This window comes from Pinus tabuliformis, chromosome J, assembly GCF_031772625.1.
Source record: "Pinus tabuliformis cultivar Carrire ecotype Pingquan chromosome J, CPIR1, whole genome shotgun sequence".
Taxonomy (NCBI): Eukaryota; Viridiplantae; Streptophyta; class Pinopsida; order Pinales; family Pinaceae; genus Pinus; species Pinus tabuliformis.
In genome coordinates this window covers 912,424,982-912,497,070 of record NC_142295.1, presented here as the reverse complement: position 1 = coordinate 912,497,070, position 72,089 = coordinate 912,424,982, and positions in this window count along the sequence as shown.

Genomic DNA, 72,089 nt, shown 5'->3' with positions numbered 1-72,089 from the left:
AAAACCAGGTTAAGCCATATACATCGTTTTGGTGGCCTCAACCAGCCCAGATGGGAAATTGGATCTGTTGGCCACCTCAAATTATTATAGGCCATCCAATAACAAAAATGAATAAGTCTATCAATCCATGCTAAATAAACTTCGCAACAACAAATGCTAAGCATGTTCCAGTCAGTCATGAAGCTACTAACAGAAAAATGTAAAACTATCCTCAGAAAACAAACATGATAAACAACTGCATGAACTACAATTTCAATCTTCCACAATCTCCGGAGCTGCTGCCGCGTCCCTTGTAGCTGGAGTAATCTTCTTTAGCTGTTGCTGGATTTCGTCCAGCTTGCTATCCTGCATAAGCATTGTGATTTGAAGATTCTTCATTTCTTTCTGCATATTAGGCATACCCTGGGCCAGCTTAGCCATTTCACCTGCTACTTGCTCCAGCGCCTTGGTGAGTAAACGCTTCAGCACCCAGTAAACATGCAAGGCCTGCTTGTATAAAGTCATTCGACCCCTGGTGTTTCCTGGGTCAGGAATGAGGTCTCCCCACTCTATTTCCGGCTCCGAGTCTTCTTGCATTACATTTTCTTCTAGTTCCTGAATGAGCTTGCGGATATCTTCGTCAGTTCCTTCTCTATATGCCCTCTCCGCCTCTTGCACTGTTTTTCTCATGGTTTTCCGACTGCGTCTCTGAGGAGCTGGCATAGAGGTTGTTGGGTCATTACGACCTGGATGGTTATGCCTGCCTCTTCCACCACACCCCCTTCCACGACTAGGGCATGCCATTTTGATCCTTACAGCTGCCTATTTACCATGGCCAACAACGAAGGTTAGATTCTCCATAATTACTTTTGTTCCCATCTCCCGAGTTTCCCTCTCCCAAATTTTACCCTCCCCACTCCAAATTCTGCCAATTGTCTGGTTACTCCCAGGCTTCCCTCCCCTTGGGCATGGTAAGTGGGTGCTATCTGTATTCTTATCTACCTCCCAGACTGCTTGTTTGACCTCCCTCGGCTGCCCATGTGCCCAGCACTTGCAGAATCTTTGCAGTCCTTTACCCTAGTCTTCACGGTTCCCTACCATGCTAGGCCCTTCCTTTGCCTTTCTCATCTTGTCACCCTCCGCCTCTTTACTGCGTGCTGCATGAGAGATTTCCAACTCCCGCTTACTTCTCCCTCTCTCTGCTACTCCTAGTTCCCCCCTCTCTTCTGTCATACTACCAAAGATTGAAAAAAATGCAAGATCAGGCTTCGAGAATACATACCCGGACCTTAGCTCAGCCTCAGAAGAAACCTGTTCGCGCTACGCTCTTTCCGTCTCCTTCCTTCACCGCGTAATGATCTCACTACCACTCTTTTCCACCCTAATTAACCTCCTCCCACTTGTCCTGCCTCCCATCGTCTTTCTGCCGTCGTTTCCTACTACCTCCTCCCCCACTCCCCTGTCACCTCTATGCCTCGGGGATCGATCCTTCCTGCATGCTGCCCCTGCGTCCTGTTGTATCATTAGAATGTTTGGTGGCCGGCCTTGCCAGCCTTTCCCCCTCAGGATCCTTTCACCCGTCATTTCCCATTCTCTCACCCCGATCGAGGGAATTTTGGTAGAGATTTTTAAAAACTTGAGTTTAAGTTGTTTAATCTACCTTAGGGGGTTTTTTGGGTACTAAATCAATTTATGCATTCAAAAATACATTTTAAATAACAAAAAACTGCAATTTTTTTTGAAATTATTTTGCTAAATTCCAATAAAAAAATCTATTTCGTCTATAAATTAAACTATACCTTAATAAAATCTAACTTACCACCAAAGAAGCATCACAACCACCTAGAGCTCCTTATATAATTTCGGGCATTAAAATGTCATAAAAAGAGATTGGTACATTATTTAATTTCTTAAGATAAGCACAGGGGAGAATGTGACTATTCACACAAGCGGCATTTATAAGGTAAAAAGTGTGAACGATAAAGGTACATATTCAAAGTTAAAAGAAATAAATAAAAGTATTGTTCGAACTTACCATTAAGTATACATAATTATATTTATAAGTATATTAGAAGGGTGTAAGGAAAAGAATTGTATATTAAAGTTTTATATCTAATATTTTAATTATCTCAAAGAAGAGTATTTAAAGCGCTACATATATAACTATTTTTTCCGTAAATGAGGAAAAGCAAAAGTGTTTGAGCACCGTTATAAATATTGAAATAAAAGAGAGATTGATTAGCGCTACATATATAACTATTTTTTCCGTAAATGAGGAAAAGCAAAAGTGTTTGAGCACCGTTATAAATATTGAAATAAAAGAGAGATTGATTACTTTTTACATAGCATTAAGGTTCATAGTTGGCAAATATATAATAAGTCATTTAGTCGTGGGGAGTCTTATTTTTTATTTTAAGGGTGGTGTGAGGGGAGGGATTTTGTAGAGATAAGAAATTAAGTATATTTGGGGTTTTGGCAATGAAACTAACAATATGACAGATATGTACGGGCTTTTTTATGCCTTTATCTTGCTAAGGAAAAATGAATCTCTGGGATTATAATTATGGGGACTCCCTCATAAAAATTCAATTCCTGCAGAAGGGGTCAACTTCCAAGACTATTAAGTTAAATCTTCTCTTTCTAAAAATCATGAGTATCTTGGGTTCCTTTCAACATAAAACCTTCTATCATATTCTTAGGAGCCAAAACTTTGAGGTGGATAAACAAGCCAATCAAGCATGGATAAACAAGCCAATCAAGCATGCAACATGAGAAAGGGACAAACAAAGATCAATGTGCAACAAGGATGGCAAACATCCCATGACTTAAAAATGAAAATGTTAAAGGTCTATATGTATACAATTCATAAAAACTTTCGAAACAAGAAGGCAAATCATGATTTGATAGACCACCTCATGTACATTGATGTGACATTTATTCAACCAATGATATGAAAGTTATTCATTATAATCGACGACAACATCTCTTGGGTGGTGGAGTGGGGCCAACTTGTAGGCCACATGCCTCCTTGTACATCGACTAGGGTGAGGTTGCACAACAGGATCCGACTCATAAACTCCTAATGCATGCGTTTCAATCTCAAGCAATCTGAATTAATAGATCCTTTGCTCACACAGGAAGGAAGGATGGCACTTGTGCGAGAGGTACAAAGCTTGAGATACTCTTTCATGGAGGAGAATAATGGACTGGATCATTTTCTTATCTATTTAAAGAAGGTCGATGGTCACAGAATTAGTGTGAAAGTTTGGCTCCACCTCTTCAATGTTTGGGAAGTCCCATTGAGTCTGTAGGCACTAGCTGAGAGACTAGTGCCAAAGCCTGACTTGGTTGGGACTAATTCCTTGAAATTTTCTCTTGTAGTTGAGCTCTACCCTCGAGGTCTTTGTAAGGAAAAAAAAAGAATCAACCATTTATGTGCAAACTTTAGCAAATAACAACGACAATTGACTGAGGATGTGATTGTCCGAGTAAGGTGCAGAACAATAGCTCGTGGCTACACTCGGTAATTAGCTTGCGTCAGTTTCCTTGGCTCCCAAGGGAGAATTTGATAACTTACCTTCTCTCCGGTTCTCTTCATTTGGCCTTTATCAACCCTTGGTATTTCCTTACAATGTTTGGTGATCAACTCCTGTTATGTTTGGCATACAATTAGGAATTTGATTGTCTTGGCTAGTGATAGAGGCTGGAATTGGAGAGACCCAGTTCTACAGGTCGCGATGGACAACACCAATCGTGAAGGTTGAGGAGAGGGATCTTCAAAGTACCCCCTCTACCCACACCTTCCTATTAACAAAAGCATAGATGTCCATTCTCTTTTGCAACGTCTCCTCCAGCTCTCCCTCATGGTTGTAGAACAATCTAAAAGAATGCAGGGATTCCGACTTCAAATTAATTGCCAAAACGACCAAATAGATGCCCTTCACAATCAATTGGAGAACCTATCTTCAACAATTCTAACCTCAAGAAATAAAAATTCAGATGGAAATGCAAGTGCATATTAGGAACATATATCTTAGTTGACTCCTCATTTGGTGAATGACAAAATTTTGTAAAACTATTTTACTTTGTGGTCAAATTTTCAGGCTTTATAGTTGCCACTATGTTAGCAAATATGTATGTAGCGAATAGTCAAGGTGTTAGTGAAGTAGAAACCATCTATTTGTCTTCTTTTGTCAAAGAATATGACCCTAGAATTTGATGTAAATCTCGGTTTTTGCTACGTTCTAGGCACATATTTTATAAAAATATCTACTCATTAGTGTTAAAAAAATATTGGAATAGAAAAACAAAAAGTGTTCCAACCTCGTGTTATCTAGGGAAATAAAAAGTTATAAAGGATAAAATCTAAAGTACAAGGATTATAAAAATATATCCCTAAATTGTAATTAAAAAATAAAAAGGGTCAATTTGAAGTAAAGAGATGGGGTATTATAAAATGATACTTAAATAAAAAAGAGCACCAAGTTTAAGAGAAATACTATGGAATTTTTACAAAAGTAAAGAGTCAATCATTTAGGAGAAAGAAATGGAGTTTATAGCTAAGGATAAAGGAGATTTTCAAAAAATTCATACAACTATGCTTTAATGCTATTTAGAATTAAGGGAATTCTTGTAGGAAAAGATATTACCATTTCAATTGCTCCCATAGAAAATACTGACTATATAAGCCCTAAACTAGCTAACCAATTGGTGATTCCCAAGTCAAATATAATTGAAAAATTAGGGATCTGAGACACAAAACAATACTACATAACCAATTTACAATTAAACATTGAGGATTATACATTTATGTCACAATTCTCTACTAGATCCCTATGGAACGATCAAGGTGACATTATTCTGGGTTCACCTTGGATGGAATCACTAGGGTCCTTCATCTTCAATACAAAGAAGTTTTTTTACTTTTTCTTAGGAGAAGAAAAAATTAACACTATAGGATGTTATACTAGATTCTATTACTCTAGCTTCAAAGGCCATAGTGAAAAATTACTTATGCAAATTAAGAACCTTAAGAATGAAAATAAGTCATTGGAAAACAAAGTACAACAATTTATCAAGAAGGAAGTATCAAAATATTCAGATGTGGAAGTTGAAGTTGAATAAAAGGAAACAAATACAAATCTTGTTAACCTCACATCTCAGTCAAATCCGAATCCAATTGAAGTAAAGACATACTCGAATGTTGCAATTCGAATGATAGAAATTTGAAGAGAAGATCTAATAATCAAATAAGAAACATTATTTGCAAAGATGATCATATGCCAAAAATAAGTAAAGAAAATGCTACAGGTACATTAAAATAAAATTGGGATACAAGAACTCCTCATCGACACCCAAATCATAAGAGCAAACATATCAACCAGTTAAGGAATCCATATCACTCAGGATAGAAACAACTAATTTACACTCCAAAGAATATCGATGTCAAGCACAATTAAGTCTTATGATAACAATTAATCTTCAAAAGCATATAAGTTCAAAGTTCCACAAAAAATTGAGTTGGGATGTTTAGATCATTTCATAGCCTAAAAATTCTGTACCACAATTAAAAGTTCATACAATGTTGCATCATCAAAGATGATAGATCAAATAATTCAGAAAGATGTGAATAGATTACGAAACAAAGAAAAAGACAACATACGTTTTAATCCATATGATTTGAGGAAAAAACATTTCAAAAGGGGAACAAACTATTATGAACATGAATATGGAATAATAGAAATCTTAGTCTTGATGATGAACCACACTGGATGGTTTGAAACGCGTAGACACAAAAATTCCAATGTGATTTTTATCGAAAGAATCAATTTACAAAAATATGGATCACAAAATCTTGAATTCAAAAAATACATCATAATAACAATTAGTAATAATGATTAATAATTATGAAAGGGCATGTCTGAGAAGACATGACTACTTACAAAAGGGCACTCCCTTCTTGTATTTATATAGGGCCCATCATTGTAATCGACCATATCATTTTGTACTCAAACATTTATAAACATATCATTTATCCTATGATGGATATTCTCATATTCTAAATATCTGAATATTTTGTATGATAACAAAATTTTGTTTGTATCATTAGAAATATAATTTCTCTTACTACCGTTTTTTTCTCTGTAAGATCCTTTTGACATTTAACACTTTTTTTAAAGGCCCACTTCATAGTTTCTTATTTTATTTTCTTCGAATTACTTCCAAATTGTGTGGTTTTGTCTTCTGGAGTCACTGCATTACTGTTTTTTGTATCGACGTTTCAAACCAACCTTAACAGTCAATCAAATTCCATCAAATTTACTATGGAAGTGGAAGAGAAGGGTTGTCTTCCCTTTCTTGATATCCTAATCAAGAGAAACCAAGATGGCTCAATATCTCACCAGGTTTATCGTTAGAAAACCCACACTGAACATTACCTGCATGCAAACTCTCACCATCATCCGGCTCAAAAACTCGGGGTGCTCAACACTCTAGCTATGAGGGTTATGTGTATTTCAGATCATGATCATTTTGCGCAAGAAAAGAACCATCTCTTGGATGTTTTTGAAAAGAATGGATACAGAAGACACTAAGGAATCAAAGCTTTCAAGAAAGCGGAGAATCCCAAAAACAAACAACATATGGATGATTTTGCGAGTAAGGTTCACCTTCCCTACATTCTAGGCACCACTGATAAGATTTCACACATTTAAAAAATAATAATATAAAAAACACTTTCAAACCCATGAATACAATTAACAGATGTCTGAAATCAATAAAAGATCCTATTGATCTTAAACACCACAAAGGGGTTTATTTGGTTCCTTGTTCATGTGGAAAGGTCTACATTGGTGAGACTGATCGTTCTATATTAACCATGATTCAAGAACATGCCACAGACATTAAGCATAACCGCTCCAAAACCTCACCTTTGGCCGAGTACTCTAGTAAAACCAATCATCATATTTGCATTGAAAACTCCTGTGTTGTGGCCAAAATTGTTCATTACCACCATAGAAAATTTAGAGAAGCTATCGAAATAGGGAAACACCCCAATAACCTCAACCATGATTCTACCATCTCTTAGATGATCCCAACCCCATTATCTCTTGGTCCTCTTTATGGTCCACCTATACCAAAAATTATTAAAATAATATCGGAATAAATATAAATACAAACAATCAAGAACCCATCCTTTCTCTTTCTATCCTTAAAAAGCTTTAGTAAGATTAAACTCATTTAATTTTATTTAATCCATTAGTTTTTTTTTGCTAAAGCAAGAGACTATCCTTCTATTTCATTATCCAAAAAATAAAGTTACAACATTTACAAAAAGCAATTACGCTTCAAGGACACAGGAAAACCGGTCATTCTGATCTGGAATGACCTTCCCCTCAGCAAGAACAAAGCTAACCTTACAAATAATTCCCAAGGTTAGAAAAAAGGAAGTTTGACCGAAAATATAACACCGAAAACTTCTATTACAAGGTTTCGAAAGGTGTGAAAGTACTGTAGGCCCCACAAAGCTGCACTCCCAAACCTGACCGTTGATTCCTACAGCGAAATCGGATGACACTGAACAATATCGCAATGCCTAGCTGATCGAAAGATAAGGCACGATGGAAGGTGGTATTTCTGACCACCCCTTGCCACGCGTCAGGAGCCCAGTGGAATCGCTCCCATAATCCTGATACCATTTACCACTCCGAAGCCCAGCGATCACCCGGAAACCACTATGTGTCTGGTTTTCTCCTCTGTAAGCGAAATGTAAGAAAATAACTGCCGTCCGAAAGAACCAACCACCCTGCTCACGCGAGTCCACCTCAGAACTGGTTTCCGAGACTGTCGCGGACTGAGAAAAGGCCTCAGTGCTACGAATCGAAGAAGTAAGGAGATAGGACAACTCACACCCCGGTGTAGAGTGACCGGTTTGAGCTTGCCCTTCATCCAGGAAACAACTGAAGTACTGAGAATGAACGTGCTTAGAAACCTTCATTCCATACAATTTACTTTGGCCCAGTATTTGAAAATCTCTTTGTCCTCTGCCACTTGTTCATTGCAGAGAGCTTTAAATCTGCTCTGAGGTGTCTCCTGCCACTTCAGCTCAGTTCTGCACTCTGAATTTATCACACCTTGATTGGCCAGAGTATCCGCTAACTTATTGGCTTTTCTTCGAACATGGTTAAAACTAACAGTTCGAAGACTCAGAAGATGATTTTGAATTCTCTGATACACCTGAATTAGTCTCCAGTGTTTCGAGACCTTCTCTGGCACTGTTCCACAACTGATTCTCTTGACCGCATTGATAGAGATCTCTGAATCTGCTTCAACAATGACATTGGAGCTATGTCTCAGTTTCAGAAGCTCTAAACAATGTTCCAAAGCCATTAATTCAGCCATATTGTTGGTGGCTAACCCTAAATGGCAGTGGAAAACAAATATGATGTTTCCTTCTTCATCTCTTAAAACACCTCCATAACCTACTGTTCCAGGGTTGCCTTTTGAAGCACCATCAATATTGCATTTTAGATAACCTTTCGGTGGAGGATGCCAGAAATTCTTCTCCGTATCCATATCTTTTGCCTTTCTGCACTGTTCATGGGGAATGAGCTCATGCAAACCCAGTTGCATGAGAGTTTTCAACTCATATTTAGTAGGAGGATTCTTGGGATAATTGCGGACAGTGGTGCTAACTGTCTCCTTAATTTGCTTCAGGATCAGGTCCAACAGGTGAAGAGGGATAGTTTGTTCACCCTTGAAAATTCTTTTATTCCTTTCTTTCCAAACATTCCAGATAATGAAGCTTGGCGTGAAGGCCCAGGCCAAATTAAGGAGCTCATTTTCTGAAAAGTTCCTTCTCCACTTGTTTAGGGTGTTAATAATACTTTCTTTATCTCTGTCTGTCTGTTGGAAAATTGTGGCAAAGGAATCCCACAACCAGGTGGTGAATGTGCAGCTGTTGAGAATGTGTTCCATTGTTTCCTCTTGGGCTTCACATAGCTGACATCTAGAGGGCCCAATAACTCCCCTTTTTCTAATATTGTCCCAAGTTAAGATTTTCTTGTGATGGACTAACCACATAAATAGCTTGATCTTCATCCACCCTTGATGGCTCCAAAGTTGTTGCCAGGATTTGTCTGGAACGCAGGAATCAAGGTTCAGGATAATCCTCTTTGCTTCCCTAAGATTAAAGGTGCCTTCTTTATTGAGGCCCCATCTTAACTGATCCTGTCCCTCTGATACCAAGATTTTCCTTTGTTTTAAAATACCCATAAGTGCCTCTGTTTTTGTTTTAATAGGACTCTCATCTCTGCAGTCTATGATTCTCCAGTTTCTCCATTTTCTAGTGTCGTGAGGAAGATTCCAGAAATCTTTAACTTTGATTAATCCTTGGGAGTCAGTTTCTTGCTTGAGGCTCATAAAATCCTCTTTTAACAACATTGGTTCTTGTTGCCATTTATCTTCCCAGAAGAGAGCTAGATCTCCTTCTCTAATCTCCCAGAAACTGTTGTTTTGAACTAGGCTTCTATTTTCCCAGGCTTTATTCCAGATGTAGGAGCCTTTTATGTTCCCCGACATTCTTATAAGATCTTTTTTTTGCCATGAGCTTGCATATTTTTCTTTCCAGGTCATGGCCCATTGAACTTCAAGTTCTTTAACCCATGTCCACCAGAGCTTAGCTCCCAAAACTTTACTTAGAATCTCCTGATCATCTAAGCCTAGGCCCCCGTGACTCTTGGGTTTGCAGATTTTTTCCCAAGAAACCAGAGCCCATTTCTTCCTTGTTTCCTCTTTTCCCCAAAGGAAATCTCTCTGGATATTGCTGAATTGCTGTAACACTCCTTTGGGGGCTAGGAGGGCTGATAAAAAGAACACAGGGATAGATTGCAGAATGACCTTGACCAGAATCAATCTGCCAGCAAGGTTCAACGATCTGATAGTCCATTTTTTAACTTTGTCTTGCATCTTGTTGAGCACCGGTTCCCAAATACTTTTGTGTAGTGGTCTAGCTGTGAGGGGAATTCCCAAATATTTTGAAGGTAGAGAATCCCTTTGGAAGCCCAGAATTCTGGAGATATTTCTCTGAATGGCAATGTTAGTATTAAAGAAAAATATTTTAGATTTGGAGAGATTGACTTCCATACCTGATGCCAAGGCAAAGTCAATTAGGATTTTTTTGTAAGCCAAGGCTTCTTTGACTGTAGGAATTCCTTGCAGCATAGTGTCATCCACAAATTGTTGGTGAGTCATTGCCTGACCATTCTCCGTTAACTAAAGGCCCTTAATTATTCCCACAGCTTTGGCCTGTTTAATGGACCTGCCCAGTCCTTCCATCATGATGATGAAGAGAAAGGGAGAGAGGGGGTCTCCCTGCCTTAGACCTCTAGAAGGAGTGAAGATTCCTGAGGGCGAACCATTCACTAAAATTGAAAAGCTGGAAGAAGTAACCAGAGCCATAACCCATCTGATCCAGTTGTGATCGAACCCAAAAGCAGAAAGGACCTTCTTGACATAGATCCAGTTCACCTTGTCATACGCTTTGGCAATGTCTAATTGCATGATCATACCAGCCTGTTTCTTGCTGGTTAGCGTGTGAACTACTTCATGAGCTTGAATAATGTTGTTTAGGATTTGTCTGCCTTCCACATAACCAAATTGTTCCCCTGAAATTAAAGAAGGAAGTACAGGTTTGAGTCTACTAGCCAGCACCTTGGATATAATTTTATAAACCACATTGCATAAAGCAATGGGTCTGAACTTATCAACAGTCAGGGCTGAATCCTGTTTGGGAATCAGGGAGATGAAGGAGGTGTTGAGGGTCTTCAGAATATTCCTGTTTCTTCTGGAGTCCTCCACCACATTCATAATATCCTGTTTGACAATGTTCTAGCATGCCTTAAAAAAGTCTACATTGAAACCATTTGGTCCTGGAGCTTTGCTATTCTGCATGTCTTTAATAACTTCACTGACCTCATCTTCAGTTACTAGTTTATTTAGGTTAAAATTGTCCTCTCTAGACACCAGCTTAGGGATGTTTTTTGTAATTTCCTTGATGCATTGCTCTCTGTTTAGATTATTTTCCTCAGTGATGCCTCTGAAATGCTACACCAACACTGTTTCGATACCCTTATGAGAGGTCTGAAGCTCTCCATTTTCATTCAATATTGAAGAGATTCTATTGTGAGCTCTATTGGCCATGGTGGATCTATGGAAAAATCTGGTATTACGTTCACCTTCTTTGAGCCACTGAACTCGAGACTTTTGTTTCCAAAAGATTTCCTCTTGTTTGCATAATGTCTCCCATTCATGATGGTATTTATCAGCTTGTTCACTTTTGACTTTATCAAAACCATCCGTGATCAGTGCTTGATTGAGTTCTTGGAGTTTGATTTCCATTGATTTTTTATCCACAAAAATGTTGCCAAACTCCTTGTTCCATTCGTTGAGCCTGAGTTTTATGTGCTTGAGTCTTTTATGAAGGAGGAACATTATAGTGCCCTGTATCTACAAATCTTCGGACCACCATTTTTCTATATTGCTGATGAAATTTGGGTGTTAGAGCCAAATATTCTCGAATCTGAAGGGTCTATTCCTGGGAGAATCAATCACCTTGATTTCTAATTGAATCGACCAGTGATCCGAACCACCAAAGGGGAGAACACTAGCAGTAATTTCTCTGTTTGTGAGCATAAGCTCCTCTGATAACAAAAAACTGTCTAATTTAGAGGCGACCTGTGCCTCCGCTCCTCTTTTATTGTTCCATGTGAAATGACCATTGTGCGTTTCAGAGTCCACTAGTTTCATATCATCTGTGAAGGTTTGGAATGCTATTGAATCTTTACTTAGCAGTCTAGTACCACCTTTTTTTTCCGAAAGAGATTTAATCATGTTAAAATATCCTCCCATGACCCAAGGAATTTCTTCATGTCTACTTCTAAGATCAACCAGGGATTCAAGAAACCTGAGTTTCTCATCTATTCTTTGAGGCCCATAAACGTTAGTGACCAGGAAGGTATCCGACACCCCAACTGGTTGAAAAATTATTGATAAGTAATTTCTAGATGCCTCTGCATCTATTATGTTGATTTTTAGTGGGTCCCATAGAGTTAGGATACCTCCCGCTGTGTTCTCTGCTTTAACTTCTAGAAACTCAAATCTGTTAAGCCATTTACTGTGGATCTGTTTTAATTTCTGAATAGAGCATTTTGTTTCCTGAATGAAGATAATGTCCGACATTGCTAGTTTCATTCTGTTACTTAGCATTCTTTGTTTTCTTTTACTACCTAGACCTCTGATGTTCCAAGATATGAAATTCATAATTAAAGATTTGTAAAGGAGTAACTGGTTAGGTCTTTCATCTTACCCGAATCTATCATTAGCTTTCCACACTCCATCAGGAGCTCGTTTTGCTTTTTTCTGCCCCTCTTCTTTCCTGGATTTCTAGTCGCTAATCCTGGAGTTGATTTCATAGTTTTCACACCTCGGTTCTCTTGCTTGTGAATGTTTTTACCTTTCTCCAACCCTCTTTCCTGAGCTTTCCATAAAAACAATTGTTGTATTTTGTTGCATTCTTCTTGAGGCAGAGAGTCTATTCCTCCCTTGGTTCCCTGCATCAAGAATCCTTCTAGATCCAGGTTCTCCTTATCAAGTATTTCCAGTAGTTCCTGATCTTCCAGATCTATTTCACTTTGGGTCATTTCCTGGTCCATCTCCATTTCTGTTTCAATCATCATTGGCTCTTTTGGATAACCAGTATCTTGAGAATGTTTGTTGTCTTCTTCCTTTTCTTCTTCATTAGGACCTTTCTCCTGAGACTGGTTTTCTCTTGTGATTTCTTCATTCTCTTCCAGCACTTGAAACTTGTTCTGACTGTTCTTCTGCGCCTCGTTGTGTTGTTGCTTTGGCCCCTTTTTTCCCACTTTCCCTTTACTTGCCACTTTCTGAAAGCTTTCAGTCTCCTTCATTGTATTAGGTTTCCCTTTATTCTCTGTTTTACTAAGAGGGCAGTCTCTGAACAAATGTCCATGCTCATGGCATCTACGGCATCTGAATGGGATATGCTCGTAGTCCACTGCCTGCACCCATTCTTCATCAAAAACTTCCAAGATTACTTCCTCTAGAAGAGCACCTGATAGATCCATTTCCACACATATTCTTGCAAAGGAGGTATATTTTCCCCTTCTTGTGGCTTCAGAAGTTTTGATGAAACGTCCTAATTTATTGCCAATGGCAGTAAGTGATTCTGTTGCCAATAATCCAGAGGCAGAGAATAAAGCCTTACCCAAACAGGGACTGAAGTGAAGGTTTCCCACTCTGGAACAAAGTTCATCTTCCAAGGCCTCATATAGAGACTGGCTGCTGCATAAAAGTAGGGTCCTCCTTCAAATATTCTGTCTTTGTCTTCGATGTTTGAGAACACTACTGTGAAGAATCCCTTTGACCCAAGATGTAGGTCAATGCTTCCTTTGGGTTTCCAGTGATACTTGATCCACATCTGTAAAGCTTTTTCAGTGGGCCAGAGTCCCATGAATTTACAGATAATGGCATAGGTTCCCATGTGTTCCCTGTGCGCCTGCAGAGCAGGATCATTTAATATTATTCTAGGAGTGATTTCTGCTTTTGGTTTGCAGGGTCCCTTTTGTTTTTTGTCTCTTGCACCCTGACTTTTGTCTTCTTCCTTCGTGTCCTTTGTGCTACTGTTTTCCTTGGTCTTGTTCCCTTCTGTTTCCTTTTCCTTATCTTTGTTCCTGCCATCTGCAAAACTTTTGCTGCTGATGATCTGTGTTTTGCCTCTGCCAGCTGCCGCGTCTTTGTAGGAGGGAGTCGAGCTCCCTCCTCTTGTGCCCTCCATTAGAAACGAATACCTGCACCGTGCTGAAACCCTGTTTAATCACTACCGCCGAGCTCCACTCTCTCTCTCGAAATGCTAGTTCTATATCACCAATGATAGTTGTCTTCACTACCAATTTGACCTATTTAATCCATTAGTTAACCTAATCTAGTATTAACACTAATCTAGTATAAAACAATACATAACATTAATCTAGCATCTAAAACTTATGAACTTTATTAAAATATCTTAATAATTATTAATTAATATAGATTTAATATCTCTTAACATTATCAAGATTAAACTCATTTAATTTCATTTAATCCTTAGTTAACCTTATCTAGTATTAACATTAATCTAGCATCTAAAACTTATGAACTCCATTAGAATATCTTAATAATTATTAATTAATATAGATTTAATATCTCTTAACATTAGAACATTAAGTTCTAATAATTATTAAATCAAGGTTTGAGAAAAAACATAATTAACATTCAAGTAGTACTTTAATAGTTTAATTATTAAATAACATGTTTAATGATGATCTTGCATCGTTTAGAACATTAATGTCAATACAAGGCTAATTAAGCATTAATAATCTTATTGGCAACAAAACCAATTAAATACAAGAAATATTTAGTTAGTACACAACCATTAATATTATTAGATCTTGACAATTAATAAAAAAAATTTAACCAAAAACTAAACATACAACTATCGAAGTAGGCTAATAATCATTAAAAAAAAAAAGAAAAAAAAATTAATAATAATTTTTTTAAATAATAAAATTAATTTAATTAAAACCATAACATTATCAAACCTGTCGGCTCTTTACATTACCATCCCCACCCTATCCTCTATTTATTACACATCAATCCCTGACTTTTTCACATATTTAATCCTAATGATGAACCATAGAGGTTGGTTTGAAACGTCGATACAAAAAACAATAATGTGATGACTTCGGAAGACATAACCACACAAAATGCAGATCGTAGAAACCTCAAATCTATTACTTCCAAATTGTAGAGTTGTAGAACACCAAATATCCCCATTAAAGGAACACACAAACTCTTCTTTAAATTGACAAAATACTTTCCATCCACTACAAGTTAAAATTAAAAAGACTAGAGATATTTTCCCCTCCAACAATTAGCTCCATCAAAATTGGGCCGCGATCAGAATCCCCTCCTATACTAACCCATTATCTAACCCTCATAGTATCATTTAAAAAATCCTCTAACATGAGAAAATTTTCCAGACTCTTTGAGATATTATCTCAACGTACTAACTTTTTCCATTTAAGTAGGCCTAAGTTTGACGAGAACAACATCAAGGAGACTACAATGATCCAACTTCCCAAAGAAATAATCCATTAAAGAATCCATAATAACATATTTTACCCAAACTTTTATATTTCCCAAAGAGAATTTTAGGTCACCTACCACTATTCTAAATACCCTCCTCAATAAAATAAGATTAACGAAACTATCATAGATTAAACCACTACACCTATTGTTTGAATCATAATAAATAAATTCCCAATCACCTAGAACCTTATCAAGTTCCAACCATAATTTACCACTTTTACCCATAATTTCTTAAAGCAGTAGAATGTTAGGATTTTAGTCCTCAATAAGCCCTTTTGGGGCTTGGTTTTTTAGAGGAATGACACAAACCCTTACAATTTATAGATGGAATAATCATTAGGAAAAAATATCTAGGATTAGGCTTGTTATGAGAACCCCTTATAAAGATATTTCTTTTCCATATTGCACCTCCAATTGAGCTTAAATTTGATCTATGGAAAGATATGATTTCCTACCCTAAAAACACTCTTCTTACTTTTCCATTTATTCATATCCAAACCACTTACCACCTCACCTTCAATATCACAAAATTCTCCTTTTATTCACTTAAGGAAATATATATGGTTTCCGTATTCGCCATCTCCAACCTCATTTACTAGGGGAATATAAGGTCAAGGAATTAGAAGTAGGAGAAATAGGAGGATCCTCCACCAACATGAAACCAAAATCATCCCCTCGATTATTCAAACATAAAGGAGGAGCAAAATCCCTTGCTAGTCTCCCATAAATGTACAAGAAGTTCCCCCCAAAAGACCCACCCAATCCATTAACCAAAGAATCGTAGCCCCCCCCTCCAAACCAACCTAAATTATTTGCAATTGGAGAAATACTTTGCAAGGGGACCAAATAAAAAAGAGACACACCTTCATAAATTATAATATCTCCAAAGGATCCTTTCACATCTTTTAGGACAATTTCTAGATCCGAGACTTCAATTGTCACCTTCTGGTGCTCTAGTTGTGCCTCCTTCATAACCAAACTTAACTTTTCTTTTGCTTATTATCCTCACCCACAAACTATTGTAAGGCATTGAAAGTGGAAACTATCCATTAATGGGTTCCAAGACAACTTTCTTCTCCAGGGTTTGTCTCTCTGACTCCTTGAGAACTGCATCACCCTTTTCTTTCTCTCGATATTTTGACATAAAAGGATACTTCCAAAATTTAACCCCATGTCCATGTGTATGCCACTAGATGCATTTGAAGTACATATCATTGCAATCCAAAATCCGGATAAAGGAGTTATTACCCTTTTTTAATACCATTTTAGGAGCGATGCCTTCCTAATCTATATGGTTAGTTTAAACCATGCTCATCAGGTGGTTAAGCATTACTATGCATATGCACTAGCTAATATAGAATGTATTGCACTATCTCTGTGGAGCACTTACACAAAACATTTGTATTCTAGCTTAGTATAACCTATTTTACTATAACCTAGAAGTAAGTCTAATTGTATTGCATCTTACAAAGATAAAACTACTGCTAAGAAGCATACAATTGTATCTTATGAAGTAAACTATTGTACTACATAGTGCGACTAAGCTCAATAAAAGAGTAAACTACTATTGGGTATGTAAATATACTCTTGGAAGTATACAACTAAGCCTCTTTGTATATAATTCTAGTTAGGTTTATTTACTAGGTAGCAACGTAATTAGGCATTATAGACCATTAAATAATATAATTAGAAACCATTTATATGCATAATAATTTGAGCAACAATGACCAAACTCAAGTCTGCATGGCTCATATCCACCTTGCAAAAAACTCCCATAGAATTACATATAGCCCAAAATACCTCCAACAGTTGGATTTCATTAGGTAGTCTAAGAATCTACATTTAAATAGGCACCATGTCCATCCTTGGCAAATGAGCATCAAATAAAGGAGTATATGGATTTAGAAAAGGCATAGCCAACCCCTAATCCCACAAAAACTCCATAACTTCTCCAGGTTGTCTTGAGAGAAAAAAATAAATCCCATCCACCCACAAGGCCAACAAAAAGCATTTTGGCACCTACCCTAATTTTTTTTCCCATTTCTCCTTCAACCATCCTTTTATCTAATCCTCCTTACCCACAAGCTCTTATAAGGAATTTAAAGTGGAAATTATGCATTAATAGGTTCTAGGACAACTTTCTTCTCCAGGGTTTTTCTCTTTAACTCCTTGAGAACCACATCATCCTTTTCTTTCTCTTGAGCTTTTGACATAAAAGGATACTTCTAATATTTAATCGCATGTCCATGTGTATTGCACTAGAGGCATTTGAAGGACATATGATTGTAATCCAAAATCTGGGTGAATGAGTTTTACCCTTTTGCAATACCATTTTAGGAGCGAGGCCTTCCTAAATTTTGATATGCATAAGAATTTGAGCAACAAGGATCAAAATCAAGTCTCCATGGCTCATATCCCCTTGTAGAAAACTTCCATAAAATTACACATAGCCCAAAAACCCTCCAATGGTTAGACTTCATTAGGCAGTCACAGAAGCTACATTGAAATAGGCACCATGTTCATCCTCTCAAATTTAGCATCAAAGAAAGAATTCCATGGCTTTATAAAAGGAATAACCAACCCCCAAGGCCACACAAGCCCCATAACTTCTCCATGTTTTCTTGAGGGTAAAAAATATATCCCATCCACCCAGAAGCCACAAAAATTATTTTGGCACATTTACCATTTCTCCTTCAACCATAATTTCAAGAAATACCCCCTTCCTTCCCATAAAATTATTTTAAAAAGCCATAACTACTAGATCCACTACTTTATCCATATGCATATCATTGGTTGAAAAAACTTGAGCCGACTTTAGTTTGACACATTTTTTCCTTTTCTTCTTACCTCAATCATCACAAAAAACTAGCCCCAAAGTCATAACTTGTACTCTCGATATCCCAATGCTTTTAAAACCCAAGGTACTAAACTAGATATAACACCCTACAACCAAAAAAGGGAGGGAGAAAGGGAATTTCTTCCTCCCATAACATCATTCATTGGCTCTCCAAAAACTCCAACAAAGGCCCATAAACTCTCAACACCAATGTTTTAATAAAAAAAACCTAAAGATACTATTAGAGAACAAGAGAGATTGTTTAAAGAAAAATACTTTTAATTGACCCCATAAAAAATCCAAAAGAAAAAAAAGGACCCTTTCCTTGAAACACCATATAAACCAAAGAACAAGGGACCAATAATTTTATATCCCTATCCACCAACTTTCACAAATAAAATACCCGTGTCTAGAACTAAATACTTACAGCACAATGACTATAAAAGTGAAATTGGGCTTGGGATATGTGCGTTCACATGTGGGGTAGACCTTATGCATCCATGCCAACCAATTTGATCCACCTTCAACTCATCCATTATCAATCCTACTCCCATCATCACCTCCATGTAGCTAATCACTAGTTCACTATCATGATTAACAATTAAGGATGTCAACTAAAAGCTACCAAGTAGTACCTCCAAAACATTATTCAAGGGATTTGGAAAAATACTTCCAATAAGCATGAAAATTTCTTTACCAGGGAGGACCCCCACCAATGGATGGAGATACTAATATCTCTTAGCCCTTAAATGGGTTTGAAGAGTAAACCACTAGATTTAGATCCATCTAGGGTGTTTTCATATCAATGGAAATATTTTACTATGAGGACCATCAATGTTGACTTACATCCTGTGTTAAGCATCCTTTTAAATTCACTTGTAAGTTTCTGTACAATCATTTGGTCCACACACACACACATATTGTGTGCATATGTGTTCATTACCCCCACACACACATTCACACAAACCCCTCTAAATCCCCCCACAAACAATTGTCACCAATGTTGCTAGAAATTTTGATTAGTTATGTGTCAATAGGTTTCAAGTTCAAATCCCCCTTGGTAAGGGCACACTAGTTTATGTTGATAGGTTCACTAGGGATGACACCCAAAAATTGGAGGAATCTTTCCTTAGGTTTTCCCATGAGACTTTTCTTGGAAAAAATATGGTAGAGGATAAATATTGCAAAGTATGAGTATTAGTTTGGATGAATGAAGAGGATAACGAGATGGAGTGGCTAAAAATGGAATGTGGCACAATTTGGTGATTGCCACCTAGAATATGCCAACTCTGCCATTACCATTCAAAGTAGAGATGGCGTTTTTTTAGGTGGAAATTGTTGAATAGTGTCACCTATAATTCCAAACCACCATCCTCCTTGACAACTCGATTTGAGACAATTTTAACACCCACAACTTACCATCCCCCCCAAAACCCACCCATCAACGCTCTTAACTTGTTCTTCCTTGATTATTTCATGTTTTTAAACACATCCATAGTTGTTCATGTTAGCCTTCACCTGAATTTCATGACATCTCCAATACAACTAGTTTCCATAACATGTCATATGAAAATTTCATGTAAGCTTAAAGACCTTGTCAATCAACATATATAACACATACTCATCCTACCCTCTAACATTTGAGCAAGGGTGAGAATTCCTCATGGGCCATAAATAGTGAAGATGTCACATGGGATCTGAACTTGCGTGGGAAGTATAAAAATTATTCCTATCAACAACCCAAGCAAGACCCAATTTGAAATCTCATGATTTAACATATGAAACAAGATTCTATGAGTTTTTTTCTTTGCATTTGTGAAACCCTAAAATCACGAGATTTGTCTTCCATTAGGATCCATACTTTTAAATTTGGGTGCCAAATCCCTAGGTAATAGAGTAAATTGAGGCCAATTTAAGTGGCCATATCCCTAGCTATTTCCCACATTTAAATCATATAAATTCCCAACATACAACCATTGAAAAAATTCATTCATGCATATGAGGCACAAAGTCCACCCCTTGCCCCAACCCCCCTAGCAAGCCAAAAAAAATACCAATGTACCAAAGTTGTACAAATATCAACATCTTCAATATTTCATTACCATACACTTTTGATATACTCTAAATGACAAGATGAAAATAAATCCCAACTTCAAGGTCTACCTTTGATAGAGATGTCTTTATAATTATGCTTTGCAAGGTCACATATGTCTTAATATGCGATTTGCCATTATTTTGTATTTTTTAGAAGTTCTTTGACATACTTTCTTAAAATACTTTTTTGAGATAGATACATTCAGACATTTAGTTATTTCATCAAAGCTAGCCAAATGATATGAATTATTGCACAGATTCATCAAATGATTGTGACTCAATTGCTTAACTAGAAATTTGGTCCTCAAATCTAACGAAAAAAAACACTCCCAATCTATCTAAGCAAGCATTCCTTAGAAATTTTGTAGGCCTCTAGCCTAACCTAAAGGCTATGGAGACATGGATAACACATTAACTTTGTGTGCACATGGCTAAGGGGATTTTCCTTTCTTATTCTAAAATAGAGAGGATGGAAATTTCACATTTCACTCAATTCCTCCATGGCGACTCAAAGAATGTTCTTAATCCTGTTGTCTCTTGATATAAACCAATAAGAGGAGTTTACAATAACCCTTATATGGGTAAGGATAATCCTCCTTTTATTAATATTATGGGATGAAGTAACCTTTAGAACTATTGGGGATAAATCATATCAGTAAATTGATAAGGCCAAACCAAAAGGAAGTTTACTTTCCGATGCCATAATGTGCATGGAAGTGGATTCGGAGAAGGGTCTTCAAGAGGCATGGCAAACAAAAATGTACAATTGGAGTCATTATTAAATACTAAATCACGGGAAAATTCCTTTCACGTGGAACTATTGTTACAATTACAATAATTTTCCTAAAAATTTCCCAAATAATAAGAGAATTAGACTCTCCCTAAGTAATCTGTGAACTATTTTGGTATAGTATAGTAAAACCCATATAGTATAGTAAATAAGAAGTAGAAAATGATAATATAATTTGTTGCAACAACCAAATACAATCCAGAGAGGACCATCCAAAGTGAATAAATATAGATGTGAGGACCTTGAAAACCTTGAAGTACAAAAAAAGGGAAGTGAGAGGGCATAGGGGAAACCCATCCATGAAAATCCAAAGGTCGAAATTGAACCCCCTTATATGGCTCCATAAAAGAGAAAAAAAGAACAACCATCCCACTCCAAATGCTACTTTAAAAAAGGGTAAGGGACCTCGAATTCACTCAAAATTTTTATTTCATGGATTAAAGATGGTAATCTCCCCTCCTACTCTTGATCCTCTTATTTTAGTGCATTCATATTGAAGGCTCTAGACATATTTTCACCATTAGAAACCGATTAAGAACATTAATTTATAGACGTGGGAATGATTAAAACAAGAGGTTCCCAATTTTCACTTGTTACTTCATATTTATATCTCCAAACATAATTACATTGGATTTTGATATGCAATGTTTTGTCGAGTATATATGTTGTTATTTATTTTTTAAGGTAAAATACCTACCAGACCTACAACAATATAAACTGTAGAGTTAAGCATAAGGAATTTTTAGAGACTAGACTTTATGTGTCTAAACATAGGACATGACTTATTTGTAAAATTTTGTATTATATCATTGTCATTATTGTTCCTTGAGATGTTCTGTAGTCTAGAACTATGCCAATGCATCACATAATTTTGATCTCATACTGGCCCTCAGGTTTTTTACCCACCATTTTTTGGTTGATATCCCTAGGATATTTTTTTCTTCTAGAAAATGGTCCTCAACCGACAACCAATAGCCCCTTGCAGCCACCAACTAGCTTGTTGTGTCACTTCTCCACCACCCAAGCCAACCATGTGGTCCCTCACCCATCTGCCATGATTGTATGTTTGAAGGTGGGCCTCCCGAACCTAAATATTTGCCTTGTCATCTGGTAATTGAGTATTGTATTTTGCTTATCATGTACACTTCTGGGAATGGATTAATGGGGGGATTCGACAGAAAGAACTGGCTAGGTCTATGCTCTTGTCCCCTATACCTATTTTGGATGTTAACCTTGGACCCTACTCTCGTGGGATCTCTTTTACTAACCCTTGGTCTTTAGGGATGGTATTACATGAGAAACCCCAATTTTGGTTATGTGGTCCCACTCCCTCACCCATATATATTACTACCCTTCCACTCATTATAACCCCATTCATCATTTCTCTCACCTGGGTCCACATTCTTCCATTGGGTCCATATAGGGTTAGCTTTCCCCTTGCCCTTTCCCACACCTTGGTTTGGGCCTGGAATGATTCTGCAAAGGCTAATGCAGCGAAAAAGAAAATTAAAAGCATAATTGGCCACATTCAATAGGAAAATGTACCACAAAATGCAAAATATGGCCAGGAAAAACAAATTTAGCACGTGGGAAAAATCAAATACATGATCTCTACCCCATCATCATGGGCATCACCCTGGTTCCTACAAGCCCTAGATGAGCCTCCTTTATCATTTAGGAACCCATGAGTGCCCCAACCCCTGGTGGGCAATGAACCGCCCTACCCTAAAGGGGGTATCTACTGCTATATCTTACACATCATGCTCTTATCCCTTGAGCCCTGAGCAATTCATTAAAGAAAAATCATAAAAGGCAAAAGGCACATAAAGTAGGGTGGAAAAATCAAGGCTAGGGCACCTCATGTACCACGATTGCTCCCTCCTATACATTATATACCCAAGTGTGGTCTTCCCTTTTTTTAGCTACCATTGTACCCCAACGTGTGGCCCAGGGAAACCCCTTTTCATTCCATACTCCATTCATCTCTTTATCACATACCATCACCTTTTGAAGTATGTACCTTAGACATATTATCCCCTTTAGAAGTAGAAACCACCTAATAAGGTACTTGGTTAAACACATTTGGAGCTTGGAGACATTAGCACATGCCAAAGCCCATTATGGAAGGGCATGCCATTATGAAGTCTCCACTTGTTGTCCATGGTTTGTAAGCTCTTTTACTTGATTTCCTTGATGACTTGTTGTACTGGAAGGCTATGGGATGCATTGGATCTTATACAGGATTGCACGTCGTCTCCATCTTGGGTTTAATCTCCCTATAAGGGGTACTGACCCTCCAAAGGGCTTCATTGGAACATGTAGGGTGTGGGTTGAGAGCCATGGGCCTCCGCAACAGTAGAAAACACTCTATGGATCCCCATAGATATTCAAATATTGCTCGAGATTCACCTATTGGACAAGGAAGATGCACCTGGTTCACCTTTGCCCATCCAACCCCCCAGTTGTACCATGCACTTGGAGGATGACCCAAGACTTGTGTGCTGATGTGGCATCACTTACACCATCATATGAGCCCTTACAGATGGTCTACATGCATCTTCGACTTACTTGAAGACCCATGAGGTCACTTGTGTTCCCTCACAACCATTGGGAGAACCACATGTTTATTATGTGGAGAACAAGGGGCCAACCTCTTGTCCATTACTTTTGGAAGTCCTATTCATAATTTTGGCTTTTATGGACTTCATCATGTTTCTTAGAGAGCCCAACGACATGAATTATTGATCATTCAACCTCTTGAGAGGCTTCTTATTTTGTTTATGAGCTAGTTTGGTGGGTTTGTCACCAAAAGTTAGTTATTTGCACATTATTTTTATTTTATGGGCTAATGTAGGCTCAAATAGCTAAATCAAACTCCTTAGAGGTGTATAAATACAAATGATGAGAGTTCATTTCTCATCATCACTTGGTTTGGACTTGTATCTCTCTTGAAATTTTCGTTATTCCTTCTTGGTGGACAAAATTTTGGAGCTTGGATGAATTTTGATGTATGGATTATCTTTTCTTGTCTTGGAACTTCATGATTGGCAAGTTTATTGGTGGTTGGATATATTCTCTTACATGTAAGTACAAAATATAATGTTATTATTCTTTTACTTTGTCACATGCATTTATAATGAGATTTTCACTATAATAGGGCTAGTTGTTGCATGCATTTACTTTGAAATTGTGGAATGATGTTTCTATATAGCATATATCTATGTATGGGCCATGTATTTTGAACAAATTCTCATAGGGATAATTCTATGATCAAATTTATCTTGACAAGCCACTTCACCTTGCAAACAAACTATAAAATCTTTTAAGGCCACTCTCCTTTTACCTAAATGACAAGCGAAGTTAAACTTAGAGCCTCCTTGACTTAGTAATGAAGAATATCTTAATATTATTCTTGACTCCAATCTCCCAAAGGGATTAGGCACTAGTCTACAATAATATGATCATTTAAAGAAACATTTTTCTTCACCTTTCCTTCTTTATTCTAGGTCGAGCCACATTAGGGATCTTAGGGCACCATTTTCTCAGCAAAACACCCATAAGAAAAATTCGATCTCTTGGCCTCTACTGTGTTGGTGTGTCTCTTAGGCCTCCTCCAAATTTGAGGAAATTATGAGGTTGGGGTTGTGAGATATCCCAATCCCTAGCCTCGAGATTGGCTTTTTCCCTAAGTTTCCCTAGGCTAGTTCCTCATAGGGATCATTTTTCACCTTCAACTGAAAATCAATTCTTTTGTCCCCTTATCCTCCTTGTTTAGGTAAAGTATGACATTGGTTGCTAAAATATTTCTTGTTAACCTAACATGGGTCCACTTGGTCCCGTGTGGTCCTATACCTTTGAAATTTCAACTCTTCAAAAACCACTTGGGAAACCAATTTCAACAAGGATTTTAGGGTTTTGGAAGCTCCTTTACAATTCATACTCCTTAAACCTAGCCCTTAAATCCTCATCCCCTTCTCCTAGAAAGATTTGTACCTTGCATAGGAAGCAAGAAAGTCCCATTCTTGAGCCTTCCCTAGTAAAAGGGTCCCCGAGATCACTTCACACGCATATTAGTTGATCTATCCTTTATAAGTGTTTCTCTATATATCACGTCTCCTCCCATTGGTGAAATTCCGTAAAGAGTAGGAAGATTTAGTTGTGGTGACAGTGGGCTTTAGCTTCATTGTTGCTCTTGACCTAGCAAGTGCCCCTTTAGGACCCCTTGCTAGTTTGAGTGGTAGCATTTTGGCGTCAATTCTAGGGAGGAAGCAGGTCCACCTCCCTAATGAATCATTGAGGAATTGATTCAATTATTCAAGTATTCCTCTGGCGACTCCACAACCTCTTTCCTAAATGGAAAACCCTGAGATTATGACTTACCATCGAAGAAGAGATGATGAAACCCATATTATTCTTGACTCTGATCTCCCCAAGGGATTAGGCACTGGTCTACCATAATGTGATCACTCAAAGAAACATTTTTCTTCACCTCTCCTTCTTTATTCTAGGTCTAGCCACATTAGGGCTGCTAGGCCATAATTTTCCCGACAAACCACCCATAAGAAAAATTCGATCTCTTGGCCTCTACTGCTTTGGTGTGTCTCCTAGTCCTCCTCCAAATTTTAGGAAATTTCGATGGTGGCGTTGTGAGATATCCCAACCCCTATCCTTGAGATTGGTTTTTTCCCTAAGTTTCCCTTGGCTAGTTCCTCATAGGAATCATTTTGCACCTTCAACTGAAAATAAATTCTTTTGTCTACTTCTCCTCTTTGTTTAGGTCAAGTATGTCATTGGTTGCTAAACTATTTCCTATTGACCTAACTTGGGTCCACTTGGTCCTGTGTGGTCCCATACCTTTGAAAAGTCAACTCTTCAAAAACCACTTGGGAAACCAAGTTCAATAGGGATTTTAGAGTTTTGGAAGCTCCTTTTACAATTCACACTCCTTAAACTTATCCCTTAAGTCCTCATCCCCTTCTCCTAGAAATATTTGTACCTTGCTTAGGAAGCAAGCAAGTCCCATTCTTGACCCTCCCCTAAGAAAAGGGTCCCCGAGATCACATCACACCCATCTTAGTTGATCTATCCTTTATAAATGATTCTCTATATATTGGGTCTCCTCCCATCGATGAAATTATGTAAAGAGTAGGAAGCTTTAGCTATGGTGATAATGGGCTTTAGCTTCAGTGTTTCTCTTGACCTAGCAAGTGCCCCTCTAGGACCCCCTGTTAGTTTGAATGGTAACATTTTGGTGTCGTTTCCAGGGAGGAAGTAGGTCCACCTCCCTAGTGAATAATTGAGGAATTGATTCATTAACGTCAATTCAAGTATTCCTTTGGTGACTCCACAACCTCTTTCCTAGATGGAAAACCCTGAGATTATGACTTACCATCGAAGAAGAGATGATGAACCCCATATTCCATTCTTGAAAAAGAAGATCAATCAGTTGAGAAGGAAACACAAGATCTTTAGACCTCTAAATCTCTCTGATATGGTTGGGGCTCTCTTTTGTTCCATACCCGAGGACCCTGATAAGCCTATGTTCACAGGGGAAGAAGACCCCCAAGAGCATCTTATGAAATTTGAGTATCAAACATGTGATGAATTATACAATGAGTATAGACGAATGATTTCCTTTGCCACAACCTTGATAAGAAATGATCGGGGATGGTATTTTAATCTTCACCAATCTTCGATCTCTATGTGGGAGGGATTCATCCAAACCTTTAAAAGAAGACAGTTTCCCAAAAAGGACGTGGTCCAAATATATAAAGGCCTCTTGTTATGAACATAAATTATGTAAAAATAAATAAAAATAGATAATAAATAATAATCATAATAATAAATAATAAGTAAATTAACTAATGGTTAGTTAATTAATAGTGAAAAGGCATGTCTTAGAGACATGCCTATTCGTGAAAGGGTACTTACCTGGTTATATATACATGACTCTCATTCTCATTTGTACTCATCCTACATCAATTCTTTATATAATATACAATTTACACTTACTATCCTATGATGGATGTATTTTTCTATGAAGTATTTTAATATTTTCACTGGGTATACTACTTTTGGTCATTACATTGGTATCAAAGCTTCGTCTGATTCAACCTTTTGCCATCAACCTGTCGTCAAGTTTGTTGCCATCGTGATTCTAGCATTTCGCTACCAGTGTTGGAGTTTCTCCAACTTGTTGTTAGGCCTTTGGAAATAAAAAATAAAAAGGAAAAGTGGTTATAAAAAAAAGAAAAAAGGAAGGTAGTACACAAAAAAAAGATTGATATAAAAAAAAGTGATAACAAAAAATAGTCAAGGAAAAAAATATAAAAAAAGGTTAAAAAAAAAATTAAAAAAATAATATTATATTAAATAAAAACAACCATCAGTATAAGTATATATATATATATATAAGGTGGTGTACATACATACTTGGAGCCTTGCTACCGACGTCAACGTGCCTGCACCAAACCCTGTTCGGCGACCTTTGACACCCGACACCCTGCCCGCGCTGCAACTTTGCCCATAGAAAAAAATATAAATAAAAACCACACCACTGTTCAACAACAACCGCAACTGTTGTATTCTTATTCGGCCAAATGATCGAGAAGCCCCTCTATATCATTGTCTTTTGCTGCCGCTGGAAAAAAACCTTTGCAATCCTGTCTGAAGTTGTTGCCCCGCTGAAGACCACAACTGTACCTACCACAACATGTAGCCACCTCCTCCTCTTTCCTCTTTCGTTGTTGTCATCCTTGCTACCATGTTGCTACCAACTGCTATCGTTGCAACTCTATCCGTTCATTGCATCCACTGCTAATCACTGTCACATCCGCTGTAAATTACTGCCAGCTACTCACACGCTGTATGCAACCAAAGTGAATACAAAGTTGTGGAAACCGCCCCAGACTCAATTTGCCACAAATTTTCAAGACCACCTCGACTTGTTTTCAAGAACTCAACGTCTCTTGCATTGGAGCCGCACACCAGTCACCAGTCAACCCAACCTCGCGTCCATATAAATCGTCGTATAGCTAGTCTAATTGTTGTTGAAAGGTAAACGCTTGTTGAAGGGGAATACATGACCATTCCAAAGGGATGTAACTGTTGAAGACTATATTAATTGTCTGATTAAATTAAAGAATATCAAGGTTGCAAAGATATCGAAAATATGTATATATTAAAAAGGTTTTGATTATCAAAAAGAAAAGACCTTTGACTTTTATAAGACTTCCCAAGTAATAAAGTGAGAAAAACAATATAGTATATCAAGGTCGTTAAGTTATAGAGTTTATATTATATGAAAAGGATTTAAAAGAAAAGAAAAGAAAAGAGTTAAAGTTCCTAAGTTACCAAAGTACAAGTTACCAAAGAGAAGTACTAGTACTTTAATTATAAAAAAGAAGAAGATATTATTATTTATATCACTAAAAGGGACAGATATTAATAAATATATATATATATATATATATAGATATTAAAAAAAGGGGCGATTACATAATACCTTAAGCCATCTCGACAAAACAAATGGGATCAATCATTGAAAAAAAATGATGGAGCTCAATTCTAAAGGCGATTACATAATACCTTAAGCCATCTCGACAAAACAAATGGGATCAATCATTGAAAAAAATGATGGAGCTCAATTCTAAAATGACGAAGGAAGAAAGGTTTTCCTATAACGATCTTTTAGTTACAAAGCACAGAGTAATTACATTAAAAGGAAGAATCCAAGGTAGAGAAGTTAATGTTTCCGTCACCCCAAACAACGATAAAAATTATATCAACATCAACTTGGAAAATCAGTTATTAATTCCACAACTAAGCATTGGTGTAAGGAAAAATATTTTTGACCAAAAAGAGTATAAAATTAGTAATCTACAACTGACAATAGGTCATTATGAATACATATCTCAATTTCATGTTATAAGGACAAACAAAAATACTGACATCATACACGGTCAACCCTGGTTTAAGGATTTGGGTACATTCATGTTAAACATAGAGAAACAAGTTTTGACGTTTCCTTATAAAGGAAAGATGGTCACATTTCGAGACATAGAAAGTAAATCAAAATCAATAAAATATTCGTTAGAAGACCTAAGGATATATCAGACTTGATGTTTCAAGATAACGAAAAAATATATCAAAGAAGTAAAAAGCACTGGAAGTATTACTATCCTACGATGGATGTATTTCTCTACGAAGTATTTTAATTATTTGCGCTGTGCATACGACTTTTGGTATGTAACGACCAAAAGTCATATACGCAGTGAAAATATTAAAATACTTCATAGACAAATACATCCATTGTAGGATAGTAAGTGTAAATTGTATATTATATAAAGAATTGGTGTAGGATGAGTACAAATGAGAATGAGAGTCCTGTATATATAGCTAGGTAAGTACCCTTTCACGAACATGCATGTCTCTAAGATATGCCTTTTCATTATTAACTGACTAACCATTAGTTAATTTACTTATTATTTATTATTATATATATATTATTATGATTATTATTTATTATCTATTTTTATTTATTTTTACATAATTTATGTTCATAACATTGCCTTCTCCTTCAAAAATATTTGAACTCAAACCTTCTTGATGAAAGGGCTTGATCTCTTTTCTGCTACGAATGTCTTCTTCTTGATCTCTTTTTCTTCTACAAATGCCTTCTCATCTCAGAACAATCATCTTTGTCGATACAAGTTGATATGATCTTTGGAGTGATATATAAAATTGTCTTATTGAGAATGGATCAGACCATCCTAGATTAACCTTCTGTGGAATATTTTGATCACTGGAACTTTGTAACAAATTGTTATCAGTAGACTAATTTGAGCTCACTTCAGTTTTCTTTGTAACATATGTTTGTTGTTTATGTTCTGTGTGACACAGATTTGTAGATTGATTAAGGTGTCTTCTCTTGTGATTCGAATGTAGATAAGGAGTTTTTCTTGTTTGAACTTCCTTTAACATTTTTATGATAGTTCCTGATTTCCATCAGGCATTGTTGTTGTTGACTTAACTACGAAATCTTTATTTGTGGTGTCCTTTGTTTGAATGACAACCTATCAGTATGTTTTTACTTCAATAGGGTTTGGATTTTCTTGAATTGCGAGATTAGTGGTCTTGATATTTATTTCTTCAGTTTGGACTGCTACATTTGGAGATTTCGATGCTTCGTTTGTGACAAGTTCTTTGAACCTATTCGTCAATGAATTCTTTTCATCCTTAATTTTTTTAATCTGTTTGAGCAGATTTTGATTATGATTTTTGAGACGTAAGCATTCCTCATTCTCTAAGTCAACTTTATTTTGCCCTTCACGCTTCTCATCTTTTAAACACTTGATTTGTTCTACTAATGTTTGGTTAAGGCTCTTTAAACATAAATTTTCTTCTTCTTGTTCTAATAAACATTCCTTGAGTTCTTTCTTTGATGCTTTAACTTTATTGACTTGTTCGAGTAGCTTTTCTTGGTGATCTTTGAGGCGCGAAATTTCTTTGTCTTTGTTGCAGATGACTTCTTCAAGCTCTTTTTGCTTCTTTGATATAGTTTTTTCGTTATCTTGAAACATCAAATCTGAGATATCCTTAAGGTCTTCTAATGAATATTTTATTGATTTTGATTTACTTGTTATGTCTCGAAACATGACCATCTTCCCTTTATAAGGAAACGTCAAAACTTGTTTCTTTATGTTTAACATGAATGTACCCAAATCCTTAAACCAGGGTTGACCGAGTATGATGTTAGTGTTTTTATCCATTCTTACAACATGAAATTGAGATATGTAGTCATAATGACCTATTTTCACTCGTAGATCACTAATTTTATAGTCGTTTTGGTCAAAAATATTTTTCTTTACACCAATGCTTAGCTCTAGAATTAATAGTTTATTTGCCAAGTTGATGTTGATATCATTTTTATTATGGCTTGGGCTGATGGCGACATTAACTTCTCTTCCTTGGATACTCCCTCTTAATGTAATTACTCTGTTATCTATAACTGAAAGACCATTATAAGAAACCTTTCTTCCTTCGTCATTTTAGAATTGAGCTCCATCATTTTTTTTTCAATGATGATTCCATTTTGCTTTGTCAAGATGACTTTAGGTATATATTTAAAGTTCCTTTGGACTTTGTACTTCAAGCCTCCTTTAAAAGTGTCTTTTTAATATATATTTTTTTATAATTCTTCAAAACTCTTTTAATCCAATTTCCTATTATCCTTAATATTTCAAAACTCCTTTGTATTCTTTTTATATATTTCTACTTACGTTTTTTTTTTTTTCTTTTGTACTTTAAAAAAATATTTAAATATTGTTTCAATTGGTTTCTTTTAACTTATTGTCCTTTGTATTTATTTTTTAAATTTCATATAACTCTTTAAACTTTAATTCAACTTCACTTTAACGTAAACTCTTAAGTGATATTTTCTCCTTATGTAACCTTTTATAATAATACCCGCTTTGTACTTATATATATTTTCAATAATTTTATGACTTGAACTTTTCTTTAAATACCCCTTTATAATATAATACTTCTTTTTATATATCTTTTATTTATAATTTTTATTTTTATTTTTTTAAGTTACAACCCTACTGAAATGTGGCTATTCACCTCTTTGGGATATAATATAAAATATATGTTCACTTATGTACTTTTGACTCGGTTAATGTTCTCCACATATAAAGTAAAACTTACCATTCACATAAAAAGGTTTTGTATTCCTTTTGTTTTTCTTTCACTTTTAAAAGACCATGGGCAATTCCCATGGGTTTCTAAAACCTTGGTTAGTGTTCTCTACGTAAAAAGTAAAACTTACCATTCACATAAAGAGATTTTGTATTCCTTTTGTTTTTATTTTACTTTTAAAATACCATGGACAATTACCATGGGTTTCTAAAACCACGAGCTTGTAAACCACTTAATGAAGAATCAAGATAATATTGTTTACTCTTCCTTTTCTTACGTATAGTTTTAAATATATTTGGAAAGATTCCCTCTTAACTTTATCATGCACTTTTTATCAATAATGTATAACTTTTTTTTATATATATGAATGTTCTTCTTCAAAATTTACATCCGACTATATATATATATATATATATATATATATATATATATATATATATATATATATATATATTTTAAATCTTCTTTTTTTTTCTTTATTTTTTTATTCTTTGTTTTTTTTTTTTTTTCTCTCTCTCTCTCTCTCTCTCTCTCTCTCTCTCTCTATATATATATATATATATATATATTATTGAATAACCAAATGCTTGATAGCGAAATGGAGAAACGCCAAATTCTTGTAGTGGAACTCTTCAACGAAAACAATGTTGATGAATTTGACGATCAAAGACCCGAATTGGAGAATACGGCTCAGTGTAGTGGTTGAAATACCAGAGGATCGAACAATTCTAATACTAATGTAACTACCAAAAATCGTATACGCAGCGGAAATAATTAAAATACTTCGAAGATTAAAACATTCATCGTAGGATAGTAATTGTATATTATATAAAGAATTGATGTAGAATGATACAACTGAGAATGAGGGTCCTATATATATAGCCAGGTAAGTATCCTTTCACTAATGGTTATGTCCTTAGGGACATACCTTTTCATTAATTGCTAACTAATTAATCATTAATCTTATTTGTTGTCTTTTACATTATCTGTGTTTATTTTTATATAAATTTAGTTTGTTACACCTCTTATCTAGAGAAAGAAGGGAGGATGAAACCATTGTTGAATTCAACCAAAGATTCAACATGATTATCCGTTCTCTCCCTCAAGAGTTGTCTCCCCCAAAGGAAGTAGCTATAGCCGCTTATCTCAATGCCTTTAAAGGGAAGTTAATCTTTGATGTCCGGAATAAGAACCCCTCTAGTCTCTTCCAAGCTCAAAGTATGATGTTTGACCTTGACCAAGCCATGAGGCACAATTCCATCAACATGCTACAAATTGAAGATGAGCCCACCCATTCAACTAATGAAGAGATATCCCCTCACAAAGATGATACACTACATGAAATACACAATAAAGCAAAGAAACCTCCTGACCTCGTCACAAGAATTCATTTAAGGTTTATTCTAAGCATGACTTAGCCTTTCTATGTAACCCTTGGGATAAAGATGCACACCTTGAGAAATTGCATTCTAAACTCTGCGAGCCCATTCCATATCATGCCCTTGAGTATATGAGAAAACTCAGAATCACCTTATCAAGGAAGTACTTGGGCAAGATGATCCTAAAATATGAAGAACTCAGGGTATGTGGGTTGGTAAAAGATATAAGGGTCTTTCTCCATACATATCCCAAGATAGAATTCTTAATAAACATTGTCACCGTCGAAACAAATCCAACATGGGGTATGATTTTATTTATTATCTAAACTCGTCCATCAGTGAAGATATTTCCACTATATACCTCCCTTGGAAAAAAAAATCTTATGTGTCCATCCCTAGACAAGAATTCTCTGCCCCAATGATCGCTGCCTCCCAAGAATCTGATAATGACTTAGAAGAGGAGAATAATAAACTTGGGGAATGGAGGATTTTCAAAAATGGACATATCAATACCCCTCATCTCTTTGGGATTTGGGTAATGTATTTTGATGGGGCTCATTATAAGGTTGGATTGGGGGCTGGCATTGTCCTCATATCCCCTTATGAGGAACACCTACTATTTGCTTTAAGAATCCAATTCACTTGCACCAATAATATCACTAAGTATGAGGCCCTATTACTGGGGCTTGAAGCGGCCAAATCAAGGAAGATTCAACAATTAGTCATAATTGGGGACTCTGACCTAGTTGTCTCATAAATAACGGGAGCTTTCGACATGAAGGATGAAAATTTGAAACCTTATAGGGAAAGGATCATTCATATGATCAAGGGCTTTAAATAAATACACTTCAGGGCTCTAGATCGATGTCTCAATGACATGGCCAATGCCTTAGCCATAGCTGCATCCACATCCTCAATCATTCGCAGTGATATCACCAAGAGAGGGAAGTGTATAGTTGACACAATCCATAGACCCTTTATCCCTGATTATGAGGATCATTGGCTTGTTTTCGAAGACGATCAAGACATAACCAATTTCCTTCAAGACCATGAGGATCGTGATAGGAAAAGTAAAGATATAATAAATGAACAACATTTTGATAGGAATGATGTTGATATCACCAAACATGATGACCAAGAATCATTTAATACGTTGTACCTCCATCTTGGATTTGAAACCTCTCCCCAAATGATCAAAATAAGGAAAAACTTATCTAAAGAAGAAATAAATGAGCTCGAAAAGTTATTAAGGGAATTCAAGGATATTTTCGCTTGGTCCTATGATGATTTGAAAGCCTATAGCCCTGAGGTCATCCAACACACCATCCCTCTCAAGGAAGGTGCGAAGCCGGTTAAGCACAAATTACGAAGAATAAACCCCAAACTTGCACCTTTTGTCAAAGATGAACTTCAAAGAATGGTATGCGGGGATAATTTCCCCTATACGACATTCATGTTGGATTTCTATTCTGGTGATCACTCGTAAAAATACTGGTAACATTAGGATGTGCATTGACTTTAGGGATCTCAATCGTGTGTGTCTAAAGGAAAATTACCCCTTACCCAACATGGAGAATCTCCTACAAAGGATAATGAGATCCCAAATGATGTCATTCCTTGATGGTTTCTCCGAATATAATCAAGTCATTGTGAAAGAAGAAGATCGCTTGAAAAAATCCTTCACCAAACCATGGCGAACATGCATGTATCTTAGGATGCCTTTTGGTCTCCTCAATGTTGGATCCATCTTCAAAAAGGCCATGGATTTTGATTTTAGGGACCTCATTGGGAAAATCATGGAGATCTATCAAGATGACTTGATTGTCGCCTCTATAGAAAGACACGATCATGCAAACACCTGAGAAAAGTATTTGACAAATGTAGGCAATATAACATCTCCCTAAATCCTAAGAAATCTATACTCGATGTGACAAAGGTAAACTATTGGGGCATGTGGTCTCCAATGATGGGATTAGCATTGACCCTGAAATAATTCAAGCAATTAAAGACATTTCCCCTCCTAAATACCAAGGTTCTTTAAGATCCCTTTTCAACAAGATAAAATTTGTAAGAAGATTTGTACCAAATTTTGCTAAAAACGTCAAACCCATGAATGACCTCCTAAAAAAGAATACTCCTTGCTCATGGAACCAAGCAACAAATAGAGCCTTTGAATAAATTAAGGAAAGAATTTCCTTTGCCACTGTCCTCATTAGACCCAATTACACTAAGGATTTTATCATATATTCATTCACATCTAAGGACACTATCGTTGACATACTCATGCAAAAGGACAATGAAGGAAGGGAGAGGTCTTTAGCCATCATTAGTAAACCTCTCAAGGATGCAGAAAGAAGATACACTATCACTACAAAACAAACATACACTCTTGTCAAATCTCTTAAGTACTTTAGGGCCTATGTAAGTGTTGTGGTTCTCAACAACCCCCCATTATCTTTAGACTTAGGAGAAAGAATAGTGGGGACATTTTAAAATTTTTAGGATAGAATCCTTCCTGGTTTAGGTAAAATAGGATAAGTTTTATATTTACTCTTTGATTTTTGAATAACAACCTTTTAGGAATCCTTTTGTAGTTTAAGGAAATAAATTAAAAGTCTTACAAATCCAAAAATCATAACAAATAAATGAAAATACCATAAAAGGATTGGTCTTACTAAACCTACGCGTAGTATCAGTGGTTTCAAAGAATAGAAAAACAACGAAAAACCGATTGCGAAAAGACGATTGCAAAAAGCCGATAAGCGAAATGCCGAAAAGCCGATAAGCGAAACAATGAAAAGCTAAAATGCGTAATGCAGAAACCAATATCACAATATGTCAAAAGCCGATATCGTATTCCATCAATTGACAGATGCCGAAATCACATTCAGTTAAAACTCCAGTATTTTGCTAATATAGATCCCAGACCTATATTTTTTTCGAAAATCGTAGATCACTAAGTTATGTTAATATCACCCGATACCAAACGCCGATAAAATATTTTCCAATATAATGACAAGTGTTAGCGTCACATGAAAAAACGTTTGAAAATTAAATGACCACTCTATGTAGTTCTAATTGCGAGGTTTTTTGATGATTTGTAATAATGTGAAAGGATTTTCCATAAAACTCGCAATGAATTGATATGATGCTTTGCATATTTTGAAGCTCTTGTTGCTTATCTTGGTTTATTTTTTTACAGGTGAATTCCAATAAAGAGCAGTTAAAGGACATGTCAAGAATAATCAAGGCGAGGAGGAAGTCCGTAATACAATAAGAACTAGTCTTGTCCCCTGAAGAAGTGTCCGAGATGTCTCCATTGTTTACAAATACTACATGCACTATGGATTCAGGTTCTGCCTCCTAGGAGGCAATATAAAAACTATTCAAGGATGAAAATCAAAGAATAATTGTGAAACAGGTTGCTATTGCTGATGATTCTCCTCCAAGTAACAACGACGCATTGAATGATGTGGCAAATTCATTTCTTCACAGAATTGCTGCTCGCCCCAAAATTCTACCATATGCAGATATGGTGAGATGGGTTGTTGACCATTTGGACATTGCAGATAGAACATTTATAACTTCGAAGAAGACAATTATTGGGTCTTTTAATGCTGAGGATTTAAAAAAAATGTATCATCTACCTCAACCTCAAAAGAAATATGATACACAATTCATATAGAAATTCATGCAAGAGAATCTGAACCCTACGGAGCTGATTAGAGAATGGAGAAGGGACCCAAACAAATAGAAGTGAGAGGACACATGTATGTATTCATTAGCCTCTATTGTTGGCCCTTTCTCTCATATTGCTGCTATGTTATGTTGCCTCTATGGTTATTGAAATACACAAATTTTTTTGAAGAATGGGTGCCATTGATAGAAGCCTCTGCTAATGGCTATATCATGGACTGTGCGACTATTTTATCCAACAATTTGACTACTCAAATCCACAATTACAGACAGAAGCGCAATGTTCTTGAAAGAACGACTCCTCCTTTCTTTATGAGCGCCTATGTCATGGACGCGATTTGTTTTTCTTATGATTTTCCATCTCTTGGATGGAAATGGACAGACTAATTTCCTAGTCCTATATTTGTTTATCTCAATATCCTTTGGGAAACCAAATACCATACTCACTTCTATAAAATCTGTCATGAGATCATGCTCCCTAATTACCAAGAGGTCTTTGGCAGAAAATCCCTTAGACTTACTGCATAAGTCAATAAAGACCTAAATCCTATAGGAAAGTGGTTTGGGGAAGAGTCATTTACTTACATTCAGGTTTTTGGTAGCCTTTCCCATCCTCATGCTTTCCCCTTTTGTACCAGATAAATTGTTGGCCAAGGAGGTCACTTATCAAACAATTGGTAGGGGCTTAACTAAAGTACTTAAAGATGCCAATAAATCTGCTTGGCCATGTTTTACTATCCCTTGTGGTACCTATGCATTAGATAATTTCAAGCATTCTTTAATTGAAATTGAACAATTAAAAGCCTTTAGTTTTCCAACCATACTAAACAAGACATATGACCCTAATGTCATAACGAAATATGTAACAACACGGGCTAAGCTCAAACCGTTTTCAAGTGAGCCTGACAAGTTTGATGATTTGTTTGAAATGGTTCAAGAGTATTATATGGTAGAAAAATTGGAAGTAGATTGTCTAAGTCCTGTCAAATTGATTAGATTCAATCAATACCGTCAACGAAGAATAGCCCATTTGTGAGAATCCATGTTAAAACAATTTTGACAAAACTCATAAGTTTTAGATGCATCAACTTCCTCTTCAAAGGATCCAATTATTTCCGAAGTCTCCAAAACAACTACTATAGCTGTTGAGAAAACAAGTGAAATTAAAGAGGAGAACAAATGGATGATGTATGGGAAGAATTCAACCATTTTTTGACAACAGAAGGAACTTGGGTTATAGGTATCTCGGCTGGTATACAAGCAGAACAAGTTACAGTCAGGAGAGAGATAGAACAGGTTCCAGAAACTACAGGGACAACCTCGTTTACTGTTGAGGCTTCCCAAGGGAATATTATTCCTAAAACTTCTGAGAATAACATTAATGCTGAGATTTTCCATCAATTAACTGTTTCTGATGATATGGAAATGATTCATGCATTCCCTACTGTCGAGATAGTCCTCAAGATCGAAGAAATCCCGCCTTTGGACGTATTTTATGGTCCAAAGAATAAATCAGTAATAAGCAGGTCAAGGAAGCAAAGAAAGTTAGAGCAATCGTAAGTGCTAGTTACAAATGAGACTCCTTTTCAAGTTCTTTGGAAAGTAGCTCAAACAACCCTTGACGCGGAATTGGATATATTATCTTAGTTCGTGGGAACTTACGATAGTGCTACCATTGATAAAGCTGCAGAAATACAACTGCTAATGAAAGAAAAAGATCAAAGGATTGTTCAATTAGAACAAACTCTCCAGATTGAAAAGAAAGCGATTGAGCAACAATGGCAAGCAAATCTTATCAAGTTCCAAAAGGGTTTTAATGATTTAAAACTAAAATTTGAATCTGAAGTGAAGGACAAGGATGAACAGATACTGCAATTGTAACAAAGGATAAACCAACTGAGGGAAAATCCACAGATAAATGAAGTCCGCAAGGAGGCATTAGAACTGGACAGACTCCTAACAAAGCAACATGTTATCTTCTATCACAAATTGGCTTTATTTCATGACTTGTCAAAGATTAGTAAACCAATTGTCTGATTTGAGGATGTTTTATGAAGATATTGTCGAGAAAATTTCTGAGTATATAGATTGGCAAGATAGTGCTCAGGTAAGATCATCTAATCTTCTTCAAATTGAAGAATAACAAAAGGATATCATTTTCGGTGACTAGGATATCAAAATGAAACAGGCAAAAATGGCTATTATCAGAGCCAAAAATTTTGCCTCAAATTTCACCGAATACATTACAGATACCTTATTGCAAGCCAATCTTATTCAGGAATGCCCAAAAGACACCTTACCAAATGACAAATATTTAAAACACTCTGGCAGGAAACATCTAAAAAGAAGGTTCAATACATTCAAAGTTTATCACAAGCGAACCTTGAAAGTTATTGGCATTTTCTAGTGAAGCCTCATAGTTAGTGGTTCGTGTTGAGGTGCCTCTCGAATGCAATAGTACAATTTCTTCCAACGCTTAGTGATGCAGTGTTTATGGGACAAATGCACACGCAATCGGTACATCCCCCCAGCTGAATCTGCTCACGGACATATATAATCTCAGAGAGCGGATGAAGAATCAATCTAAAGCACAATCATGAGTTCTTGTTATAACAAATCACTAATTTAGCTGTCCTTTATCTTAGCTTAGTTTGTTGAATCTTTTTTGAAGACTTTTATTTTAAGTTTACTATTTTTTAAATATTAATAGATTATTTAAACCCCTTTAATGCATTTATAAAGAGGTCTAGAATTTTGAGAAGACAACTTAGAACTTGCACTATTGTTTGATCCAAAGTTATCCAATTGAGAAGTTGATACTACAAGCTATCTTTTTCATAAGTAGAGCGCTAATGCATCGGGTACTATTATCTTTATGTTATCATTATGTATTACTGAATTAGATAGTGAATCTCTTATGCATTATTTCATTATATAAATGCTTTGAAAACAATCAGTCATTATCATTATTGATGTGCAAAATTGAATGATTTGTGATTATGTATGAGATAACGAGATCTTTTATGTGATTGAGTTTTAACTAACTAAATTAATTAACTATTTAATTAATTTAGTTTATCATATATGCTTTCTTTTCATCAAAGTATTGAATGATCTATATTGTTATATACTTTGTGAAATCTTTCTTTGAATCACATACAAAGATGTACTATCCCGGGAAATAAGTAGAATAAATTTATTTAGTAATTTTATCATTAGCTATAAAATAATTTCATCAGTTTTCATTCCATTACTATATTAAATAACTTTAAAATGGGAAACTGGTCCCTTTATACCTAGTCGGACCCACCAATTTCAACGAAAACAAAGTTGCTTTAAGCTCTTGACTAGGTGGTGTTCCCCGATGTTGAGGTAGTCAAGTTCCAACCTTCAAAATTTTTGGTGCTAGAAGGAGGGCCCCTGACTATGAATGGAAATAAAGTCTAATCCCAAATCAAAAGGTCATCTGAAGAGTCATTCGCCCTCAAAATCTCCCCCGACTTCCAGATCTCACTCAAAATATCCTACCCCTAGACCGAAAGTTGTAACCAAATCTCCTAGTACATGCCCTAAGACAATCGATCAACCTCCTTTATAGGAGTTACCTGAAGTTCAAACTTTAATTGATAAATTAGAAGGAATCTCTATTTCCCAAGAAAAGCCTCAACATTCTAAGTTATCTAAAGGTAGCATATCATCATCTTTTCCCACTTCACGTATTTTGACTCGTTCTCAAAGTGAGAAGTTCGGGATAACTCCATTTGATTTTCCCTTACCTTCCCACTGAAGAAAGACCCAAAAGTTTGAAGTTCAATCATCCACTAGTGAGATTTTGTCTTCATCTCCACCAAAAACACCTTTATTTCATTCCACCTCATTAGCTTCTTCTCATTCGACCGATCCATTCATCCCTATCGCTTATTCCTAACCAACATGTGCTAGTTCAAGTAGTACTAACACAGGGGATACTTTTTCCACATAGTTAACCTCTTCTTCTACAACTTCTTCTATTCAAAATCCTATAATGGCAGGTAGGCAACAAAACCCACTAGAAGCTAGACTGTGGACTAGTCTTGGAGCTGTTCAGATGGCAACACCTATCCATCCTCTACCTAAGCATCTTGAAAGATGTTTAACAAAGTTCAATCCTGAAGATGGACTTCCTGATGAAGAACATCTCCACAATTTTATGCTCACTATTAATCTCAATGGAGTAGTAGAAGAAGACCGTGTAGTTAGATTATTCCATATACCTTTGAAGGATTTGCAGGTTCATGGTATTTCTCATTACCACTAACATCTATCACTAGTTGGGACATATTTGAAGAACAATTTTTGACTAAGTTTGGTGATGATCATAAAACTGCTACTCTAATCAATGATCTATCCAATCTTACAGCCAACCCTAATGAGAAAATCAAAGATTTCAATTCTAGGTTTAATAAACTGTTAAATAAAATTCTAGATACCTCTATACCTGGTGTTGATGTTCAAATTGAGTGTTATATTTCTGCTCTTCTTTCTAATATCGCAATTTTTGTAGATAGGGCTAAAAGAGCCACTTTAGTTGATAATATAAAGGAGTCAATAGTTGTAGAAAAACAAGATTCTTGCCTTAGAAAAGAAAACTGCTCAAGAAGAGAGGAAATCTAAGAAAGTGACTTTCAAGGAGGAACCAAAGTAGAAAACTCCTAAACATCCTTTTTATCTTGAAGGATTACAAAAGGTTCTTAAATCTATGTCAAATGACATGGCAGATATAAAAAATTAGGCAGTTGTGTCTTCTAAAAAACCTTTCTGATCTTTTAGGAGATCCTAGACATCAAACCCTCAACCTCCCAATGTCATATCAAATGCTGAATCTAATCAAGAGGAAGAAGAGGAAGATACAACATTATTTTTTGATGAATTCCAAGAAGAGGAAGAGCTGGTTGAATAACATGGATTATGGGATTTCATCCTCACTACATCGGAAAATGAGGAAGAAGAAGAAGCCTTACCTATAAAGACTAGGAGTAAAAAATCCATTAATTCACCTACTTCAAGTGCAAAAAAACAACCAGTTACTCCTGTCAATAATGATAAAAACACAATGAATAAATCTCCTCCCAAATATACTGAATCCATCCCATCCTCTTTGAATTCTCCTTCTACATCAAAAACTCTTATTGTTTCTGATAAAGATATAGAGTATAATATTGTGGAAGATATGAAGAAAGTAAAAGCTAATATTTCCATGTATGAGGTAAGTAAACTTAAGCAACAACAAATTTTTTTGCTCAAAGAATTAAATGATGTCCTCACATCTCCTTTGCCAACCAAAAAAGTCTTATCAGGAAAAGGAAAGCCTCCAGATGATACTCCTAACAAGATTGATGCCTCAAATGCAATTTTAATTGGAGATCAGTCCAATTCTCACACCCCTCCTTTTTTATTAACCTTTGAGATTTTCAATAAAAATGTTCACAATTGCCTCATAGACTCAGGTGCTTCTTCAAATATAATGCCATATTCAGTTTGTCTCAAACTGAACATAACACCTGAAAATTTTGCTGCGAAAATTGTGCAATTAGATAGAACCAAAGTTAAGGTCTTAGGAGAATTAAGTTATGTTTTAATAAGATTATCCTCAAATTCAAGGGTTTGTAAAAATATTGATATTTTGATTGTTGACATTCCCGAATTCTACGGTCTTATCTTAAGCAGGGATTGGTCTGAGAAATTACATGGTTATTTCGCCATAGATTGGTCACATATCTGGCTTCCTTACAACGACAAACAAAATAAGATTCAGGTAGATAGAGAAAAGCACATGAAACACTCATTTACTGATTTGGATGAAGAGAATGAGCCTGTAGTTTTTACAAATAACATCCTGGGCAATTATTCTTCGAAATCTTTCTTTGGAAGTTTTAAAGTTTAGGAATCTCCTTTTTTAGAAAACTCCGTTTCTTCTCAAATTGAAAATTATTCACAAATAGATTTGACTAGGTGTATTAATGTTGTATATACTATTGTAAATAAACATGAATCTTTATTTTGGATGCTTTATTTTGATGGTTCTAAATCTAGTGAAGGTGCAGGAGCTGGATGTATATTAATAAGCCCTACTGGTGAAAAAACTATGCTAGCATGTAGGCTAGAATTTGAATGTACTAATAATATTGCAAAATATGAAGCATTAGTACAAGGATTGTATAAAGTGATAAATCTTGGTGTTGAATATCTTCAAATATTTGGTGATTCTGAAATCATTATAAAACAAGTCAGAAACAATATCCATTGTGTTTCAAATCACCTTAGGCATTATCAATCCTTAATTCAAAATCTTACTTCACATTTTGTAGCATTCAATATTTCTCCAATACCAAGAATACAGAACACCAGTGCTGATATTTTGGCCAACATTCCATCTAAATTAATCCCATCTGAAGAGTTTAGTCCAAACATATTTTCTATAGAGTCGTTTTTTCGCCCATCTATGCCCGATAATATTACCAATTGGCGAGTATTCAATGATGATATAGATATCCTAAACTTTTTATCATCCGAAGAATCCTATCTTGATGAAGTGATTGATGAGGATGAACATGATTCTCAATTGAATGAATCAAAGAAAAATAATGCTCTGCCAAAACCTGTAGTTAATCTTGAGGATCTTTATGATCTTAAAGACAGATTTAAAAAGGTCAACAACTGCAAACTTCAAAGTTCAACTTTGAGATTTGAATTAGTTAACCTAGGATTTGATATAAAACCCCAAAATATTAACTTAGGTCTTGGTCTCTCATCTGAAGAAAGAAATGCATTTATTCATCTGTTAAAGAAATATAAAGATATCCTTGCTTGGAATTATCAAGATCTAAAAACTTATGATGCCTCCATCATTCAATACATTATCCCAATGGTACCAGATGTTAAACTGATTCAACAAAAACTTAGGAAGATACATCCAAATTTGGAAACTCAGATTTAAAGTGAGTTGAATAAACTTTTAAAAGCCAAAACCATCTTTCCGATAAGACATTCCAAATGGGTTTCCAATCTTGTACTGGTTAGAAACAGGGAAAATTTTAAGGGCTAATATTCGCAGGTGGGCTAATTTTCCATGTTTTTCCCAAAAAAAATATTCACCAATTTTCAATTTTTTCTAAAAATGATTCGCCCAAATTTTATGGTATGAAATTATTTTGCCTTAAAAATTTCCAAAATTTTACAAACACTACATAAAATCATTATAAATTTGAATATTTTTACAAAAGTATCTTCAAACATTTTATACTTTGCATGTTAGCGACTAGTAATATTCACTAAGGTTTCTAAGCTTTAAAATAAATTTGTATCCTTAAAATTTTCCTTGGTTAGAAAGAATAATGGTGATATTCACATTTGTATTGATTTCAGGAATTTAAATAAGGCATGTCAAAAAGACAATTTTCCCCTCCCATCAATGGAACAAGTTCTGCAATCAATTGCTGGTTCTGAATTAATGTCTTTTTTAGATGGATTTTCAGGATACAATCAGATCCTTGTTCATCCAGAAGACCGATTAAAAACTACATTCAGAACAAAGTGGGGAACATATGCATATCATAAAATGCATTTTGGATTAATGAATGCAGGAGTTACGTTCCAGAGAGCGATGTACATTTATTTCAAAGGGTTGATTAATAAAACTGTTGTGGTATATCTTGATGATATTACCATATATTCAAAGAAGAGAAATAATCATTTGCATGATTTAAAGTAGATCTTTGAAAGATGCAGAAGGTATGGAATTTCTCTAAATCCCAAGAAATCATTTTTTTCTCTTAGCGAAGGTAAACTCCTTGGTTTTATTGTATCCAAACATGGAATTTGTATTGATCCAGAAAGAATTAAAACAATTTTAGAAATTCCATTACCACATACCAAAAAATCAATGCAATATTTTCTTGGCCAAATCAATTTTGTTAAGATATTTGTCCCCAAATTTTCTCAAACTATCATACCATTACAAACAATGATAAAAAAGATTCACTTTTTAAATGGGGTGATCTTGAAAGAGAAGCATTTAAAGCAATCAAACAAGTTGTAATTGATGCCCCTTCTCTATCAACTCCCAATTTTTTTGATCAATTTATTTTATATACTTTTGCCTCTAAATTATCATATGCAATGGTCTTAACATAGCCAAATGAATAGAAAGTCGAAGCTCCTATGGCTTTTTTCAGCTCATTTTTTCAAGGAGCTGAATTAAATTATTCGGGAGTAGAAAAGAAAGCCTTTGTAGTTTACAAAGCTATCAAATATTTCAGACATTTTTTTGTAAAAACTCATGTTAAATTTATTGTTCCTTTCTCAGCAGTCAGGCAATTGTTTATTCAAAAGGAGTTAGGAGAAAAGAGAGCTAACTGGGTTACTGTACATGAATATGATCTAGAAATCAAACCCGCTAAAATTGTAAATGGTCAAGGTTTTTGCAGGTTAGTCATAGGAATGAATGATACATCAATAGATGAAGTTACATGTAATATTGAACAAATCACAGAGGTACTCCCTGTTAGTACTCAATCTCAATATGCTGACTTAATATTTTATTTGGAAAATGGTTATGCTCCAGTGAACTAGATGTTAAGAAAAAGAGAGCCTTGAGATTGAAAGCTAATCAATATCAACTCATCAATGATGTGTTATTTAGAAATAAAATATGATTATGTTTTGTTGAGATGTTTGGAAAAAACTGAAGCATAAAAGGTCTTACAGGAACTTCATGATGGACCAGTAGGTGGACATTATAGTGGAGATACAACGGCTCACAAAATTCTGCATGTTGGATATTACTGGCCAAATTTATTCAAAGATACCCACATGTATGTAAGAAGATGCAAAATTTGTCAAACCGCTTCAGGAAGACAAAGGAAACCTTCCATGCCCTTGTAACCATTGAACGTCGAACAACCTTTTGATCAATGGGGACTAGACATAATAGGTGAGATCATTCCTCATTGTTCCAAACAACATAGGTATAGTTTGACTGCAACATATTATTTTACGAAATGGGTAGAGGCAATACCTCTGAAGCTAGCCAATTCTAAGAGAATCATTGAATTCATTGATCAATTTATTATTACCAGGTTTGGTATCCCTCATGCTCTTATTTTTGACAATGCTTCTTATTTTTCTGGAAATGCAATGGTTGAATTTTCTTTAAATAGAGGACTTAAAATTAAGTATTCTGTAAATTATTACCCTCAGGGAAATGGCTTGGTAGGATCCACTAATAAAAATCTTATAAAGATCATCAAACGAATGGTTGACCAAAATCAAAAGAACTGGCACAAAGCTTTAATATTTACTTTATGGGTTGATAGAATAACCGAGAAAACCTCAATACGTACTTCTCCTTTTCATTTGGCATACGGGAAAGAAGTTATCCTACCTCCAAATCTAGCTCTCCCCTCATCAGCCCTAGTTCAATTTATTGAAAAACAACCTTAATCTGCTTTACATTTACGAATGTATCAAACCTTAAACTTGGAAGAAGAAAGAAATAAAGATGAGCTAGTCCATGCTCACCATCAACAATTGGGCAAAACTTCTTGATGTCAACTTAGTCAAAGATAAAAATTTTGAAATCGGAGACTTAGTTTTGAAATGGGATAAAGTGCATGAGGACAAAGGAAAACATACAAAATTTCAAAAACTCTGGCTTGGTCCCTTTTAGATTTTTGAGAAGATAGGTCCATCAACTTTCATCTTGCAAGATTTACAAGGGAAGAAGGAAATTCTTCATGTTAATGGACTTATACTCAAAAAATATTTTTCTTGAAAGACCACGAGTTCTTTTGTATAACATGTAAATCTATTTATATATTATTTCCTTTTGTTACTAAAAGTTGTACGCTTTTGAAAAACACATTGGAAGTTTCTCTTTATTTTTGAATAGTTAAACTTATTTAAGGAACAATTTAGAAAACAACACTTTAAATTGGAATCTAAGTATTGAATTTATTTTAAAGATTTTAAATAAGATAATCATTTAGTTGTGAAATATTTTGGTCTGAACCTCTTTTAAAAATCTATTTGTTATGAATTGGTTTTGAAAATTTATCTTTATGAAAGCAGAAATTACTATGAAGTCTTTAGCATATTTTACTTAAAGAGGTCATCCAAGGCTCGTAAAGAGTAAATGAAACCTCCCCATCCATTTTTTTTTTTTTTCAAAGTGTAATTCAAAATATAAAGAAAACTTAAAAGTTAAGAGGTCTCATCACGCGTCTGCTTACCATGATCATATGAAACTAATAGAATTGACATTATCACTATTGGAAACCAAACCAAGATAGTGGCTCTAAGTCACCAGACTTTGAGACAAGAGATCTCAGCATGAGTCGGCTTGTTCAATTTTATTACAACTTGTGAATGGCATTATCATTTTTTGGCTACCAAACTAGGATAATGACTTTAAAGTAAAAAAATAAATAATATAAAAAAATAAAAAGAAAAAAGGAAATTCATTGCCTCTAAAGAATGTTATTATAATATGGATGGGATACTGTTCATTTTAGTTAAATGGTAACCCTATCGAGACTATGAATGCCTGCTAGCAATAGTGGCTCTACCAATGACTAATAAGTTTATTCAATATGCTAAGCTTCTAATAGTTTTTACTTTATATTTTCAACATATTAGCGATTAATTTACACAAAAAAGATTTTCATCTATCACAAACCTTGAGAAACTTTACGATAAAACAAATTATTTCATTTCAAAGTTATCTATATCGATCTAGATTTCAATCATTTTTAAACTTTCTAAAGAAATTTTTTGATAAATATTGACATCTTACAAAGATTAACTGTTTCGTCCAGTGTGTTGCCAATTGTTGTGCTACTAAACAACCTCCCATTATCTTTAGACTTAAGAGAAAGAATAATGGGGACCCTTTAAATTTTTTAGGATAGAATCCTTCCTTGTTTAGATAAAATAGGATAAGTTTTATATTTACTCTTTGGTTTTTGAATAAAACAAGAAAGTTTATGAAAAATGGCATAAAACCTTTTAGGAATCCTTTTGTAGTTTAAGGAAATAAATTAAAAGCCTTACAAATCCTGAAATCATAACAAATAAATGAAAATACCATAAAACGATTGGTCTTACTAAAACCTATGCTTAGTATCAGCGGTTTCAAATAATAGCAAAACAACGAAAATCCGATTGTTAAAAGCCGATAAGCGAAATGCCGAAAAGCCGATAAGTGAAAAATCGAAAAGCCGAAATGCGAAATGACGAAACCAATATCACAATCCATCAAAAGCTGATATCGCATTCCATCAATTTACAGATGCTAATTTCTCATTATGTTAAAACTCCAGTATTTCGCTAATATAGATACCGCACCTATATGTTTTTTGGAAATCACAAATCGCTAAGTTATGTTAATATCACCCGATACCAAACGCCAATAAAATATTTTCTGATATACACGTGAAAAAATGTTTGAAAATTAAATGACCACTCTGCGTAGTTCTAATTTTGAGGTTTTTTTGATGATTTGTAATAATTTTGAGTTAATGTGAAAAGATTTTCCATAAAATTCACATTGAATTGATATGACTATATGCATATTTCAAAGCTCTTGTTGCTTATCTTGGTTTATTTATTTATAGGTAAATTCCAATAAAGAAAAGTTAAATGACATGTCAAGAATAATCAAGGCGAGGAGGAAGTCTGTAATATAGAAAGAACCAGTCTTGCCCCCTGAAAAAGTGTTTGAGATGTCTCCATTTTTTACAGATATTACATGCACTTCGGATGCAGGTTCTGCTTCCCGGACGGCAATATACAAACTACTCGAGGATGAAAATCCAAGAATAATCGTGAAACAGGCTGCTACAACTGATGATTCTACTCCAAGTAACAACGACGCATGAAAAGATGTGGCCAATTCATTTCTTCACAAAATTTTTGCCCACCCCAAAATCTACCATATACATATATGGTAAGATGGGTTGTTGACCATTTGGACATTACAGACATAACATTTATAACTCCAAAGAAGACAATTATTAGGTCTTTTAATGCTGAGGATTCAAGGAAAATGTATCATCTACCTCATCCTCAAAAGAAATATGATACACAATTCATCCAGAAATTCATGCAAGAGAATCCCAACCCTGCAGAGCTGATTAGAGAATGGAGAAGGGACCCAAACAAACACAAGCGAGAGGGAAGGGGTATGTATTCATTAGCCTCTATTTTTGGTCCTTTCTCTCATATTGCTGCTATGTTATGCTGCCTTTATGGTTATCCAAATACGTAGAAATTCTCTGAAGAATGGGTGCCATTGATAGAATCCTCTGTTGATGGCTATATTATGGATTGGGTGACTATTTTATCCAACAATTAGACCACTCAAATCTGCAATTATAGACAGAAGCACAATGTTCTTGAAAGAACGTCTCCTCCTTTCTTTATGAGTGCCTATGTCATGGATGCGATTTGTTTTTCTTATGATTTCCATCTCTTGGATGGAAATGGACAAACCAATTTCCTAGTCCTATATATGTTTATCTCGATATCCTTTGGGAAATCAAATACCATGCACACTTCTAAAAAATCTATCATGAGGTCATGCTCCCTATCCACCAAGAGGTCTTTGGTAGAAAAGCCCCTATATTTACTGCAGAATCTAATAAAGACCTAAAGCCTATAGGAAAGTGGTTTGGGGAAGAGTTATTTACTTACATTCGGGTTTTTGGTAGCCTTGCCCATCCTCATGTTTTTCCCCCTTTTGTCCCAGTTAAATTCTTGGCTAAGGAGGTCGCTTATAAAACAGTTGGTAGGGGCTTAACTAAAGTACTTAAAGATGCCAAGAAATTCACCTAGCCATGTTTTCCTATCCCCTGTGGTACCTACGCATTAGAGAATTTCAAGAATTCCTTAATTGAAATTTAACAATTAAAAGACTTTAGTTTTCAAACCAAACTAAACAGGACATATGACCCTAATGACGTAGTGAAATATGTAACAACACATGTCAATCTCAAATCGTTTTCAAGTGAACCTGACAAGTTTGATGATTTATTGGAAATGGTTCCAAAGTAATATATGGTAGAAAAATTGGCAGCAGATCGTCTAAGTCCTGACGAATTGATTATATTCAATCAATATAATCAATTAAGAAGAGCCCATTTGTGAGAATCCCCGTGAAAATAATTTCAATAGAACTCATAAGTTTCATATGCATCAACTTCCTCTTCAAAAGCTCCAATTATTTCCCAAGTCTCCGAAACAACTACTATAACTGTTGAGAAAACAAGTGAAATTAAAGAGGAGAAAAAATTGGATGAAGTATGGGAAGAGTTCAACCATGTTTTGACAACAGAAGAAACTTGGGTTATAGGTATCTCAGCTAATATACAAGCAGAATAGGTTACAATCAGCAGAGAGACAAAACAGGTTTCAGAAAATACAGGGACAACCTCGTTTACTATTAAGACTTCCCAAGGGAATACTATTCCTAAAACTCCTGATAATAACATTAATGCTGAGATTTTCAATCAATCAACTGTTGCTGATGATATGGAAATAATTCCTGCATTCCCTATTGTCGAGATAGTCCTCAAGATTGAAGAAATCCTGCCTTTGGATGCATTTTACAGTCCAAAGCATAAAGCAGTTATAAATAGGTCAAGGAAGAAAAGAAAGTTAGAGAAATCACACGTGCTAATTTCAAAATGAGACTCCTTTTCAAGTTCTTTATAAAGGAACTCAAACAACCCCTGACGAGGAATTGAACAGATTATCTCAGTTTGTAGGAGCTTATGCTAGTGCTACCATTGATAAAGCTACATAAATACAACTGCTAATGAAAGAAAAAGATCAAAGGATTGTTCAATTAGAACAAAATTTCCAGATTGAAAAGAAAGTGATTGAGCAACAATGGAAAGCAAATCTTACCAAGTTATAGAAAAGTTTTAATGATTTAAAACTACAATTTGAATCTGAAGTGAAGGACAAGGATGAACAGATACTGCAATTGCAACAAAGGATAAACCAGCTGAGGGAAAATCCAGAGATAAATGAAGTTTGCAAGGAGGCATCAGAACTAGACATACTCCTAACAAAGTAGCAGGCTATCTTCTGTCACAAATTGGCTTTAATTCATGACTTGTCAAAGACCAACGATTCTTTAGTAAACCAACTGTCCGATTTGAGGACATTTTATGAATATATTGATGAGAAAAATTCTGATTATATAGATTGGCAAGATAATGCTCAGGGAAGATCATCTGATCTTCCTCAAATTGAAGAATCACATAAGGATATCATTTTTGGTGACTGGGATATCAAAATGAAATGGGAAGAAATGGCTATTATCAGAGCCATAAATCTTGCCTCAAATTTCATCGAATACATTACAGATACCTTATTGCAAGCCAATATGATTCAGGAATTCCAAAAATATACCTTGCCCAATGAAAAAGCTTTAAAACAATCTTGGTAGGAAACATGTAAAAAGAAGGTTCAATGCATTTAGAGTTTATCACAAGCGAACCTTGAAAGTTATTGGCATTTTCTAGTGAAGCCTCATAGTTAGTGGCTCGTGCTGAGGTGTCTCTCGAATGCAATAGTACATTTTCTTCTAGCGCTTAATGATGCATTGTTTATGGGACAAATGCGCATGCAACCGGTACAGCCCCCCCAACTGAATCCGCTCATGGACATATATAATCTCAGAGAGCAGATGAAGAATCAATCTAAAGCACAATCATGAGTTCTTGTTACAACAGATCATTAATTTAGCTGTCCTTTATCTTAGCTTAGTTTGTTGAAGCTTTTTTGAAGTCTTTTATTTTAAGTTTACTATTTTTTAAATATTAATAGGTTATTTAAACCCCTTTCATGCGTTTAGAAAGAGGTATAGAATTTTGAGAAAACAACTTTGAACTTGCACCACTGCTTGATCGAAAGTTATGTAATTGAGAAGCTGAGCCTGAAAGCTATCTTTTTCATAAGTAGAGCACTAATGCATTAGGTACTATTATCTTTATGTTATCGTTATGTATTACTGAATTAGATAGTGAATCTCTTATGCGTTATTTCGTTATATAAATGCTTTGAAAAAAATAAGTCATTATCACTATTGATGTGCAGAATTGAATGATTTGTGATTATGTATGAGATAACGAGATCTTTTATGTGATTGAGTTTTAACTAACTAAATTAATTAACTATTTAATTAATTTAGTTTATCATATATGCTTTCTTTTCATCAAAGTATTGAATGATCTATATTGTTATATACTTTGTGAAATCTTTCTTTGAATCACATACAAAGATGTACTATCCCGGGAAATAAGTAGAATAAGTTTATTTAGTAATTTTATCATTAGCTATAAAATCATTTCATCAGTTTTCATTCTGTTACTATATTAAATCTCTTTAAAACGGGAAACTGGTCCCTTTATACCCAGTTGGACCCACCAATTTCAACGGAAACAGAGTTTGCTTTAAGCTCCCAACCGGGTGGTGTTCCCCGATGTTGAGGTAGTCAAGTTCCAACCTTCAACAATAGGGTATAACAAGATATATTCATATGTCCCTTACCTTGCCGTGAGGGATGTACTATCAAAATCTGTTTGTCTTGGTTCTAGGGCAGAAATGGGTGTCCAAAATCCAAGAGTATGATCTCGATAACCATCTTAAGAAGGTCATCAAGGGACAAGTCTTAGTTGAAATGCTTACCGAGAGTAAAAACAAAGCCATTAAGGAAGGAGAGGAGGAGAAGTTATGCTCCACATCCACCGAACTTGAAAATGATGACTGGTACACAAACATTGTTTATTACTTATGCAATCTATCTACCCTCCCCCTGCCTAGCTCGTTGATCATAAGAGAAGAGCTTTGATATTGAAAGCATCTAAGTTTTTCTTAACCCAACATGGCCTTGGATGAATGAGTCTTGATGGGGTCATCCTTCGATGTGTTAGAAAGGAGGAATAAAGAAGCTAATGAATGAATTCCATGCTGGTTTTTGTAGTGGTCACTATGTTGTCTGAACCACCACTCATAATATTTTGAGGGCAGGTTATTATTGGCCTACTATCTTTGCCGACACCCTGGATTTTGTAAAACAATGCCATCCTATTCACTGGAAAGAAACACCTTGCATCTATGCCATTATTTTTTTTTTTATTTTTTTTATTTTTTTATTTTTTATTTTATTTTTTATTTTTTTATTTTTATTTTTTTTTTTTTATTTTTTTTTTTTTTATTTTTTTTTTTTTATTTTTTTTTATTTATTTATTTATTTTATTTTATTTTATTTTATTTTTTATTTTTTATTTTTATTTTTTTTTCGTTAATGCACCTTTCCAATAGTGGGGTTTAGACTTTATCGGTGAATTCAAAGACAATTCTAACAATGAGCATAGACAAATCCTCACGATTATTGATTATTTCACCAATTGGGTTGAAGCAACAATACTAACCAAGAAAGCAACTGACCAGGTATTTATACATTTCCTTGAGGATACAATTATTACCAGGTTTGGTGTTCCTGCCAAGGTTGTACTAATAATGAAAAAGCTTTTGACCCCATGGCTTTGACATCCCTGTTTAACAAGTACGTCATAATATTATCACATTATTCTAACTATTACCCTCAAGGAAACGGGCAAGCTGAGTCAAGCAATAAAAACCTCATAAAAGTGATCAAAAGAAAATAATAAGAACGACTGGGATAGCAAGATCAAGTATGCCCTATGGGCCGACCAAACAACTGTAAAGGCTTCCATTGGATTTATCTCGTTCCAATTAGTTTATGGTTTAGAGGCCAAACTACCCATCCAAATGTATTTACCCATCACTGAATGTTTGAAATCTTTCCCTGATCAACAAAATGCGATACAATCCTGTATTGATAAAATAATTGAGAATGATGAGAATAGAAGGAAATATTTTCACCAAATTGGTCGTATTCATAATAAAATGAAAGTTTCTTTCAAGCATACCCAGCGTAATGCCTTCAAAACTGGTGATCTTGTACTCTTATGGGAAAAAAGAAGAGAGAAGCCCGGCATGAACAAGAAGTGGGACAACCTTTGGATAGGTTAATTTTGAATAATTGATATGGCAGGAATAAACTCGTACCACTTAGAGATCCCCGATGGAGAGTCTGTTCTCCTCCCTGTAAATGAACAACTCCTAAAGGAGTATTATCCCAAGGCCACTTGATATTGTATCATGTGCATGGTAGAGTAGGATGCATTGCATGTTGATTTTGCATTAGAACTAATGTCATATGATATCTCTCATGATAGATTAGCTGCATTTAGATTTAAAAACTGCAGTTTACTTCTATGAGTCGATTTTATGGGCCTAATCCAAGCATGTGCAATCATGAGATGTCGCGAAAGCATGCTTCCCGATGCTTTTCATCTATTATATGTGCATGAAACAAGTCTACGGTAACCAGGATATTACCAGAGTTCTCGTTGCCTCCCATTCGAGTAGCTTCATCCACTTCTTCGAGAGATCACATCCTAGTTGGAGCTTGATGTTATCCACCATTTTGTGGGTGATAGCCCTAGCAATTTTTTTCTCTCTAAGATGGCCCTTAGCTGGAAGCCAACAACCCCTTTCAGCCACCAACTAGCTTGTTGTGCCACTTCTTTGCCACTTGAGCCAGCTATGTGGTACCTCATCCATCTTCCATGATCTTATGTTTGAAGGAGGGCCTCTCGAACCTGAAGGTATGCCTTGTCATGTGGTAATTGAGTATTATAGTTTTCTTATCATGGACACTTTTGGGCATGGACTAATGGGGGGATTCAGTAGAAAGAATGGGTTAGGTCTGTGCTCTTGTCCCCTAGACCTCTTTTGGATGTTAACCTTGGACCCTAGTCTCATGGGATCTCTTTTACTGACCCTTGGGATTTAAGGATGGTATTACATGGGAAACCCCGATTTTGGTTGTGTGGTCCTGCTCCCTCATCCATATATATTAATCCCCTTCCACTAATTATAACCCAATTCATCATTTCTCCCACCTAGGTTCACATTCCTCCACTGGGTCCACATAGGGTTAGCTTTCCCCTTCCCCTTGCCCACACCTTGGGTCAGGCTTGGAATGATGCACCAGAGGTTGATGCAACTGAAAAGAAAAGTAAAAGCATAATTGGCCACATTCAACAGGAAAATGTACCTCAAAACGCAAAATATGGTCGTGAAAAACACGTTTAGCATGTGGGATAAAACCAATGCATGAGCTCTACCCCATCATCATGGCCATCACCCTCGTTCCTACAAGCCCTAGAAAAGCCTCCTTTATCATTTAAGAACCCATGATTGTCCCAATCCCTAGTGGGAAATGAACCTCCCTACCCTAAAGGGGGTATCTACTGCTATATATTACACATCAAGCTCTTATCCCTTGAGTCCCGAGCAGTTAATTAAAGAAAAATCATAAAAGGAAAAAGGCACATAAAGAAGGGTGGAAAAATCAAGGTTGGGGAACCTCATGTACCACGATTTCTCCCTCCTATACATTATATACCCAACTGTGGGATCCCCTTTTTCTAGCTACCATTGTACCCCTGCATGTGGCCCAAGGCTGCCCCTTTTCAATCCCTACTGTAGTCATTTCTTTATCACATACCACCACCTTTTGAAGCATGTACCATTGACATATTATCCCCTTTAGAAGTAGAAACCACCTAATAGGGTACTTGATTAACCCCATTTGGACCTTGGATACATTAGCACATGCCAAAGCCCATTATGGAAGGGCATGCCGTTATGAAGTCCCCACCTATTTTCCATGGTTTGTAATCTCTTTTACGCGATTTCCTTTATGACTTGTTGTACTAGAAGGTGAAGGGATGCATTGGATCTTAGATAGGATTGCAAGTGGTCTCCATCTTGGGTTTTATCTCCCTATACGGGGTCCTAACCCACTAGAGGGATACATTGGAACATGTAGGGCATGTGTTGAGAGCCATGGGCCTCCACAATAGTAGAAAACACTCCATGGATCCCATAGATGTTCAGAGATTTCTCGTGATTCACCAATTGGATGAGGAAGATGCACCTGGTTCACCTTTACCCAACTAACCCCACAGTTGTACCATGCACTTCACAGATGACCAAGGACTTGTGTGATAATGTGGCATCACTTACACCATCATCTGAGCCCTTACAGATGGTCTACAAGAATCTTCAACTTACTTGGAGACCCATGAGGTCACTTGTGTGCCCTCACAACAATTGGGAGCACCACACATTTATTATGTGGAGAACAAGGGGCCAATCCCTTTTCCATTATTTTTGGAAGTCCTATGCATCATTTTGGCACTTATGGACTTCATCGGGCTTCTTATATAGCCCAACGACATGCATTATTGATCATTCAACCTCTTGAGAGGCTTGTTATTTTGTTTATGAGATAGTTTTGTGTGCTTGTCCCCAAAATTTAGTTATTTGAACATTATTTTTATTTTATGGGCTAATGTAGGCTCAAATAGCTAAATCGAACTCCTTAGAGGTGTATAAAGTCAAATGATGAGAGTTCATTTCTCATCATCACTTGGTTTGGACTTGTATCTCTCTTGAGATTTTCGCTATTCCTTCTTGGTAGACAAAGTTTTGGAGCATGGATGAATTTTGACGTGTGGATTGTATTTTCTTGTCTTGGAGCTTCATGATTGTAAAGTTTATTGGTGGTTGGATATATTCTCTTACATGTATGTACAAATTTAATGCTATTATTATTTTAATTTTTCACATGCATTTATAATGAGATTTTCACTATACTAGGGCAAATCGCTACATGCAATTACTACAAAATTGTGGAATGATATTTCTATATAGCATATCTCTATGTATGGGCCATGTATGTTAAACAATTTTTCCTAGGGATAATTCTATGATCAAATTTATATTGACAAGACACTTCTATTGGAAACGAAGTATAAAATCTTTTAAGGCCACTCTCCTTTACCCTAAATGACAAGCGAAGTTGATCTTAGAGCCTCCTTGACCCGAAAATGAAGTCTATATTCATATTCTTATTGACTTCAATATCCCCAAGGGATTGGGCATTGGTATACCATAAGGTGATCACTCAAAGAAACAGGTTTCTTCACCTCTCCTTCTTTATTTTAGGTCTAACCACATTAGGGATCCTAGGGCATCATTTTCTCGACAAATCACCCATAAGAAAAATTTGATCTCTTGGCCTCTACTGCAATGACGTGTCTAATAGGCCTCCTCCAAATTTGAGGAAATTCCAATGGCGGGGTTGTGATATATCCCAAGCCCTAGCCTCGAGATTGGTTTTTGCCCTAACTTTACCTAGGCTAGTTCCTCATAGGGATCATTTTGCACCTTCACCTGAAAATCAATTCTCTTGTTCCCTTCTCCGCCTTGTTTAGGTCAATTTCATCACTAGTTGCTAAACTCTTTCCTCTTGACCTAACCTGGGTCCACTTGGTTTCATGTGGTCCCATACCTTTGAAAAGTCAACTCTTCAAAAACCACTTTGTAAACCAAGTTCAACAAGTATTTTAGGGTTTTCGAAGCTCCTTTACAATTCACACTCATTAAACCTAGCCCTTAAATCTTTAGCCACTTCTCCTAGAAAGCTTTGTACCTTGCTTAGGAAATAGGGAAGTCCCATTCTTGAGCCTCCTCTAGGAAAAGGGTCCTTGAGATCACTTCAAACCCATATTAGTTGATTTGTCCTTTATAGGTGATTCTCTATATATTGGGTCTGCTCCCATTGGCGAAAGTCCGTAAAGAGTAGGAAGCTTTAGTTGTGGTGACAGTGGGATTTAGCTTCATTGTTGCTCTTGACTTAGCAAGTGCCCCTATATGACCCCTTGCTAGTTCGAGTAGTAACAAGGTCAGAGGGGAATCCCTCATCAATTTCAAGAAAATTAGATGCAATATCTCATTAACAAAAACTGAGAACAATTTAATCTTATTGGCTAGATTTAAATAACAAGAATTAGAAGAAAGAGGGTTGAAGATGGAGATGGTAAGAGAATGGGATTTAAAATCAGTGAACCTTTGAGATCAGAGGCGTATTCCATTGGGAACAAAGTCTCAAGCAGAAGAACACAAAACTTGAAATGAAAGGTGGAGAAAATGACGCCAAAAACCTCAAACTTAAAGTGGATACATAAATCATAATCAATATGAGATGGAGAAGAATAATTTATTTGGCATTAAGGAATAAATCCAACATTAAGTGCATGACTTGAGCACAATATATGAATTTAGTTGTCATATTTAATTGTAATTTTAATTGATATAGTAATATATTATATTTGAACATATTATGAATCCTTTTGGTTGAAGGTGGGTGGCGAAAGCGAGCGAGAGTAGGAGGTAACCCTAGTGGAAGATTTATAGATCAACGAGCCTTCCCTATTGGTTTTTGTGCGATTTCCCTTCTCCTCTATTAATAATAGACTTCTATTTCATTTACACTCTTTCTCAGGTGAATTTTTTTTGCATGGAGTGGGGGCAGGGCCATTGGAACCCTACCCATCCTCGCCCACTTGGTCAGTGTATCTTCGTCTTCTTTGGTGTGAAACTCTATTTTTGTAGGTTTTCTCTTCCTCTAGCAGTGTGGTTGCTGTCTCTCGGGTTGACAAGGGGTCTTTCTCACCGCCATCCACATTGTCGCTTTGTTTTATCCTTGTGCTGTAGTTTCACTTACCTAGTCATCTGAGATTGGTGTCGACTCCTTTATTTTTTCGCTAGGGGTTCATATATAGGGATTTTGATGCAGGTTTTCATTTTTCTCGGCGGTTCTCCTTTGTGCCTGGTGATTTGTATTATGGCTGCTGGGGTTCTCATTTGGGCTTAGTGACCCATTTTTATTTTTTTGATCGACGAATTCACACTGGTGCTAGCGATGGGGTTCGCCGACTATTTCCTTGGTGTTGCAGTCTTTTTCACGAAGCCTTGCTTATGCTCCTTTTGGGTTTCAGCCTGATCTGTTATCAACCCAAATTTGCGGGCTCCATGCCATCCTTGCAGGATTTTGTTGACATATTTTTTATTATATTGGCTTCTTATTGATGGGATTTTTATGGTGCCTTCCTGGGGTTATTCTGCGGGCTTGCGTACCCTGTAAATTGTAATTTGTATCAGTCATGTTTTGGTCATGATTGCATACACACATTGTGTCAAAAAATGTATTTTTTATTTTCTCTATCAAAAAATATAGTTATTTTTTTGGAAAAAAATTTGTAATTTTAATAACAACATTTTGATATATAGAAGATTTATAAAAATTTCATTGCTGATATATAGAAGATATATGAAATATCAAAATTTCATTGCTGAAATCCTTTCATTGATATCAAATAAATGCATCAATACTTTATATATAAATTATATATACATAGAGGATTAAAATAAATATATTCTTCAATCAATGGATGTAGCACCAAAATGATCATACACGGAAAAGAACAAGGATGTAATAGTGAGAAATCTTATCACAGAAAAACAAAGAAAGAACGAGGCTCTACCATCCATAAGATATGAATCCAATGGATCCTACCCTTAGATCTAAAAAAAATATAATTTCCTATGGCCCATTGAGGTTAAAAAAAAGACTATTGCCGCCAAAAGATTATTCCTCCCCTCACTCCGTCCCTCCCTCTTTTTGATACAATGATTGCATATTTATACAAGAGTGGATTAAAACCAATCCCCCAATCTCTAAATTCGTAAATCTAATCTAAGTTGGGTTTTGTAATTTGGGAAAATATGATAACTAGCCACAACAATAAATCTAGGCAAATCGTTGTTGAAGAAATGCCTATATCTCTCAAATTACATATTTTTTAGAAATTCTACTCGCAAGTCATGTAAAATTCTCAAGATTCACCTTATTTACTCGCAAATGACATTGCAAAACAACCTCTGCTAATCTGACGTCAATTTGAATGGAAATATAGACCATGAGTTGGAGATGTCTTCCTTAAATATGGGTATGAATTGATATAGATAAAATCATTTTAAAAAGTTCATCTACAATCCTAATGTGGTAGGAATCCAGGTGGCGGTGAGAAAGTATGCTTAATCCATCGCGTTTTCTACAAAACTACTCGATGCATGTTGTTGCATGGGTAATTTGAGATGCAATTTAATACATTGCTGACCATGGTGATTGACATTTGGGCAAGTTTTTTATAATGCTTCTTTTGTACACATATGGCGTTATTTTGATTACTAAATATTCTCTTGGTTTGCAAGAGTACTTACTTTTCCTTGAGGATTTTTGTAGAAGGGTGGGGATGCAAGTCAATATTAGCAAAATGAAAGTAGTGGTTTTCTCTTAAAAAGAAAACATAAACATCATAAGTTCTACTTTGAAGGTAGCATCCTCGAAGAATTTGTGGATTACAAATACCTTGAAATTGACTTCAACATAAATCTAAGCTGCAGTGGTTGTACAAAGAAAGTAACTTTGAGGGGTTGGAAAGCATTTTATTCTTTTCAAAATAGGTGTAGAGAGGAAAAGTTATGGGACTAGAAAACCACTCTAACTCTTTTTGGGCTTTTAGTGATTTAGTGATTCTCTACAGTTGTGAACTGTAGGTCAATAGTAGTGGAAAAAATGAGAAAATTTAGAAACATTTGATTACAAACAAATTCAAAATTAAATGTGCAGTTCCTTATGCTATTTTGTTAAGTGAAACAAGGGTTGATCCTATTGAAAAAATTGCTATGGTGCGAGTCATAAGGTATTTAAAAAAAATGAGCAAATGGAAGAGGAAAGATAGCCTAAGGTTATGTTTAATGACATATTGTGCAAAAGAAAGAAGACTTGGATGCGACAGAATAACAAATAGCTTAGTAAATGGGGTATTTTCTTGAGCATGTGTCCCACAAACAGTAAAGAGATAAAATATTTGTTATGGATAAGTTCCAAAAACGTACTTGGGAGAAGGAGCTAGGGAGAAAGAATAAGTACTATATTGAAGAGTTTAATCCCACTCATAATCATCAACAAAAAGCATACATAAGGGTCAATATTTCTTTGGGAGCCAAAATTCTTATTGCTCAATTAAGGACTAATTCTCATCAACTCCATTGTGAAATAGGGTGCTGAAAAAGGTCAAAATAAGTGTGGGAGGAAAAAATATGTATTTTTTTCTCTTCCGGAAAAGTGGAAACATAAAAGCATTTCATTTGAGAATGCGAGGCCTTCAAAGACAACAAAGAAATTTATGCAGATATTCTGGCAGCTAGCTCTTGGGATAATATATTCAGCGAGGGGTTTGTCGAGAAACTGGGAGCATTTATTGTGAGACTTAACAGGGAAAGAGCCGAATACAAGAACCAAATGGAGAAGAAATCTGTCCCAAAGGCTATCTTTAGCCTTGTGGACGTTAAAATGATTTCATTCATTTCATTTCATTTGACTTCTCAGGAAACCCATGTTTTTACTACATGCAATTTCAACGAACCACTTTACCAATTTATCGAAGCATTTGCTTGTCACAAAACCCATGTTTTCACCACAAGCAATTTCGACAAATCACTTTACCAATTTGTCAACAGTTTCGAGGGGGAGTGTCTAGGCGGTTCAAAAATTGGTAGAAGGGGATCAAAATGCTGCCACGTCACATTTTTAAAACCAAGCCATTTTAAATTTTGGGACCCCCTCTTTAACTGTCTAGGTTATTGGGGTTCAAAATAATCTGAGGCCGTGCATTCCTGCTTTGTTCATTCGGATTTTCAACCCTTGATTTTATTTCTAGTGATTTGGGTGACGCCTAAGATTAAGCCTAGTGGTTGCCACTATAAAAACTAGATTATATTCAACAACCCATAACCCAACCCATAACTCAGATATACCGCATATTTATGACTTAGCAAAAAAAAGGGCGAGGCCCAAGATTAAACCTAGTGGCTGACACTATAGAAACATGAGTATATTCAAAAACCCATAACCAACTTTCTTTCTTGTGTTACTTTGCAGTGATTTGGACGAGGACCGACTCAAGCCTAATGGCTGCCACTATAATAATAAGAGTATATTCAACAACCCAGAACCCGGTGCATAACTCAAATATATTGCAAAATTTATGACTTAGCAAGAGTCATTGCAGTAATTTGGGCGAGACCCAAGATTAAACCTAGTGGTTTCCACTATAAAAACAAGGGTATATTCAATAGCTCATAACCGAGATATACCAGGATTTATGACTTAGCAAGAGTCGAGACTTGACGAGGATGGAGGAGCCTACTCCTAATCCTTAAGCCTTATCACATTAGACCAAAAATGTCCCCATGTGGGATTTGAAACCAAGTGGAGGGGATAACATCTTATTCTCCCAACCACTAAATTGTCACTAGATACGACACTTTTTCTTTATTATGTTAATGCTCAAGTATATTTTATTTTATTGGCTTCATAGGCATCTCGTGGAGCAAAAATTTCTTTAATTAGCTATAGCTCACCTTATCTTGCTCGCCGTTCTTAAGGAGATTGCCACATAGTTTAGAGACCTCAGTGTTGTTGTTGAAGTAAACCAAACGAAAATCATATAATTTTGGTATGCTAGCCATAATCCCTCAATGAAGAGTCTCTTTTATTGCTTCTTGGTCAGGTTCAAGAATGTGCTTTGTCAAAACCCCATAATGATGGAAAGGATACGTAGATATCTATCCCATTTGTTGTTCTTGGTTGGTACTGATGCACCAAACTTTTTCTTTTTGAATTTCAACATAAGAATGAATCTTGAAAGCTTTAGTTACTCACTATTTTAAATTTACTTTACGACTCTAGACAAAATTTGCTTCATTGCATGTCTTTGGCCTTACTGCTTCAAATGAAGTTTGCTGGCTGAATGCGTCCCTCAAATATTTAAAACTAAAACACCTCTCCACTAGTTCTCCAATTATGAATAAATTGACTTGTCACCTTATGTTAATAAATTTTATGTATACTGCTTAGGCTTGAATCTTATGCCTTGGTCACAATATTTTTGATTTATGATTCAAAATCTTGATGTGATATTTGATAGAGCATAACCCTTGCAATATTTAATATTGCTTTCTCGAGTAGACAAGGCCTAAAGGCTTGTTCTTTTATTACCTTGACATTTTTTTGGGGATGAATTGAATTGAAGGAATTTTAATGACGTCCACAAGATTAAGTGGTCTAAGGGATGTAAAGATCCAAACAAAAAAACATTACATTTTCAAGTTTCTTTCTTTACAACCCTCTTGCCATGAATCATGGTCAAGAAGTTCATAGTTTTTTGAAGCCCTGCTTCCTCAAACAACTCATTCAAACTGTCCACCTTTAGATTGTTTTCAAAATGATTATGAATGCCCTCATAAGTCTTACATTCCATGATGAAGTGTCATTCAATTTCAACCACTCCTTTTCTTCAAAAGATACAAGTTATTTCTTCCTACTCTTCCTTGGGGGTTGTCCATCTACCTGTTTCACATCTAAGATGGCGAGATCTAGTCCTTAATTGTGTTACTAAAATTTTAGCCTTTCCCTTGATTGCGACACTCAAATAAGTATTTTCATCATATGACTATGTTGGGTTGAAATTATTGACATATAATGTCTTTTTTTTGGCCAACTTGTTTTTCCCACATGGTAGTCTTGAAATTTTCAAGCACCCAATTTTTTATCTTCTCTTTAGAATTAGCACAATCTTGTCAATTAATTCCCCATTTTCTCATCCACTTGTAATTTTTCTTGCTCCAAGTTTTCTTCCTATGCTTTATATCCTTTGCAATAATCATCTTGGGCCAATGGTGCTGATCCATGCCTTCACCTTTTTTAAATAAATTAACAAAGGAATGATTGCTAAAGCCTCCATCGGGAACACACTAACCTCAGCTAGTAGGATCTCATATGGGACCGTTGATTTGAGTTTGAGGTTGCTAGTGATTAAGCACTTTTGAATTCTTTCTAAGTGTCTCCGTTTGTGATTTGACATGCCGCTCCCCCAAACTTCACATCCATAGAGGAAAACCAGGGAAACCAACACTCCAAAAATAATTTTCTTGGTTTTTTAGTCCCATAATTCTTCTTTCCTGCATCTTTTCTGAAGAAGGTAAGAATCTCTCCACCCCCTCGAATCCTTTTAGTTCTACATGTCTCCTAACAGAGCCTATTGTGAAAAGCAATTCCTAGGTACTTGTAGTCTTCCAATATCTCCAAGGATTTTCCCTCAAATATAAAGCCAACCTGCTGCTTTTTCTGCTTCAAAGAGAAGTTCACGACTTTGGTTTTGTTGGTGTTTACTTCCATCCCAACCTTTGACAAAAGAGCTCTAAGGCCTTCAAATGTTCTCTCAAACCATGGGCATATTTTGAAAGTGGGATAATGTCGTCAACACACAAAAGTAGCTCCACCACATAACCCACTAATTGAATACCCTCTTCACTAGTGTTATTTAAACATTCTTCCAACTTATCAATATATAATCTAGATAGTGTGGGGAAAAGGGGGCAGTCCTGCTTGACCCCAATGTTGCTACCAAGGCATTCAAAAATGCCCTTCCTTAGTTCTGATTTTAGCACTAACTCTCATAGATTTTATGGACAAATGCTCTATATTCATTAGAATCTCGAGCTCTTCCATTCTTCTACAAAGATTATTCGTAGGAACAATGTCAAAATATTTTTGAATCAACACAAGGCCTCCTCACCCTAGATGTACCAAACCTTTTTGATGGAGTGCCTATGAGTGATGAAATGGACAATGGTAGAGTGCCTTGGCCTAAAACCAACTTGCCCTTTCGTTTTTTTACCCCATTTTTATACCGAAGTGTCGATTCTATGCTCCAAAATAATTTTCCAAGAAGAGGATTGACCATAATAGTGTGATACTTAGAGGGATTATTGATGTCTCCACTTTTATAAAGAGGGATAGAACCACTAATTTTCCATTCCATTGGAAACCTGCTTTGTGTGACATCGTTGAAGATCCTTTTGATGATTGGGGCCAATATACCAACACCCCATTTTAAAACTTTTGCTTGTAATCCATCAATTTCTAAAGCTTTACCACTTGTAATATTTTTATACCACGCTTGACATCCTCCACTAAAAATAACTTGATTGTAGTGCTGATTATGGGAGGGATACTTTTCTCTTGTTGTCTCTCATAGAGGAGCTTCAAATAGTATAACCAGTGTGTATCCGAGATATTATTATCTATTTTCTTTCTCTTTTGTTGTAGTTCATGCAAAAATTATTTGGGGTTGTGCTTTCTTAAAGAAATTAATTCAGTCCTTCTTTAAGTCACATAATTTTATTATTATTAGGTTTATATACTTTTTCCTATTTTCACTATTTGTCTCCTTATCCTTAAGGGATATGTTGTGCATGGAATCCCCCCAAGGCATGTTTTGGGGCTTAAAGCCCAAGTTTTGACCAAATACTTTGTAAAAGCTCTGCGAATTATGGACATTGAGCGTGATAGAGTCACAGGGTTGTTTGCCCTCAGTTTTGTAATGTAATGTCAGCTTGATAGAGCGAGGCTCTAAGTGTAGAAGAGATAAATATAGCAAGAAGAATAGAAGCATGATGAGTCTAAGAGATTGAGTCGAAGTGTAAAGTGTGTCTTTGGGTCGTAGAGTAGGAGAAGGCTCTGCAGTTGAGTGCGCAGAGGCCTAGTAGTCTGCAGCTAAGTGCGCGGACCCCTGCAGCTGAGTGCGCAAGGCAGGTCGAGTCTGTAACCGTTGGAAGAATTAATAAAGAGAAGTTTACCATATTTATGTGTATCTTTTCCTGTTTAATATATTATTGGGTATAAATTGCAAGCGTACTGTCTAATTGCTGTGCGAACTTATATGTGTGTGCTGTATAAATAATTATAACACAAGGATTCTATTTACGCAAAGGTAACTAACTGGTGAAGGAGGATAGGTAAGATCCCAGGTGCAACTTAGGGAAATAATGCAGAGCACTGCTCCAGCAACGCGAAAGCCCCACAACCCCTGGTTAGGGCTGCGTGAAGGCAAGCATATCAAGGCGCGAAGGTCAGGGAAGGCCGCGAAGTAACCTGCACGGAGGGACTAAACAGTTGGATTGAATCAAACCCTCAGACATCTCAAGGGGGCGAAAATCTGGTTCCAACACCCTGCCATACTACTTCAGGTGATACCTCAGTTCGCGCTCCGCGGAATGTTGCCGAAAGGGCTAGTAGTAAATGATTTTTTTTGGTTAATTAACTCCGAACATGGGTCAGGCCCCAACAATTTGTTGCCGGGACCAGGATCTGCATAGAGATGTTTGATGTCGTATCACTAGAATCCAACAAAGAAAGGAAATGAAGATTGGTTGGATAGGAAGATTCACAAGTTCGCGGCGCAGGAGAACAGGAACCTTCGACTATCAAAAGAAGAATGGTTAGACTACTACTTATACGCAGAGATCCACGAAATTTTCTTCGCATCTTTCCCTACTGAGCTATATAAGTGGATCAAGAAGCTAGAAGATAGCTAGGGAATGTGTAAGCTCGATAGAACAATTGTGTGGACTCCAGAATTGGTGCACAGATTGGAAGCATCGAAGGATAAGATCGTGCGTGTTGTTGATCATTGTCTCGATCGAATTATAGGAGGATTCATCACCGAGTTCGTGGTAGATACTTCAGTCAACTATAGCGAGGCAAAATGCCGCTTCCTCAAAGGGCCGCAAGGTAAGTATGTTAAATCTTTGAACACTTGGATTAAAATATTACTGTGTGAAAAATAGGTTATGCAAATAAATTGATGTTTGGGGCTACACGAAGTAGGAGAATATATAGAAACGAAGGTAGTATATAACTAGAAACTAGCCCCTTGATTTCACCTTCGTGAGGGGGCGAAGAAGAGCTCGCGAAGATCTCACCGATAAGTGCGATCAATTTGATAAGGCTGAGAATTCTGTGCATACCACCCCCACCCACACTACCACCAGTTTCACTGTCTTCACCCCCATCTTCGCCCATACCATCTTCGCCACCACCGTGAATCAATATGGCGAGCGGGATAAAGTTGCCAATGTTCAAGGGAGTAGGGAATGAAGATCCGAACCAGTTTTGGTTCATGATAAAGGTTGTATGGGAATCACAGGGAGTCATGGATGACAATATAAAGAAAGCAACATTGGTTAGCGCTATGCAGGATCACGCGCTAACCTGGTATATTAAGCATTCCAGTGACAATCCAAATGCGGGGATCGTAGATATTCAAACTACGCTAAACAAAGAATTTAGCAGGCCAAAGTCAGAGGCGCAGTCGATCATTGGGTTCAAGGAAATCACAATGCTACTAGGCGAGACCCCTTGGGAGTTGGATCAAAGACTGAAGTGCACAATTCGCGAAGCTAACATGTTGTTACGGATGGACAACACCGCGAATGGTTTGTAGCATCATTAACGTCGCATCTAAGGAACGCGCTGTCACAACAGAGGCTAACAACTCAGGTTGAGGCCTTGGAGGTCATAATGAGATTGCACGAGACTCCGATACAGGATCCCAACCTGGGAGTTCAATAGATTCATGCACAGTTGAAAAACTTGTGCCTTGAGATGCAGAGTTTGAAACAAGACAGGACAACTCGCCCAGAAGTGCGTGATGAGGTATGGTGCGTAAAGTGCAAGGGTCAGGGACATGACAAGAACCACTGCCCTATGTTCGCGAATTACCTTGTGGGAGGAGGACCACTGTGATTGAGACCCGAGGCACAAGCAAGACCAAGCGCAGTGCCTGCATTATGGTGCATGATTTGTCAGATAGGAGGAAAGCATGCTATAGACAACTGCCACTTATTACAGAAGTACACACAGAATTCACAATAGTTGTTCTGTAATTTTTGTAGATCAGTAGGCCATGATGAGTGCACCTGTAGAAGTTATGAACTGATGATGGATCGAACTCCTACCTACAGAGTTCAGGCCGAAACACGGCCCCTTGACTAGAATGCAGGAATGGTGTGAACCAATTTCAGGGGCGCGGACGAGGGTGAGGTGGAGGAGGACAAGGAAGAGGTCGCGGACAGCTAATATGTTACAATTGCGGAGGGCCAGGACATTATGCCTGCGATTGTACAAATCCAATGTGGCCATCATGCTTGTATTGTACATTGTTTGATCATGAGACAGAGGATTGTCCCACCCTGATAGCAAGGTTGCATGATAAAGGAGCACTCCAACCTCCCCCGACCTAGAACCTGCAAATGATGAGGTCTGAGCCGCGCGAGGAAGACCCTAATGTGAATATTGTGCTTCGAAGTGGAATTATGACAGGGGATGACAAAGGCAAGCAGCCTAAAGAAAATACTTGGGTTTGCAAGGCTCCAACGAAGGAACCAAAGTTTGATTTGGAGCGCGCTAAGGAAACCTTCATGGAAGCCAAGAGGAGCTTTGCTGATGCCTCCACTTCGGGAAGTAAAGATAGACCGGAGCTGGAAATGGACCCATGGATGCTCACAATGTTCCTGGAAACATGCATGAAGCTGCTGCGTGACAGCAAGGCTATAAAGGGGGTACATGAACTCATAAATAGATGCACTGGGACCACGCAAGGAGAACCGCGCATAGTCTGGAAGCTCGAAAAGCACATGACATGAACGAGAAGGGAGATGAGATTGACTGTGCAGATTGGGGAATATGAGATGGACCAAGTGATTCTGGATCTAGGATCGGACGTGAATGTCCTGCCGAAGCAGACATGGGAGCGCATGGGAAGGCCTACAATGTAATGGTCTCCTATCCAACTACAAATGGCGAACCAAAAAAAGATCCTACATATGGGGAGATTGCAGGGAATCATAGTAGATATCAAAGGAGAAAGCACGATAGCAGATTTCGAAGTGATAGAGATTGTTGATGACAACAATCCCTACCCTGCGCTATTAGGAATAGATTGGGCCACTAACATGAATGGGGTGATAAATTTGAAGAAGCGCAAGATGATTTTTGAGAAGAAGTCTCTGCGTGTAGTTGTACCTTTGGACCCTGCAGAAGGATCGCACTACATAGAGCCAATGCGCGACTACGACATTGACGATGATTTGGATTGCATCTACAAGATAACTGCGCGAGAACAAGACTGGGTGAATCCGACCACGGATGGACGAATCTCATGGGAGCGCGAAAGCTCCTACACATTGGATTCTAACGAAGAGATAGAATGATGGCAGAACCGGTTACACGAGGTAACCACACTGAACTGTAACACGATGATGAGATCGCTGCGCTACATATCGATGGAGGTAAAGGATCTTCCTATGTATGATGGGTTAAGTGAAGTAGATGAATTCCTGAACAGATTTGAAAGTGAGGTGCCAGAACAGCAACGTTTTGAAGCTTTGAAATGGGCACTATGCGCTACGCCCGCAAGGTGGTGGGGTACGCACCAAAGAAGTTTTGAGGACTAGCACGAATGTAGGAGGATGATTCTCATGCTATTTGGGAAGCCTTAGATGCGATTAACAGACAAGATTTCCAGACAAAACAGTTCGCGCGCCCACCTGTCCAGATGGATACAGGCATATGGTACGAAACCTGCGCAGATGCACACAGTCTTCGCGTTAGGAGACATGGTTAGTAAGCATGTACGGGCGATGCAGTGGCGTGAATGATCCCTCCTGTTGGAACCACGGAGTATGGAAAGGCCAGGTGCGCAGAAGGTTATCCACGCAGAAGCCTTTAACGAAGTATGCGAAGCACTGAATAAGGTCCACAATGCACAACGGACTGACTGGGACCTGTGCATACCAGTGGTTCTATGGGCTTATAGGACCACGTGAAAGAAACTGACGGTGCAGGCACCTCCGAGGCTGGAGTATGGCACAAACACTATAATCCCCATGGAACATAAAATTCCTAGTCCGCACATGGCAGCACTGGTAGATACGACAGTTCGCGGAACCTTGGAAGAAGGGATCGCACAACCGAATGAAGAGAAACGCTTGGGACCTAAGGGAGAAATCCAACAGGGAAATTTTAGGCTCCAAGAACTTGAGAAAGAAAGGGTGCGATTAAGGAAGAAAAGTGCTTTGGTAGAAGCAGAAGTCAAGAAGCTAGAGGACGAGATAAAGGAATATTTTCTCGATAAGAAGACCAGGGTGATAAAATAGGGTGTGCACGATCACGCTGACAAGTTTGAGGACTATCGCCGTGAATTGATTAGTCTGATGCCTTGGCTTGGACCGCATATTACTAAGGCGATCAACCAGGGTGGCGTGCTTGTTGAGTCCCAAACTTGCATCTTCCCTATACACCTTTCTAGCCTTCTTTTCCATTTACCTGGACCTCCTAAGCTGTCAAATCATTGCATATTAGTTTAAAAAGAGCATATAAAATGGTTTCCTAACTATGTCTGGTGTCTGCTGTTTGATCTAGATTTTTTCTCATTCAGCTGTGGAATCTTGTCACTTTCCGCAGCCTTTTTGTTGAAGTCTATGTTACAGGTGTCTTCAGGCGAATCCGGCCACATGGGCAAGTTGCAAATGATGTGGACATGGACCGTGTCCTCTTGGTTCAGCCGAATCCCTCACAGAAGGCCGTGGTCAAAGATAGTCAAGCGGTGGTCAACCTAAGAGTTTTATGGTGGCAGAACTCTGTTTTTCACCACGTGAAGACTTGCGTGGCCGTTCCTAAATCTCAGGAGACGTGTTAACACCTGTGGACTACTCCATGAACCGAATCTAACAGCCACCCTCCTTGGATTTAATCTTCACGGCTACCATAATGCTAGATTTCTGGACGTGGTTATTCACGTGTCTTTTTATCAGCGCAGATTTTAGGAAAGTAGTTGTGTCATCCTCTGTTATAAATAAAGTGTTCTCATATGCATATTAGCTAGCTTTTTGGAATGTAATTTTGGCTTTTTATGAGCCCACTACGCCGTGACTTTATCTCTATGTTATGACTGCATTTTAATACATGAGAAGACACTATTTATAAGTTCAATTCGTGGTTGATTGTTGATTGGCTGAGGTTGTGCAGAGGGCCCCTGTACACACCAAGGTTTTGTTAACTGCTGTATAGTTTCATGCTTTATTTCTTTATGTTCCTGATGCCATAATTGTTTACTTGTATATATTGCACTGCTTATGGTATTCATGTTGATTGCTGTCCATAGTTTTATGCTTTCTAATGCTGTTAACTGATCAGTGTCTTTGTTTCAGGTTCTAATAGGCAGCCCGGGCATTTGCACATAGCTTTATAATGACTAATGACATGAAATTATCTTGTCCTTCTGCTGATTTATTTTCTTAGTTCTAATTCCAACACTGTTTATTTCTTTCAGTTTTGTTCATTTACTTTTCTGCAAGATAGATATTAGATTACTCATGTCATTTTCAGTTACCTCCTAAAGCCAGAGCGAGTCAAATGGTGAGGGATTGAAGTATGAATGCGTAGTTTGATATTAGTTTATTTTTCTGCAAGTTAGTTATTGAATTGCTCATGTCATTTTCAGTTACCTCCTAAAGCCAAAGCGAGTCAAATGGTGAGGGATTGAAGTATGAATGCGTAGTTTGATATTAGTTTCATTTTATGAAAATTAGATATCAGATTGCTCAATTTGTTTATGATTACCTCCTAAAGCTAGAGCGAGTCGAATGGTGAGGGGTCAGAATATGAGTTGATGTAATATGATTTAGTTTACTTTGCTTGCAGTTTTTGAATTTCTTTGAGTTCAGTTTCTTTTTATACAACAACAAGGATACTGGGTTTCATAGTCACTAGCGCACTGTTTGGTTTAATTAGAATATTGGTACATTTTTATTTTCTCTTAGGAATTGATTTCACCATTGTAAGTTTTAAAACCTTTTTTTGAAAATTTTGAAGTTTGGAAATCATTTTAAAGGTCACCATTGCCTTAAACACTTATATCCATACTTGACTCTTAGAATTGCCATCTCACATTAGGGAATCAACAAAGATAAACCCAAAAGCAAACTAAAAATCAAAAAACGACAACAAGTAAGAAATCGGTTATCTTGCATATATAGTGCACCTCACTTCAGCAGTTTACGACTCCCGGATTGACAATTAATATAGCAATTTAGAACACTCTAACTTGACCAAACAATGCTGCAGATAATAAAGTGCACGATGCTGCCAGTAATGATAAAAGGTCGGTATTTTCCAGGAAGAGCGATGGATGACCGGAGGAAATCATATACAGGTGGCATGGCCACCTGACTAGTCAAGGGAAGCACAATCTTAGCAGTCCGGGCAATTGAAAGGAGGCGCGAGACTATAAACTATTATGCCCGAGAGCCACGCGATGTTGGAGCTGCGCGCAGAAGCAAAGACTGAGAAGGTCCACGACCGTGTAAGGGGGGTTGCATTGCCGCGCGGGATGGCTAGAAAGTGACCATTGAAGTCACTATTTACGATGTGATGCTCGATTGGAGACCAAATGGAGCG